At 35.2% G+C, this 72089-nt stretch overlaps 1 protein-coding gene and 7 non-coding genes across 10 annotated transcripts; all 8 read right to left on the reverse strand.

The window, feature by feature from the left end:
* Positions 1–10920: 10920 nt before the first annotated feature.
* LOC136208784 (uncharacterized) lies at positions 10921–13954 on the reverse strand. Of its 3 annotated transcripts, XM_066000007.1 has the most exons (6): positions 13620–13954; positions 12789–12985; positions 12194–12292; positions 11810–11861; positions 11466–11544; positions 11246–11383 (listed from the first exon to the last, which is right to left on the reverse strand). In XM_066000007.1, the coding sequence occupies exons 1-5, from the start codon at positions 13915–13917 to the stop codon at positions 11477–11479; spliced, it is 714 nt and encodes a 237-aa protein (XP_065856079.1). In that variant the 5' UTR covers positions 13918–13954; the 3' UTR covers positions 11246–11383; positions 11466–11476. The 3 variants fall into 3 exon arrangements, with proteins under 3 accessions (XP_065856080.1, XP_065856078.1, XP_065856079.1); XM_066000008.1 differs by lacking the exon at positions 11466–11544 and having other exon boundaries at positions 10921–11406; XM_066000006.1 differs by lacking the exon at positions 11466–11544 and having other exon boundaries at positions 10921–11383; positions 13620–13952.
* Positions 13955–26682: 12728 nt separating this feature from the next.
* On the reverse strand, positions 26683–26771 carry LOC136210228 (small nucleolar RNA snoR77Y). The gene has a single exon (XR_010677936.1). It is a non-coding gene; the product is annotated as a small nucleolar RNA snoR77Y (small nucleolar RNA).
* Positions 26772–26797: 26 nt separating this feature from the next.
* LOC136210240 (small nucleolar RNA snoR2/U65) lies at positions 26798–26942 on the reverse strand. The gene has a single exon (XR_010677948.1). It is a non-coding gene; the product is annotated as a small nucleolar RNA snoR2/U65 (small nucleolar RNA).
* A 22-nt stretch (positions 26943–26964) lies between these two features.
* On the reverse strand, positions 26965–27182 carry LOC136210216 (small nucleolar RNA Z112). Its single transcript, XR_010677925.1, has one exon. It is a non-coding gene; the product is annotated as a small nucleolar RNA Z112 (small nucleolar RNA).
* Positions 27183–27202: 20 nt separating this feature from the next.
* Positions 27203–27331, reverse strand: LOC136210234 (small nucleolar RNA snoR80). Its single transcript, XR_010677942.1, has one exon. It is a non-coding gene; the product is annotated as a small nucleolar RNA snoR80 (small nucleolar RNA).
* A 65-nt stretch (positions 27332–27396) lies between these two features.
* On the reverse strand, positions 27397–27508 carry LOC136210223 (small nucleolar RNA Z152/R70/R12). Its single transcript, XR_010677932.1, has one exon. It is a non-coding gene; the product is annotated as a small nucleolar RNA Z152/R70/R12 (small nucleolar RNA).
* Positions 27509–27581: 73 nt separating this feature from the next.
* On the reverse strand, positions 27582–27671 carry LOC136210219 (small nucleolar RNA R11/Z151). Its single transcript, XR_010677928.1, has one exon. It is a non-coding gene; the product is annotated as a small nucleolar RNA R11/Z151 (small nucleolar RNA).
* Positions 27672–27708: 37 nt separating this feature from the next.
* On the reverse strand, positions 27709–27810 carry LOC136210213 (small nucleolar RNA Z157/R69/R10). Its single transcript, XR_010677922.1, has one exon. It is a non-coding gene; the product is annotated as a small nucleolar RNA Z157/R69/R10 (small nucleolar RNA).
* Between the last annotated feature and the right edge of the window lie 44279 nt (positions 27811–72089).

Below are 72089 nucleotides of genomic sequence, written 5' to 3' on the forward strand. Positions count from 1 at the left end.
CCTTGTATTTGTAAAAGCATGAGCTAGGATTGCATCCAGATTCTACTTTAAAACGCTTATTTTTCATTCCACTTGTATGATAAGTTAAGGATTGAAGGCATATGAAATTAAACTCGAGTTTGGAAAAATCAATTAGCACAATTGAACATAACGAATTGTGAGTCATACTTGAGCCTAAGAGCGAACATCAAAAAACTATATTTCTTGACATTTATGTGTGCTTTTCCTTGTGAGAAGTTACAGATTTTGCACCTAATAACGAATTAAGTCTACACATTTTGATTTAAAATGATAAACGATGAAGAGTCTCCTTAGAGTTGACCATTTTTACTTTGTTTTTCTCGTTTTTATCACCTCTAGGAAGCCCCAGTTGAGCCTTAATTTTTATCTTGTTTTGATTTCTTTCTTACCCAATCAATTTTTTTACAAACATCATTCGTTTGTTCTAGCACTACCGTTTTTGGCATTCGTTTTTGGAAACAAGTTACTTTAAGTATATGAGCACATCTTTACAATAAAGGACCAATCACCGGTCTAAGTTTTTGATCTCCTCGTTAGATCGATTTATTATCCCGTATGATCAATCTCAATCTCGACTATAAAAAAAACTGAATAAGAAAGAAATGAAAAGAAAAGAAAAAAATAAAGAGAGTAAAGTAAAAGAAAAAAAATATATCATGATATGTCAATAAAGCTCATTTTCTTCATATATAACTTGCTGAAATACCAGTTATGCCATTGTATGGTAAATACTTTTTCTAGTGCTAAAGTCTTTTATCCAAATTAACAAACTTTCTAACATACCATTTACCTTAATCACATTATAACCCAACTTTGAGATTGTTTTTTTTCATATCATTCTGAGTTATTAGCAAAGTAGAGGTACTCGGATGAACGTGCAAACCCGTCGTAACTTTAAACAAGCACAAAAACTGAGAGTAAAACACTTAGCCACAAAAAAATTGTGTGATTGAGCGAACAACTTTTGGTGAGGTGTTTACTCGATTTTTTTCTTAAGCTCGTTTAAGCTAACATGTTTCTTTTTACTTAAAAGTATGACCTTTGCTAATCCAATTGCGGCTTTTGGGCATCGTGTTCTTATTTTCTTTCTAAATGCTTGTGCTTACAGTTGCTTGGTTTTTGTCTCTCATTTGGTTAAACTAGAAGGTTTTCTAGTTCGACTAGTTAATTTTCGGGTTTGGTTTTAGTTTACTTGGGGACAAGTAAAGCTTTAAGTGTGAGGGGTTTGATAAGGTTATTTTACCATATCTTTTAGTACAGTTTTCGAAATTATTTCATATCGTTTTGAGCCGTTTTGTGTCATTTTTGTAGTTTTAATATTCTTTCGTCAACTTTTAGCTTTTATTTACTTTTATAGCACTTGCTTATATTTATGTTTAATTTGTGTCATCTTCAATAAAAGAATGACGAATTTAATTAGAGCTTTTTTTTATCCAATTTTCATATAATCAATTTACCAAAAATAATCAATTTGACTTAGTATTTAATGAGATTTGTGGTAAATGAATTAAATGGATTTTGGTGTTGATTTGGTGTGATTTCTTGTGAGATTTCATAGAGATTTACATGGATTTTTCAGTTGAGGATTTAACTGACTGAAGATTGCAGAGACCAGGCCTCGCTGGGAGCCAGCTCGATTAGCTGGCCACCATGCTCAGCCAAGGCCTGCCAATGGAGGTCAACTCGATAAGCTAGCTAAGCCAGCTTGATGAGCTGGCCCATAGGGCGGCTCTTCACCCCATCGACCTTCTCCTATTTGACTCATTCTTCTGCATTTTGAATTTGTAATCTCCCTAGAGATATTTTAACTACTATAATGATTTGAATTAGGCATAGTAAGATTTGATTTGCCCATTTAAAGACCTTGGATATTCATTCCAAAGCATCCAGAGTTACGTTGTAAATCTCTTATCCCCTAAGATACATCTGAAGTACATCTATTCTGCCATTGTTTATCTACAAAAGCTCTATCTACCATTCAGCCACAAGTTCTCAAGGCACTACATCCAGTTTGGAATGACGACTGCTCGAGTCAACATGTTTCATAAAGGTGATTTTTTTTCCTTTTCACTCTTGTTAACTTTAGAAGATATCTCTGGATTTCGAATTGGTTGTAAGATTGTGATATTTTTCATCATCTTTAATATAAGTTTCAATTCAGTTCATTTCTCTGTTTACGAGTTCTTTGATTATTGTATTTGCATATTTTGATTGAATGATTCATAAGTCTGAATGTAGTCTGCGGGTTCATATTATGAGTCTAATCTGGTCTATCGGAGATTGTAGGTAACACCAGAGTAACAGACCCATATTTCTGAGCCCTTAGGGTTAGTTACAGCCTGATCAAGGAATCACATGTTAAGCATTGTCATAGGATAAGTCAGTTCAATCACTTTATGTTTATGCAATATTAATTCGATTCATAATTGTATGAGTTAATTACAAATAACTACCCTGTGGTTTGGCCGATTTGCGATGCGGTACCTATGGTATTTTTTTTTTGCAAACAAGACCTCGTGGTTGACATCGTTACACAAATAAAGGAGGCGACAGAAATTCTGTTAAATCATAGGGGTAATTTGGAAAAGAAATTTTTTGACTTTTTTTCCTGACTTTTTGGGCCGACTTCATCTTCTTCCTCTTTTCTCCTTCTTCGTTCTTCTTCTTCCTCCATTTCCTCTTCTTCTTCCTTTCCTTAATTCTGGAAATTCCAGATTTCTTCTTTCTTCCTCCATTTCGTTCTTCTTCTTCTTCCTCCATTTCCTCTTCTTCTTCCTTTCCTTAATTCCGAAAATTCCAGATTTCTTCTTTCTTCCTCCATTTCCTCTTCTTCTTTCTTCCTCCATTTCCTCTTCTTCTTCCTCTCTTCTCTTTCTTCTTTCTTCTTCTTTCTTCCTCCAGTTCCATTTCCTCTTCTTCTATTCTTCTTTTAAATATGGAAATTCCAGAAATATGGAATTTCCAGATTTCTGAAAATTTCAGATTTCTGGAATTTTTAGAATTAAAAAAATTATAAGAAAAACAAAAAAAATAGGAAGAAGAAGAGAAGAGAGGAGGAAGAAGAAGAAGAAGAAGAAGAAGAAGCGAGGAAAAACTAAAAAAAAATTAAAAAACTGAATTTCCTAAATTACCCTTGTGTCACGTCAGCTTTTTAACAGAATTCTTGTCGTCTCCTTTGTTTGTGTAATAGTGTCAACCATGAGGTCCTGTTTGAAAAAAAAATACCACAGGTACCACATCACAAATCGGCCAAACCATAAAGTAGTTATTTGTAATTAACCCTAATTGTATCTGAATATTGTTTGAATACTTGTTTTATCTTACCATTACCATTTCATTCTTAAGAATTCATAAATGCTCTGGATCAGTTTAGGAGTAGATTAGCATAAACACAACTCAAATCAACTTATCACCGCCTAAATAACGATCGAAAACTGAGTAATCCGGTACTTGCGGTATAAATCATGTGGATTCGATACCTGGACTTCTCTAGATTTTTTTTAATGAAAGAATACTTTATTGGCTGATATCAGCAAAAAGAATAGATGACAAAAAAGGAGGGGTACAATACCACTCGCTACGAACAGACAAAGAACTGACATCTCTAGCTAAGCTATGAGCCGCACAGTTCGCTGAACGTTTAACAAAGGAGATAGAAATATTATCTAACTCGCTAATCAAAACAATACAATCTCTAATAATATCTGAAAAATACGAATTCGTTTGAGTTTTTTGGTTAATCGCATGTGCCACCGTCAAGCAATCCGTTTGGATGTTGATGTCTTTGTAGTTGCTTCCTTTCAGCCACGATAATGCCTCCTTGACCGCCATTGCTTCTGCCGTTGCTGGATCGTAGAAGCCATTTAACGCACCATGTCTTGCGAATAAGCAGGTGCCACGATCATCACGTAACACAAACCCGAATGAACAGTACCCTTCGTCGTTGAAGATCCCTGCATCCGTATTACACGCAAAACATCCTTCTGGAGGATAGCTCCATACTAGGTCATGGCTCGTGTTTGTAGGATCTGTACTCATACGAACTGTCCGAGCCTCTCGCCATTTCGCACTCTCTTTATCAGCCATTCGAACGAGTCCCGCTGGCTGTGCATTTTTGTGGCTCCATACTTGATTATTCCTATTTTCCCAAATCACCCATACCAAATAAAAAATATTGTCCCGCCCTTGCTGGTTTATATCAGTAATTACCTCTTCAATCCAAGTCCTTACATTAGGTGCCGAATCCATTCTGTAATCTCCAAAATACGAATACCATGCCTGTCTAACGGTTTGACAGTGAAACAAAGCATGGTTTTCATCTTCGTTATATGTATTGCACAGCGGGAAGATTGGCGACAAGCTACTATGTCGGGCCACTAGATTGCTCAAAACTGGAATACAACCTGATAACAAACACTACAATAAGTTCTTGACTTTATGTGGTACCTGTAGTTTCCAGAGGTTGTTCCAAGTAGTCGCTAAAATATCCGGTTCAGAGAGAGCAGATCTTGTCAAAGTACGATACTCAAATTTGACAGAATATAGTCCCGATTTGTCAAAACCCCATAGCCAACTGCCATCCTCAGCAAGGTCCTGTCTTGGAATAGACATAATCAGGCGCTGGTCCCTATCATTAAAAAGGAGCTCGATAGTTTGTCTGTCCCATTTTCCATCAACATACATCAGATCACTTACAGTACCAGAGGCTAATACAGATACCAAAGGGCTGGTTATGAATGGATTTTGCTCGTCAAGAAGCCAGGCTTCGTTCCAAATTTGAGTTGAGAGACCGTTGCCGATCTTCCGTCGCAGGCCCTGTGTAATTATATTTTGCCATGTGTTAATGCTGCGTCATACAAAAGAGGGGTTGTGTCCAATTTCAGCCTCCCGAAAGTCCTTCCTTGGGTAATAACAAGCTTGAAGAACTCGTGCTACCAGAGAATTCAGATGCTGTATTAGCCTCCAAGCCTGTTTTGCCAGTAAAGCTTTGTTGAATTCACGGAGTCGACGGAATCCCAGCCCTCCCATACATTTAGGCTCACATAGTCTGTCATATCTCATCCAGTGTATACCTATTTCAGAATTGCTGTTTGACTTCCACCAGAACCTATTCAGCAGATGTTGCACTTCCTCGCAGAATTGGGTAGGTAGTAGGAATATACGCATGATATATGTAGGGATTGACTGGAGAACCGATTTTATTAAGATTTCCTTACCAGCTCTTAAGAGAAATTTCTCCTTCCAGTTGTTAATTCTGTTCCTTATCCTCTCCTTCAGAAAGCCGAAAGTGTGAGTTCTGTTTCTACCCACCGCCGCCGGAGCACCCAAGTAGAATCCCAGGTCTTCAGTTTCAATGACTCCCAACATCGAACTAGTAGCCTCTTTATCCAATGGGTTTGTATTTAAGCTGAATAATAAAGTAGACTTTTCAAAGTTAATACACTGACCTGAAGCTTCCTCATACGTTTGCAGACATTGCTTAATGGTAGTAGTTTCAGTTACAAATGCTCTGAAGAAGAGGTAGTTGTCGTCAGCGAAGAATAAATGAGATACCGGTGGGGCAGATTTAGCTACTTGGCATCCGTGAAGCAAACCGACCCGCTCTTTAGCTTGTAATAATGAAGACAGCCCTTCAGCACAAATAAGAAATAAGAATGGACTCAATGGATCCCCTTGTCTCAATCCCCTAGTAGGGATAATTGGCCCCAGCTCCCTGTTATCATGGTAAATTTTATACGTTACTGATTCGACACACATTTTCAACCAAGCAATCCATTTATCAGTGAAACCCATCTTGGCCAGCATACTCCATAGAAACTTCCACTCAACCCGATCGTACGCCTTACTCATGTCTAGCTTGAGAGCTGTTGTACCCTGTTTACCTTGCCTTTTGTTCATCAGATGGTGGATTACCTCATAGGCTACAATGACGTTGTCTGAAATTAACCGTTCTTTGAGAAAAGCACTCTGATTAATTGATATAACTGATGGGAGGACTTTCTTGAAGCGAGTAGCAAGCATCTTGGATATAATTTTTAAAAGTATGTTGCACAGAGCAATTGGATGGAGATCCGTCACACGGTCGACATTTGGCTTCTTAGGAATGAGAATGATAAGTGTATCATTTAAAGAGGGAGGTAACTGTACTTTTTCAAGAGCTGAAAGGCAGCAAGAGATAATATCGGAACCAATTATACTCCAGTACCTTTGAAAGAATGTCAGATTTAGCCCATCAGGCCCAGGGCTCTTGTCAGGATGCATGGAGAAGCAAGCTGCTTTTACTTCATCTGCTTCAAATGCTTTAATTAGTGTTTCATTATCCTCAATTCTGATCCGCTGTCTCACTGAGTTCAGAATTTCGTTAGCCTCACTCCCTGAACTGCTGAAGATTCCTTGAAAATAATCTGTTAATTCATCTTCTAATCCGCTGCCCCAACCACATACCATGCCATTGTTGTTCCGCAGTTCAGACACCGAGTTCTTCTTCTTGCGTGAGGTTGCATATGAGTGAAAGTACCGTGTGTTAGCATCACCTTCTTGTAGCCAATGTAGCTTTGCACGTTGTTTCCAGAAATCTTCTTCCTGCTGAAGAGTTTTAACATATTCTGTTTGTGTTACTCTGAATAACTCAGTCCCTTGTTGATCTGATCGATGCTGGTACTCCTCCATCTGGCGTCTAAGAGCAAAAGCTCAATGTTGCAGACTCTTATTAAGGGATTTGCTTCAATTCTGTAAAGCCTCAGTGCATGCTTCAATTTTTTCGGATATCGACTTTCCCGCGTTTGCTTTCCACGTTGATCGAATTATCGAGGAGCAGTTGCCTTCGCGAAGCCACTGATTCTCGAATCTGAACCTCTTGATTTGGGGAGCTTGAACCCAGGCTCTGAACTGTAAGACCAATGCTGAGTGATCCGAACACGCTGCTGGCTGATTCAGAAGAGTGGAGTGTCCAAAATTCTGCTTCCATGATGTATCACAACTGCCCGGTCTAGCCGCTCTTCAATCCACCTATTTGTGCCTCTACCTGTTTCCCATGTGAATGAATAGCCCTTCATTGTCATACTGCACAGTTCACAATCTTCCAAAGCTGATTGAAACCCTTCTAGTAACCAATAAGCTCTTATAGGGCCTCCCCTTTTTTCAGACGAACTTATAATATCGTTGTAGTCACCAACACAACACCAAGGTTGTCTATCAGGTTTATAAAGAGATCGTAAGAGCTGCCAAGAATCCTTTCTACGATTCCATTCTGGAAATCCATAGAAGCCAGTTAGTCTCCAGGGATTAAGATTTGCCATTGTAACCTGTGCATCAATGAAATTCTGTGAAGCAGATGAGATGACCATGTTGACACTACTTCGCCACATTAGGGCAATACCACCCCCATGCCCACTTTCATCAACAATAAACTGATTTTCAAAACCTAATTTTTTACATACCAGTAGAACCTTAGCCTCTTTAATCATAGTTTCCATGAGAAAGATGATCAAAGGCTTGTGGACACGAACCAAGTCCTGGAGGACATTTACTGTACGGGGGTTGCCCAGGCCCCGACAGTTCCAACTGATGAGACTCATGCTCCTGGGCGAACCTGTTCGCCAGGTCTCGCCTCTCCTCCGAATTTTAGTTGTTCGGGACAACTCTGTTCAAAAGTCATCTGCTCCTCTGATGTACGCTACCTTTTTGGATCAATAATAAGGGTGTCATCAATTTCTGTACCTTGCCTAGGAATCCCGATCTTTATTATTTTATGCATCGGCCCTGTGTTACCACTTTGTTTTCCTGACCCGGTGCCCATATGTGCAGTCCCGCTGTCGCTGTTACCTTTATTTTTTGAACCATCCTATCCTGACATCTCAAACTTGATAGTATCTGCTTCTGCTTAAGGATCCCTTAACCATTCCTTACCTCGTTGTATGCCTGTTTTGCGCATTGAAGCTCTTAGCCAGCTTCCAAACTTTCTTTCAGCGGAGTAGTTACCACTATCAAACAGTGCTGGGCAGAACTTATCAGCATGCCCTATATGCCACAGAAAAAGCAGAATTGGGGAAGACATTCATATCTTACGTTAACCCAAAGCCATTCTCCACCGCTCCTTTTTATCTTCTGACCCGGTTTGATGGGTTTGCGTACATCCAGTGTAATTTTCACCCGAAGGAAGCTTCTTCGAAGGCCTGTGAAGTTCTTGGGATCAGCTTCCACAAACCGTCCTAGCTCATTACCGATCGGCTTGAAAACAACTTCTGTCTAAAACCCCATAGGCAGGTCTGAGATTTGAATCCAGATAATAAGGTCTGTTAGGGTTGGGTGTAATGGTTGTTCTGTGAGCCCAAGCTGCTTAACAATAAGAAGATTCTGATTAAACGTCCAAGGGCCATGATTGAGTACCCGAAGCATGTCAAGTTCGTGGAAGAACTGGAACAAGTATCTCGCTTCCATATCTGTTTCAGTGATGGTCACACCTTTCACTGGTTGCCAAATAGCAGCTAAGGTTGTTTTCATGGACTCAAAATGTGTAGCCTTGATTGCTAGGAATTGGCCAACTATAAAGTAGTTTCGATCCCGTACTCCTCGTTGCAGAGCCTCCTCGGCAATCTCCAGACCTTCGTCTTCACTGTTGAGGCATAGCTGTGCATATTCCTCCGCCAAACCTTTGTTTTTTTCCATCTTATCGATGCCGTCTTAATTACTGAATTTTGTTCGAATCGACCGGTTAAACAATTATTAACAAGGTCAGGCAGTGTGGAGTGTAATGAGGGGGTTTAGGATTTTCTAGGTTGATAATCGGATCCGCAGAGACGACTACTTGGGGGTGAGAGTCAGAAGTAATTGAACGATTACTCGTTGATGCGTTTATGTGAGGGGCTAATTGAGAGGTTTAGGTTTTGTGGTTTGGGGATAGGTTTGGCTGAGTCGGTAATCTTGAGGAAGGGGATCGGTATAATTGAATGAAATTCCAGAAAACGGGTTGTACGAGAAAAGGGTTAAAAGGATTTAGGTCTGTGTAGGAGGGGAGCAGGGCGTCAATCGATTTGTTTGGGGTGCTGATTTAGTGAAGGATTTGCAGGTTAGGGTTCATCTTAGAGAAGATGAAATACATCTCAACAGAGAAGACTAAGATGATGGATTCTATCCGATTGGATTGTACTTAGATAAAGTAATTATATGAGAAATCTGAATCAGACCCATCCTGGACTTCTCTAGATTGATTACTTGATAATGAGAGAGTATACTCATCTCTTAGTAAGCCTTTGAGGGTCAATTCAGGCTTATCAGTGGGCCATGGAAGGCCCATTTGTGTAATATGTGCTTGATTACAGATTCCTCATCATAAAGTAGGAGAATATATTAATAAGTTACTAAGGTGTCGTTTGGTTCATAGAATGAAATAGTTATTCTCAAGAAATAGAATGAGAATGAATAAAATAATAATTATTACTATGTTTGGTTAAATGAATGAGATAAAATGAAATAACTAATTTTTTTATTTAAAGACATCATTACCCACAAGTATAATTTTTTATTTGTTTTAAAATTTAATTCTTAGCATTAATCATTCAAATATTTAATATATATTATTTAAAAAAAACATAAAAACTAAATAAAATGAGAAAGAAAAGGTGAAAATGGAAAAGAAATAGTTATTCTATATGTCCTCTCTATTCCATGCCATGCAATGCATCAATTAAGTCACTTTAGCTGGATTCAACTATCATCTAACATAGTGAGTCAAACAGAAGTCAAATTTATTGTTTTAATTTTTTCGATTCATTCAAAATCGTCTTTATTTTCATTCATGTCATGAGAAGATTCGTTATTGTCATTCATGTCGTGAGAAGATAATAAATCAAGGGCTAATTATTAATCTAGTTCATTTGAAAAGGTCCATTAATGACCTACTTTGCTTCCATCTCATCAAATTATATACTTTCATCCATTTTGAACAAAAATACCCATATTTCAATTTACCTTCTTCCTCAGACTCTCAACATCTTCTTCGTCATCCCAAACCAACGAAAGCGGCATTACCGCCAAGTCTAGAGAGAGAAAAAACTGTGGTTTATAAAAAGAGAAAGAAAAGATTATGAAGTTCCATTTCAAAAATGGTATCGTTTCGATTTCCTCCATTTTTTTTCGCATTTGTGACGAAAGTTGTCGCATCTGGGACAAAATTACTTCTATCGCAGTTGCGACATCACAGATGCGACAAAAATTGAGAAAAATGGAGGAAATTGAAACGATACTATTTTCTTCCACATAATTCTTCTTCTTCACCACTAAAAAAAATCAAAACCACGTCTAAATCCTCCATATAATCAACCACTGAAACAACCAGAAAATCAAGAAATAAAACTCAACCATGGCAACTCCATCCAAGGAAACTCAGATCAATCATCAGCCGGAGGTGGAGGAACGCCGATGAATGGCAAGAAATTTATCAACAGCAACCGTATCTGGTTTATTCTCCGGCAGAGAAGCGGAGTAATAATCCTTTAAACCCTTTCAGTTGAAACGAAGAAAGAAGAAGATAAAAATATCTAATTTGATAAGATGGAAGCAAAATTCTTTTCAGATTTATTCTTTTGGATGGATAAAATCCACTACAGATTTAATATTATAGATAAAATCTACTACAGATGTCAGTGTACCCGTTAGATGGATTGATAGAATATGTTATGATGTGAAATTATATTCATATATTTGCTAGATGTTTTACTTTTATTAGAATCTTTTGTTATGAAAAGTATTAATAGGATAACATTAAGATTAAAATTAGTTTATGTTTCTTTGGATTGGAAAAGGATAAAACACCAAAAATGTCTGGTAAAAAGTGTTCCTTTTTTTCTTATTTTGCAGAATGTAAAAAGCACAAGGTAGGTTTAATCAAGAAAAAACACATACACACAAAAGGTATTAACTTATATAACTATAAAATTCAAATGCCCCCGCCTACAAATTGAAATCAAAGGTGCTCTTCCACCTACAGGCTACTACAATTATAACATCAAGTTATGTACAGCAGTTGCTGCTTAATGCTTACAACAAACTTGGTCAAGTAAACTTTATATACAGAGAGAGCTGCAGATACCTATATGAACAGACAGACAACATCACAACATTCCTCTACAAAATAAAATCTACATCTCATCTCCATTCTATCAAAATATACGTTAGTCGGAACCAGAACCGTGTTCAAATGCTTTGATGCATTTCTAAACTCAACCATCTAATAAAGGCTGAGCAGCAGCCAAATCCCTAACCCGTTGGGTGAGTCGCCGTCTCCTATATATGCCAACCAAACGCAGGACAAGAACAAGAGCAATAGCAGCATAATCAAACAGTCTAACTATTCCCAGACCTCCTGTGTATCAGCAGCCAGCAAATCTAGGTCAGATGGTGAGCGAAATTAAGGATCTAAATCATGAGTATCTGATCCTTCTTACCATAATTTTTACTATAATTCAAAACGCAATATCAAGTGCTTTCTTTGTTGGGTTCTTTTCTTTTGGGTACTTTGTCCTTCTGAATGTTAGATCAATTCATCCAATGGGTTTCATTAATAAAGTTTTATTTTGTAAAAAACCAAACTAACAATGTCACCACCCAATATAAATGAGCATGGTACAGTATAAATGATATAAAAGTTTGAACATCGGAAGTCAGAAATAGTATATGGATGCAGTTAATCTTAAGTTATTTATATGGGTGATTTAGAGGCAACAACAATAAAAGAAAACCTATACAAATAAATGATGCAAGTATAAGTTCTGGCAAGAGGAAAACTCACCAGTAGGAATGAAGTTAAAAGGAGTGGCAGCATACAAGACACTAAGCATCATCTGCAAAAAATAAGAGACGATCAGAGTTATACCAGAAGAGAATTCAGTGATGTTGTTGGACTACTATACTACAACGTTATTAAACTCCATTGATTCTCTTGTCACATCCTTGACAACTGATACTTTGTGGGACATTTAAATAAGGTAGACTTGTTACTTTAAAACTATGTATCAACATGATGATCTACTGTTTTATGCAATTTATATATCCAAGATCTGATTTTGAAAGATCAGGTAGTCTAGATTGGCATAGCAAATTCTTGGTGAAAGAACTCAGCTAGAACCTGTGGAAATCTTTTATCATTTCATCGGAAAAAAGGAACTGAACTTACCGCACAAAGGCGCATTTCATGAAGGTAGGAATCGGGTCTATCTGGATCCATCATTTGGTGAAAGATCCTCTTGATGAATAATGGTGACTCACGCACTTTCTGCCCAGAGGATACATCACAGACCCATTAGAAAATACATTTAAGGGGGGGAAAAAGGCATCCTAGGGTTGTAATAGCTTCCTTGTTTTAAAATGTAGAAAAGGGATAGAACGATTTAAAGAACAGTATTTGAATTAATGCTGTATAATATATAAATAATGTACTTTTTTTTTTGCAGATACATCAAAATTGATTGATTCTGGAAAAACAGGACCGATTAGATAAGCAAAAAATTTGGGCAAAAGATCTTTACAAAAAAAGGAAGATTATAGAAAATTCATATATTTTATCAAAAAGGAAAAAGATATACAGCATGTATATAACCAAATGAATAAGCACATATCAAGTGGCTAAATAATATAAAAAAATTCACTGATAAAGAAGCATATCGTTCCTATTATCAAAAGAAAAAAAAAGAGTTCAGAGAGAGAACATATCACCTAGCTTATGAAGAAATAAATTAGAGCTCATAAAGCAGATTAACTTGTAGTCCTACCTGAACAAGACCAAGTGCACCTCCAACAAAGAGACGGTTGTACCTGTGAACATTTTCCAAAACTTTGGTAACTTCTTCCTCTTGCCGGGTATATAATGACGTCTCCGGTGTCAACTTGGTGATGCTAGAAGTGCACATTGGACACTTGCAGGGCTTAGATGCTGCAGAATAATTCCAATATTGCAGAATGCAACTGCCTGGACAGGAAAAAACAATACAAAAAATTTGGACAATAGCCAGTCAAACGGGAGCTGCAATAATATGTTGTCCACACAAATGCAGATATAGAAGGTTTTGCATAGTTCATGAAAAATCAGTAATCAAGAAATGGCAAGGATAAATTCTTTGGTTATAACAGAATCAAACAAACACAGATTCTTTATCCCACAAAGTTAAGAGAGAATGACTATGCATATACATAATTTTTCCAAATGATCTATCCGAGAATCTTATCTCCGTTGACATTTTATAGCTGCTATAAGGAACACTTTGTTTCCCCTCTTTGGGAAAAGAATAATCTATTCTAGTTCTAGAGTCCCCAGTGACAAATTGAAAACGATGCAAAAGAAATGCACCAAATATAAAATAGAATCACGCAAACCAACAGCCAAATTTTTACTCACTGACCAACAGAACCCTTGGAATAGCAATAATTTTCTCTTCTTTCTCCAACCAAACAAAAATGCCAAAGTTAAAACCCCAGGGGAAGAAATAAATTAATGGAGAAGCTATAATTTAAATTAAAAATTACCAAACCATGAATAAATCAACTAAGAAAAGCAAAAAGAGTAGCAATAAGAACAATAGTAAAAAGAAAACGAAGAAACAAACCGCAAAACCAATGGTTGCAATTGGCTCTACAAGCAACAGTGAAAACACCAAAGCAGATGGGGCAGCAATCATCAAGTGGAGGGCCACCTAGACGGTCACCGGCAGCATCGACGGGGTTTCCCTCGATCTGCATCGTCATATCTCCAGCTCCTCCGTCATTTACATCAATAATACCGTTGTGAATCGATGAAGTTTCTCCGTTGTTAACGACGGCATTCGATTTACGCTTCCTGATGCCGGCGCATCTCAATTTTTCCTTCATTCCCTGAGCCAGACGCGTTCTCCATGTTTCTTCCATTCGTTTTCATTTTTTCAACTCAAAACATTTTATTTATTGGAATTAAATGAGACTTGAGAGCTGAGGCTCTGGGTAGGTGCGGAGTTTCCGGTTTGGTTTCTTTTTCAGCTTCTCAGCCTACACAAACCCGGTTCGGTTCCTTAGTACTATTTCAGTCTTATCCAACGGCCCCCAGTTTTTCTTTTAGGGTTAATACATCATTTGCCCCATGAACTTGTCCAAAAAGCTTGATTTGTCCCCTGAGCTTTCAAAGTGTTCCGATTGCTCCCTAAACTTGCAAAAAATATTCAGTTAGCCCTTTGAACTTGCGTAAAATGTAATCAATTGATCACTCGATCGTAAAAAAGTAAGTTAAATGCGGAAGATGTATTCCACGAGTCTTATAAAAAGTAAAACGACCAAAATCGAAATATACGATTCTAATATTAGAGAAGACAAGTTGTATAGTTGAGCAAACAATAACTTCATTTTTAATCTATTTTTTAATTATGCAATAACATTCTAAGATACGTGGAATACATCTTCCGCATTTAACTTACTTTTTTACGACCGAGTGATCAATTGATTACGTTTTACGCAAGTTCAGGAGGCTAACTAAATATTTTTTGCAAGTTCAGGGGGCTATCGGAACACTTTGAAAGTTCGGGGGGGCAATCAAGCTTTTTGGACAAGTTCAGGAGGCAAATGATGTATTAAGCCTATATAATTTTTTTTCTTATAAGAAAAATCTCTCATTTCGGTACTTTTGAGAAATGGAAGATTATAAAATTATTTAGGATGAAGCTATTGTTATTCCTAATTTACTTGTTTTCTTGTCTAAGAAAATTGATACTAATAGTTTCAATGAGGATATTTTATCTAATATTGTCCAGAGAACTATTGTTCATCTATTTGGATGAAGTAGACATGGTGAAGGGATAGTTAAATTAAATACTGACGGCTCTTGTCTTGTAGACGGTAGAATTGCAGCTGGAGGTGTTTTGAGAGATGCCGGTGGTGCTTGGGTGTCTGGCTTTACTCAGAACCTGGGGTTGGGAACTTCCTTCACTGCAGAGCTTTGGGGGATCTTCTCTGGACTAGAATCACCAAAAATTTGGGTTTGAAAAGACTACTCGTGGAATCGGACAACCTCGAAGCGGTCAAAATGATCTCTGTTAACAATGCTATGAGTCTAGGTTGCCAAAATTTAGTTAAAGAGATCAAAAGATTGGGTGCCTCATTCGATACCATCAGCTTTGGCCACGTATTCAGGGAGCAGAATCGGGTGGCAGACCGCCTTGCTGCTGATGGCCATGTGAGGACTTTGGGAGTAACAACTTTCTCTTCTCCTCCGGACTTCCTTTTTTCTTTACTTTCGGATGATCAGGTGGGGGTTAGCTTTCCTAGGCTAATCTCGGGCTAGTTTGTGGGGCTTTTGTTTGTTTTTTCTTTCCTTTTCCTACTCAAAAAAAATAATTAGGATTATATTTGTAATTTTTAATACTAGTAAAGAAAATCGTTAACATTATCAAAGTTGAAGGATGTTTTAGTATTAATGTTGATATTTTTAAAATAGGCATATAGGTCATATTAGCTCCTAAAGTATATTTTGAAAACCAATTAGTCCCCAAACTACTAAAATGACCAATAAAGCCCCTAATTTATATAGAAATCAACCATTATCACCCTCTTATCTAATGATGTTATTAATAGTAATCTAATCCTAATATAATAATTAAACACATAATTAATATTATATAGGGTATGAAATATATTCATCTTAAGTCCTAAAAAGTATCCAAGATCAAAAAGAATTTGAAAAGGGAAATGAAGTTAGAAACTTTATTAAGAAGGGAGAAATCTCCGACTTTTGCCAATAGAAAATAGAAGTAAAGTCCAAGATGAAGTGGAAAGGTAGAAATCGTAAAAAATAATGTGTTAATTATGTATTTAATTGTTGGATTAGAATTAAATTACTATTATTTATTAAGATCATTAGAACAGATGGTGTGAATTGTTGATTTCTAAATAAGTTAATGGCTTAATTGATTATTTTAATAGTTTAGGGATCTAATTGATTTTAAAGCTATAGTTTAAAGGTCAATATGACGGTTATGCCTTTAAAATATGTCTATTTCAATTTTGATCGTGTGTGGATTTTGTACATGCGTATCATAAAAATTAATTTCCAATTAATTTTATATTTTTTGGATGGTGATTATGAACTTAAACTTGATTTTTATAAACAAAGTGATTGGACGAGTGATTCAAAAATTGAAAAATAAAAATCTTTTTACATCTCTAGTTCCACCGTAAAAGCTTAACTAGCTACAATATGACACTAAGAAAAATAAAATCAAACACAAGGATTTGTGAATTTTTCATTTTTTATTGTTTTTTAAGATAATTTGTTTACAATTGTTTGATTGGGAATAAAAATCAGGAAATTATAGCTGAATTTTAACGTTAATTTCGTGATTCCCTTCGGCTTGGACTCCGCTTTGACATCTACGTTCAACCGAATGTGAATTAAAATGATGAAACTTGCAATTAACTGAATTAAAATTGAAAACATTAAACTTGCAGCAAAAAATAAATGGCGAACTCTACTTTTCTAAAGCTTTGAATAATGTTGAATATAAATGATAATTGACGGAAAATATTGGCTGGAAACTTTTATTGGAACAACAATAATTTGTTGGAGTCGAAAAATGCACCAGTAGGCCGTAATGATCAGTAGAAATTTGAGGATTAAAACTTGTAAAAACAACTCGAATTCTGTAGTTCAAGAACTCAAGATAACTGTAGCAAATGGTGGAATGGAATTGGGGGAAGTTCATATATGGATTGAGACGGAAATAAATCAAATTAAATTGAGGTTCGAGAATGCGATTGTAAGGCTTGGGCTTTAGCAATCGAAGCTTGAAAAAAATTAAAATGTGGTAGAGGAACAAATGGAGTTTGAAAGCTTGGGAAAAAAATTAAAATGGTAAAAGTAGTGGAACTCGAAAAACAGAGGAATTGAATTTATTAGAGTTGGGGTTAGATTATGTGGTTTGAAAACCTGAAAGAAACGGTGGTTGTGAATTGATTATTCGATGATTGCGGTAGCAACTTTGAAAATGAATTTCGCAAAAAACTTTGAAGCTTTTGGATAAGACGACAATGGTGAATTGTTGCAACTAGTGTAATAAAGAATTGATTGATTTGGGAATGAAATTAAGAGCTTAGAGATGAAAATTGAAGCTTGAAAAAATGAATTTGATGGGTGAGCCTTTTTTTTAAGCATTAATGGGTGAAAATTAAGAACTTCGAATCAAATGATTTAGAGAGAGAAATCTAGCATAGAGTTTTTTGTTTGAACTGGCTGAGATTTGGAACGAAGGCTTGAGCTCTATTTATAGCTGAAAATCCAAGCTCCCACAACCCATGACTTACTAAATTTACTCTCCATTAACTCTACTATTTCAACTTGCAGAAATGGAGCAAAAAATGTAGATTAAGGGTAAAGAGGAGGGCTGCAAAGCAGTTCTTTTTAATATTGATTTTTAGTGATTTTTGCTATTTTCGAAAATTCACATCTACTTCCATACGATTCTATTTGAGCTCCACAAGTAGTCGTTGGCTTTGTTTTGATATGTAGATGCAGGATTTCATATTGCATTATCCAAATTCTTTCATCTTGTGCTCTAAAAAAAATAGGATTTTGAGGCGTGTTGGGATGCTAAAAAAATAGGAAATAGTTTTTCAATTGTAAACACTCACTTTCTACTATCCATAATGCCCTCAATACGAGTTTGTTTGGTATCCATAAATGTTCATTGGCTTTGTTTTGATTTATAGATATAGAATTCCACGAAGTTACTGTAATATTCCTTCGATTTGATCTCTGAAAAAATAAGTTTTTGAGGCTCTCTAATACTATGAGCATATCTTATTCTATTTTCTTTTCTTTTTTCTGATTTATTTTCATTATATCACATTTATTTTCTTTTAAACTCTATCTTATATTTTTATACCAAACTATGAGAGGATGAAAGTGGCAAGAATCATTTATTGAAGTCTCTACGAGGAGTTTACTGCTTAGTGCGGGCGCTTTCTCATTTTCCTTGTCTATGATACTCTTGAGATATATCCCCCTCTATGAATTTGTGATCTTTGTTTTGTTTTGTGGCTTGTTGAATAATGCTCATGGTATAAAGGACCTGCCTAGTGATTCGGTCCATGAATTCTCTATTGGAAGGTTCCATGGATGCCAATCATTCACCAATACATGGATCGATGTATGAGGTTATTTGAAGGAAAGTTATTGGGTTGTTGTTGGCATCGCGAAAGGTGCCAGGTTGCTGCGAAAATGTTGGATTAGATGTGTTTCCTTAATGAGACATGTTCATTTTTTTAGTTCGAGCCACGCTCAGCACACTAATTTGATACAAGAGAATTTGTAAGACAATACTCTGTTATCTAAAGGGGTCATTCCAATGTTTGAGATAAGATAAAAAGATTATTAGTGCAAGGTCGTTGACCGATTACCCCACTCTGATGCTTAGGTTAGCAGAGTTTTAGACAAAATATTAAATAATTCAAAGTAATTGCATTAGATGTGTGTATGTCCATTGATTATGGTGTTAGGTCGTATTTATAGGATGCATAGGGGTTAATCCATCAATTCAGTGTTCTCCCTAGATTTTTCAAAAAGATAGTTAGGTTATGGACCTATTTTAGGTAGTTTGTAATATATATGATTTGAGTTTTCTTAACCCTCGACAGAATTGGCGGGTTCTAATCCGAGTCGATTTCAGAGGTCTTTCCATTGACCCACATGTCAGAGGAGGGCCAAACATTTCTATTTAGTCTAATCTGATGGCTCTCGTTGATCTGAATGTCTTTGCTAGTTTTAGATGAGGACTTACTTCAACAATTTCAGAAAGCAACAATCTTGACTTTAGTGAATGCTGGTGTCTGGTAGGTGGAAAGATTGGTAGTGCATATGGATGGCAGCCTGAAACCAAACATTGATGATGCATGTATACTAGGAGCTGACTCTATCAGAATGGGGGGTGTTTGTCGCGATACTTCTGGATCGTTTCTTTGTGCTTACACATTAAAAAAAATCTAGTATTTTTCCTCTAAGGATGGCTGAGGCATTAGACATTCACCAGACGCTGTTGTTTATTGTTGACAATGGGTGATCGAATATCACAGTTGAGATGGGCGTGGAAAAGGTAGTTCTAGAGGTTTGATTCAATACGCAAGATTTATCATAATTTTGTGCAATCATTAACTCTTGTGATAAGTTACTTGTAATCGTCCTGAGATTTCTGTTTCTTTTATTAAAAGGTTAGCCAATAAAGTAACACATTGTTTTGCGAATTTTGCTTTATCTGTAGCTACATTTATAGTTTGACATTCTAAACCCACTTCTATAAATGCTCAAATACTTACTGTATTTCATTCTTACTATATTAAAACACGAAATCAGATAGTGTTTTTTTTTTATTTAACTTAGTTTTTTAGGATTTAACGGGCATGGTTAAGTTTATAATTTATGTGGAGATAATTTATTTTGAAAAATAAAAAAGTTAATATTATTATTATTGTTATGTGAAGATAAATTTCATAAGTATAATATAAAATGAGCGTAGACTTTCAGACAATTTGGAGATTTTAAAGAAAGCTGGATTAAGAGAAGTATGATGGAGTAATGAAAAGGACACACAACATGAATTTTCATATTCCAGCAACTGAATCAGACATTTTTGGTGATGGTGTGAGTCACGTGAACCGTACAATCCGCAAAATATAAATTTAATTTGAAAAAGAAAGGCAATATTTATCCCTTTTCTCAATTCTCAACTCTTAAAGCAAAATAACCAGTAATCAATTACCAAACTGAAGTTTTAATTTGGTTCGATTATTTTAATATTCTGATTCAGTTCGGTCTTAATTTTAGTTTAGTTTGGTAATTAATTATCGATTCGGTTACTGAAAAATTATATCGGTATAACTGATAACCGAACCAAACTAATTATATAAATATAAAAAATATAATTTTATTTTTATATATATAAATAACTTATAAAATATAAAATTCAACCCCTAAAAAATATACTTTCATCTTTATATATATACATTTTGATTCATTAGTCTTTAGTTTTTTCAATTTTAACTTTTATACATGAGCATTATTTAACAATTAAGCAAAAATTAAATATTATGAGTTTTTGGTTATTCGGTCGGTAACCAAACTGAATCAAAAATTTTTGATTAAATAAAATTCAGTTACCAATATTATTTGGTCCGGTTCAGTTATGAAAATAGCATCAAGTTCAGTTCGGTTAACTGAAAGTTCGGTTTGATTAGTAATCGAACCAAACCGAGGTTCACCCCTATACTCTTACTCGCCTTCCAACGGTTGGACCAGGAAATTTCGGTTCCACACCCTCAAAAGTTATAGGACAAATATATTCTTAACTTGGTAGTGTAAGCTAAATTAGGATAATTCTCCAAAATAATGTATCTAGGACAAATATTTCTTAACTTGGTAGTGTAAGCTGAGAGCGACAAGTCAGAAGTATTGCTTTTTTCATTGGAATTTATTTTTATTACAAATTTGGCAAATAATTTTTCAGAAAAAGAAAAAAAATACTCTATTTATTCAGGGATATAGTCATTAAATATTATTATTGACATTTTCCTTTTCATTTTTACGTGTGCTACCAGACCGATGTAAATTAGTTCATGTAGTATCATCAGTGAAGTCCGAATTGACACTTGGAAGTTAGGATCCACGTGGTATCAGCACAAAGGATCAGTTATCCATAAAAAAATTCGGCAAATTATTAGAAGTATCCGGTTCTCCATGTCAATTGGAGGACCTTCCATACATATTTTAACACGTGTAACATGGACTCACACATATTATAAGAGGTCTCACTATTTTAATTATTACGTGGGGTCACAATACACATGTCCAAATGTGAATTGGGGTCCTCCGATTGACATGGAAGACCGGTTGCTTAATATAAGAACTCTAAAAACTCACTCACACAAACACGATAAAAGAGATCAATACTTGTCCGACCAAGATCAGTTTGTTGTAGCACAATCACACCCAATCCGTCAATCATGAACCTAATGGGCTTGAGGAAAGTAGAATCCTACCTAGTGGATACAAGCCCGTCTATCAATAGGTGACACAAATCCCTGCAAGCTCTAAGGTCTATAACTATCTTAATCTGCTCACATTATAAGTAGAGTGAGACAACCTCCAAGATACACATTCAATCATGAAGCTTATACTTTTCCAGTTTTGTTTACTGTCGTGTTCATCCTCATATGGTCCCTAAAAGCTTACTTAGAGATCAAAGTGGGTTTTCCAGTGTCCATCCCTTCATTTGATCCTTTTTTAGTCTTACTGCAAGCTTGTTCAAGGACCTACAAGATTCAGCCACATCAAATTAATACAATGAACTTGGACTAACACAACCATGACTTATTTGAATCGTTGGATTTATATCCCTTCCTCCAGCACACATCCTGCACATAGAGCTCAACAAACGACAAACGAAAGCACACCAACTTAAACACGTCAATAAAGGCCTAGTCCTATAAATAGAAGACAACGATGATGCTTTAGAGCCACAACAACAGAGGCTCTTGGGCCAAATCTCTAAGCAATTAACGGAAAACCTCAGTTCGGTACAAGTTGATATTGAGGGTTTAAGACAGTTTCTTGCTATATATATATTTTTTTAAGAAAAGGTACAAGTTTCAAATATATGTATATATAATCATCAGTCACACATATAAATATAATTAACATAAAAAAGCAAAAAAGCTTTGACAAAAAGTAAATTTCAACATTATCATATCATCTTATTAGAAAAAAAAAAAAACAGAAACATGAATAGAAATGGAACTTCTTGCCATATTATTGTTAAAATAAAATTAATAATTAATCCAACAAGTAGTAGCTAGCTCATTAAGACCAGTAACGAAACTGTGGCAACACAAAAAACTTCATGGTGCCATTGTTGCAATGGAAGCCGTTGCTTGCACCGCAAGCAAAGAAATATGGCTGCCATTTTTCCAACTTGTAATGGAACCCATCACCCGCTCCTTGTGATTCATTAGCAAGCTTCACTGCATTCTTCAAGTCACACTTCTTGAAACTCCAAAAATCCGGTAGCAAGTATACGCTGTGAGGGTGCGAGTTGTTGGCGCTTGGCGGTTCATACTTGAATACTGTAACAATCCATTTATATATTCATCAATTTAATATTGTCTATTTATATATACTTAGTGCGTTTAACATTACTTTTTCAGACACTTAAAAACAACTTTCCGAGTTAAAACTAATATTTGATAAATGCAGATTTACCCAGTGTATAAAATGATGCAATTTTATCCTATAATGTTATCAGGCAAGATCAATTTTACTCTTATCTAATAAAAAATTTGAACGAATTAATTTGATAGTTACTCGACTGTCACATAGGATCTTCGAATAAGTTTATCGATAAATTGAAGCAATTTAATATCTTTTTGCATGTTGTTTGTTACTGTTTTAACAATATAGTAAACGTCTTAGATAATGTTTTGTGATTAACTTGTATCTTATAAAGTTAATATTAACATTTCAGCAGGTTGTTTATGACTGTGTTAGTAACAACATAAATATTTTAGATATAACGATGTTTGAAAAATCTGATGAGACAATTAAATAACTAGTAAAATAAAACCAGTCTATTTAAAATTTCTAATAGGTATGAGTAAAATTGATCTTCCTTAGTAATGTTAAGGTAAAATTGCATCATTTCATATATTAGAGGCAAATATGAATTATCCCAAAAACGACAGTGACAAATTTGCAGTTTACCCCTATGGGGCTTTTTAAATTTTATACTATATATTTATCAAATACTTATCCGCTTTTCTTCACAACACTTTCCCTCAGAGATACAATAAATTATGTTGGTCATAGCAATGTGAAACTCGCTCTTAATACTTAGGACTATATAACAACTTAAATGGATCACCTCACTTCAAAAGGAACAAAGAGGTCTCGGTTTCAAATAAATAAAGCAACTTACCAAGAGTATCGTTAACGTAAAAGATGCCATGCTGGAAAGCCCAACGAGCGTAGTTAAAGCCGAAGGTCCAGTTAGAAGAGCCTCCCACAGTGATATTATTTTGAGTAACATGCTTATGCTTAGGACTGCCCCATCCCCATCCCCATCCCCAATACGAATTCCTGTCGGCCATACTAGCTCCTACTAAGGAGCCAATAATGAGTACAACCAACATTGCTACACGACCCATTTTCCTTTTTCACAATGCACCTTTCTGATTAATAATATTGGCTCGATGGTTTTGTTGGCTTGAAGGATGAGTTTATATAGAGAAGGGGCTGTGGAAAATAACCAAATTTCACCTTTTTTATTTCAATTCTTCTAAATTTGAAGTGATAGATTATTTGAATTTTGGTATTAAATTTCTTGCAAGTTGGGGTGTTTTCCATGTAAGTAAGCAATATAAGTGTGGGGAGTGGGTGGTTGGCGAGATTAGAGGAAAATTTGGGTCAATCAACTATAAAATGTCAATGATTTTCCCTTATATTGTATAATGTAAGGGTTTTTAAAAAAAAAATTACGCACAATACGTTTACATACATTAAAAAAGAAAAATCATCACCCCACCCGGATGTGATTTGAACCCATGACTTCTCTAGTTATAGGTAAACTCTCAACCACTAAACTAGAGTTTCACCACAACAACGTATAGTGTAAGGGTTTCAATTAGTTATTTTCTCTAATTTTTGAGTTCCCAAATTTTGACCAAAGCTAATGATTCCTGAAATTCAACCAATGTTGCTTCTAACTCTACTAAAAGTGCTTTTGATTCCTTTTGACTTCCAATTTTCTTGTTTTATTGCTTCTAACCCAATTTTTGCCTTGGTGTCAATATTTGTTTTTCTACTTAGTAATGACCAGTGGAATTATAAAAATTTGAAAAATACAAAAAAAAAAAAAAAAAGAGAAAATATGTCGTGCTTGATGTTATAATTTTGGGGACGACAAAATTACTCTCTATTGTGGCATCTAGACTTCACACGTGCGTCATTTTATCAGTAACAAATCACAAACATATGTTGGGATATGAAAAAATATAAAAAAAAAATATACTGTGTTTTTGTACGACTTAGACAAAAAAAAAACAAAAAATTCACCGAATTTATAAATATTAATCTTCAATTCTATTTTTAAATTATAAAAAACATGAAATCATTCAATTGGTGCCGAATAAGGAATAAAAATATATGTGTTTTTTAATAGTGTCTGAAATTGATCCAATTTATCAACGCTAAGGATAAAATTGCTATTGGCTTCCAATGTTAGGGGTAAAATTGCACCATTTTAGACGTTAGGGATAAAATTGCTCTTGACCCAAAACGTTAAGAGTATTTTTGCACTTTAATCCCTTTTTTTTTTGCCTCTAATGAAAAGAGACAACTATCATCTCCATGCAAAGAACACAACTTTTGTCCCAATTCTTAAGGGACGATTTGTTATATCTAAATAAAGGGATGACTATCATCCCATACATAGGAGACGACTTTTGTCCCTTTTTTTAGGAGACGACTTTTTTTTATCTCTAAATAAAGAGACAGTCGTCCATATGAAAAGGGGACGACTTTTGTCCCAAATTAAAGGGAAAAATTCTCTCCCCTTGTATACAGGATCAAGCTCATGTTAAAGATACCCATAAAAGCCTGTGAATTATCATTAATCACAAATACACCAATGAATTTATGATTGTATTTATGCAATCAAATCAAATTCTCTTGGAAAAAAAGACTTTATTCTGTTTGTTGCCTATTGTTGCACAAGAATGTCGAACTATTCTAGAGCGCTTTTGAGTTTTTTTACATAAAGTCATTAGGTTCTAGTGCCGCTAAGCGTGCAATGTTATTGCAATGAGAAGAAGGTGCTGCTAAAGGGGGTTGCTACAGGTGTGGGGTAAGAGTGATGACTAGGCTTGTCAATGGTACTAGTTGGAGATAAGACGAGTTATTCCATACTCATTCACATCCTCATTATTATTAAGATAATTGAAGATAGATTTTTATCCATTTGTGCCTTAGCGAGTAACGTTATCCCTATGAGGATATCCGCCCCATTTTTATTTTTCTAAGTTACTAATACTTAGTATATTCAATTTGCTAATGAGAATAGTTAGACAATAATTATAATATAAATTCACAATGAAAATGAAATATAATTATAGTATATTCAAACTTTTTCTATCATTTCATATAAAATTTAAAAAGGAAATTTCATATATTTAAAGTTATATTTTGTTATTCAAGTTTATAGTTTGTATTTGTATAAAAATATAGAGTAAATTATAAAACTGATACAATTGAGAGACTAGCTTATACACCTCATATCAAGTTAAACATTTTCAAAATTAACTTTTTCGAAATATCCTTAATGTATATATCATCATGCTTAATTGAACAATATAGCCTCAATTAGTTAACAATATCGCCTTTGATTGATAATTTGATATTCATGCTGAAAAGCTTAATAGTCTGCCTCAATATTTGCTTGCACCTAACTTGTTTTAACTACATGCTTACGATATTTGGATTTGTATTCCAGAAGAAATTTTATTTTTCTTATAGCAATATGTGCTATTCTTTTCCACAGTAATTGCGCATAGGCAATCTATTGTTTCTTGTCCTTGGATTGATTTAGGTGCATAAGTATTTGCAGCAACAATGTTAGAATTAATGGCTTTGATGTTCTATGATTATAAATAGACTATTAGCTCACACAAAAGTGAGAAAATGAAAAGTACAGTTTTACAGAAAGAATCACAAAAGTGAGAAAATGAAAATGTAGGGCCTTAAATCCAGAAATTAATCTTTTCTTAACTATTGCTGCAATTCTATTCATCATAACTATATTTAGCTTTTTGCTCATCAGCTTAATCAACATTGTTACCATCATTTGCTTTGTTTTGATAATAAACTTCATTTGTATTGAATTCAGCTAATGTGTTGAAGTCTACACAAATGAAGCTGATCAACAAAACAAAGCAGCTGATGGTAACAATGAGGATGAAACTGATTAGTGCAAAAACCAAATGTAATCAAAATGCATAGGATTGAAGCAATCGTAATATTAACAATCCATAGACATACAACATCCATGTGAACTGATCCAATGATTTAGAGAAAAGATTCATCCCAAAAATCAAGGAAGAACATAACAAAGAGAAGATTCATTGTCATTCTTTCTTGTTGTATTAGTACAACTTCTTTCCCTTAACTCTCTGTTGTTCTTCCTCTCTACTTATCTAATTTTCCTTCTTAATCTATCTCAAAGTTCCTGGATATTAATTCAAAATCTGTAGTTCCAACCTTGAAAATGTAGGCTATATCATTTTTCTGAGGGTTTGTACCGAGTGTTTTTCAAATTTAATATACAGTTCAACATCTCTTGTTTAAAGAACAAACCACCTCTAAAAAGCAAAAACAAACCCAGCAAACAACAGCTATATAAAAAAAAAAAAAAAGGTAAAAAAACAAACTGGCTCTTGATTATAATGGAACTCAGTGACATTAGATAATTGAGTATTTCATTTTAAGTACTTTTTGTATACTATCATATTATATCAAACTATTCATCCAGCTTATTACTTGTCAACACTAGACTAATTTAACATCTTGCTCATAATTTAATTTCAAAAAACAACTACACATCCAAAAATAGGTAGAAGAAGCCTCAGAAAGCCAGTCTAAAATTGACATCAATATTAAATTCAGCCGGTAATTCCAACTAAACAAAAGAAATCATCATCGGCTTCATTCATTTCACACCCAAAATATCATAAATGTAATCGCTTTAATGGCTCTGTGGATCGACTGGAATCACTTCCACAGATTCCTATCAGGAAGCGAAACATGAAATTTATATCGGACCAATGTAGCATCACCGGTCACTGCAACAGGGCTACCGGGGACGTGGCATCGGTCCTTCAATTCAATACAAATTAAACAACCCTCGAGAGACCCGTTTCAAATCACCCACACAGCGCCACACCAAATCCCGCACCTCCCCTGCCAAATAACCTAATCCAATCTGAAAACGGAACAAATCCGAATCAGATTGGATATAGGGTAATTGGAGGATTGGAAATGCGGAAAAGAATAGCAGCCGTGCATTAAAGTGTCATACGGCACTTCCTATCTTAAGGGATTTCTTCCTCATTGGGATGACATGAATTTATAAAAACAGAATTTCTGTGGCGTTTCCAGGATTAGATGACATGGATAACAAACGCCAAAAATCAGGATAAACCACATTTAAAGCTATAGCACCCGTGCCATTATACCGAGAGGAACTATTTATCCCCCAGAATTGGTAATGGGCGCCAATCTATCTGATTGTGATTCAAAATTGAAATAAAAATTGGACTAAGAAGTGGATTAGGGCTCAGTGGAAGGAGAAGTCGTTAATAAAGAGGGTTCACGGTGAACACCAAAACCGGCATTCATCCACTACCCGCCACACAATTAAGTGCTTAACCTCATCACAGCAAATCCAGATCTAAAAAAGAAAAGTTGGATTTCATTCAATCAAATTGAAAAACAAAGTGAAAATCAAATTTCTAGTAGGCTTCAGTGTGTGTAACAATCAGATCATGGACAAATAAATTTATCTCACTGAAATCCGCTAAGATAATAAAATTATCATCATAAGCCAGATCTAAGATTGAACAACAAAAAGAAGGAAAGAGAAGAAGTGTGCTCAGACAGCCAAGGGTTAATCTTCAAATTCTGAGAAGAAGAGTCTCAGATCAGAAACTCTAGTCCACGAATAATTGCTTCATCACCGCACTATTTCTTCCTCTGCACCTATCGTCATAACAGAGAATTCGTTGATTCGAAATGGAAGAGAAGGAAAGGAAAGAGGACGCGGAGTGCCAAGGTCAGGGGGGAAAGGTTGATATATATAGCCGCACGACTATTAGATAAAACATTTTTCTTTATGGTGAGGTGAGAGAGGAATAATACCTAGACCTACTGATAATCGCTGTGTAGACTTGTTGTTGTGACCATTCGCCCGTCCAATCTGTTTAAGCCCGTCTTTAATAGGTTGGGTCTGAATATATTTAGCATTTAATCCGATCCAGTCCGAATCCGTAAAAACCTAAACATAAAAGAATTGAGTTTGAGATTTATCTCAAAACATATGGTTTCATGTTTTTATAAATCAGTACTTGTGATTTTTTTTTTTCTAAAAACCTTTTCGTTTCATGTTTTCATAGATCAGTACAATTTCTTCTTATTTCTTTCTTTTTTTTCATTATCTAGAATTTTAGAAATTATAGAATTCCAGCTTTTCTGCAATTTCAATTTTCTGAATACCAAATTTTTTAAATTTCAGAAATTCTGAAATTTCAATAATTCTAAAGTTTTTAGATTTCTGGAATTTTAAAAAATTTGGCATTCCAGAATCCTAGAATTTTATCAAATTTCAGATTTTGGAGTTCTAGATTTCTTAAATTTTAGAAATTCTGAAATTTTAGGATTTCTGGAATTCTAAATATTTAGTTTCAAAAATTATGGAATCGAATTTTAGAAATTCTGGAATTCCATAAATTTTAGAATTCAAACTTCAGAAATTCTGGAATTCATGTATATGGAATTCTAAATTCTTTTCAAAAATATGAAATTCCAAAAAATTCTAAAAATTTGGAATTCCATGAAAATAAAGAAGCGGGGTCAACAAGTCACTGAAAAAAGTCAAAAAAGTGATAAAAAAATCTTGAAAATACATTTTTATTTTAAAAGTGTCAAGTCGTTTGTTTTGGAGCAAAAAATCACATGTACCGATCTGTAAAAATATGAAACTACATTAGTGTTTTTTTTTAAATTAACTTAAAATTTTATGTCAGTTACCTTCTATTTTGGTACAAGTATTTGAAAGTTCATTAATTTAGTCCAATGTTTAATAGCTATAAATTTACATTTTGAAATTATTTGAATGAACAATCAATCCAACCCAATATATTGGGTTTTAATACTTAATGGGTTGGGTTGGTTTTAACCACCAACCCAAGAACTATTTCTTTTATTGGGTTGGGTTGGATTGTAACCCAAATACAAAAAATTAATTCATTGTACACCCCTGATTAGAAATACTAACCATAACCACCTTTTGATAGAGCAACGATATCAATATGTAACCATGGGAGTTAAGTTTTTCCGATCTTGCTAATAATTTGGACATCATCCTAATATTGTGACAGCATCAGCTACGGCAAAAGTAACATATGTAAATTAGTGATAAGTAAGGATTTTCCATATCTTTTCTTGCATTTGCGGTGGAAAAATGTGGCATTTCCTTCATATGAACTCTAGGAATGGTTACGCATATAAAGTTTTAGGGTAAATTACGCCCATGGCCATTGAACTATATCCATTTTCATATTGTGGCCACTGAACTTCAATTCTTCCCAGTATGACCATTGAACTTTACACTTTGTTACACCGGTAGCCACTGTCAATGTTGACCACCATTTTCCACCTTTGACCCCACTTTTAACCAGTTATCTCTCTCATCCATTCTTTCTCAAAGATTTTATAGCAATTTTACCCTTCTCTTCCTTCACCATCTTCATATATCATTTCTCTCTTTAAGAAAAGTACATATCTCTATCATTTCTTTCTCTAACATCATTCAAGTATCAACAAGTAATTCAAAACAACTAAAGCAACAATATTTAGTATCATCTTCCCAGCCCTGTCTAGATTCTCTCTCTCTCTCCTTAACTTGCGATCTAAAAAATGATCGCTTGAAATCACACATACTGTTTCATCACCGTCTACACAAATATCAAATGATTACGATTCGTTGAACAACTGATTTAAAATAGAAAGAAAAACACACGAAGATGAAGGAAAATTAGGCTAAGGTATAGCAGCAGAAATATAAAAAAATTAGCCTACTTCCTTTTAACCATAGGATCCGTTAATCGTTATTTCATATAAAGAGGGATAAGAAGAAATACCTTTTGAAGAACAATCTACCGTTGTTAATGAAGCGTCCACAACTCTTCTCCGAGTTCCCAAGCACGAAGTAAAATACGGCGAGGTTAAGTTAGAATCAACCGTATGAGATGCAATCAAAATAGATTGCCTCTAATTAACCAACACAAGATTAGAGAAAAATAAGATAGATGAAATTAATCGATCGATGGAAGCCGTATGAATTCTTGTCCACGAACTAGGGGAGTCGAATTCTCTTTCTCTCTCTAACTTGAAATTTCGAAAATCACAAAGGGGGGATTAGGGAGCTTAGTCGAAATTCATGTAGTAGGGGGGGTATATATAATCACTTGTATCTAAACTCTAGTTAGATAGGAATAGGTTACTTAATAGGAATTCAATTCGGAATAGGATTCCCAATTATTATCTCATTATATATCTAATATATCTAGGATAATAATAAATAACCTAATTGGATAATAATAGGAGTATATTAATCTAATTAAAACTCCTAACTTAATTATCTCTTAATTAATTTAATTCACAAACCTAATCAAATTAGGATTAATGGAATTAAAATAATTCCTTATTTATTATATATAAATTTCGGCCCCCTCTATTTAAATGGGCCTTACTGGGCTCAATTGGGCTTCCATCAATTAATAACATCCATCTCTCTTTTGGTTCCAAGTCTTATGTGTGATCCATTAGGTTCTTACTACTTCTGGCCGTATGCAACTATTAAATTAATTTCTTCAAGAATTATATTTAATCCTTGCATAACGGAATGATGTACTGAGTATGTTATTGGCAAGTCTGTAATCATTCCCCCAGAGTCCGTTAAGAAGACAGGTTGATTCTGTCGTTAACCTTTCCGTATTAGTTACAGTATAATTCGATCCTTTATCAACTACATCCTTGAACTGAATCTTATGACTATGGGTGAAGTCAAGTCACATATAGCGAGGCGTTCATTTTACTTGTATAGGCCGAGTCAACTCAAATAGATAGGTTAAGTGAAATCTGTATTTCTTACTCTTAAGCTATCACCTTGCAAGGATTTAGAGTCGAGTCTTCCACAAGCGATCCTTGGATGTATCTCCCATTAATCGGGAGTGATAAATGCTCAATCCAATGTATAACTACCCTGATATTACCTCTTGTGACAACCAACCTTTGCCGTTCACACCCCAGAGTCATCTCTGTTAAGGATCGTGGGATAGCAGGATCAAAGTCTCACATTCAGTAATTCAGGATGACCAATTAACATTCCTTTGAGTCTGAGGATTAGTTATACCTATTAATACCAATGAGATGAACAGGTGACAAGGATGAATCTACCCATCCTGTTATCTCAAATCGGATCCCCAATCCTAATGAACGACGTTTCACCGGATCTATGTAACTGTCCAGATATCTGTATATATGAAGCTTGTGAGATCAGCTTTCTGTCGGACAGAAGACATTGTTACATACAAGTCTCAACAGTGATATATCAATCCTAAACATATCACTTGACTTGGGGTGGTTTTAAGTTTATTAGTTTATTATAAAGTTTTGTCTCACTTCATGCTTGTATGAACACTTTATAATCACTTTAAACAAACTTACAGATTTCCTTTTATTAGACTTTATTTAGTGCTTACAAGGGATTGCCTTTATATAGTTATAAAACATATATCTCATTAAAACAAATGATATAAAGAATAATTCATTTACATTAAGTTTGTATCCTAGAACAATTGTCTATAGGACACTAAACCCCAACAGAAGAAAAACATCATAAATGAGAGAAATCAACCTCTGCTCAAAATTGGTTAATATCACTTTCTATATTTAGCTTAACCCTTTCATCTCGCTCTATCACCATGCATTCATCGTCGGCAGGGATCTGATAAACAAAACTAAATAACTTTTTTAAAAATTTAAATATGTTTTGTTTATCTTTACATTTCTTAAGAGTCCATCACAAAATCAAGAATTTCAGGAATGGTGGAACAAACAATGTGAATTTCTAGACAACTCTGACAATGCCTTGCTTACCGTCGAGATCTAGAGCCCCTCTGCTCCTGATCCAATCATTCAGAAAGGCCATACTCGTAGCGCTCGCCGGATTTCCTAGCTATTGTGTCTCAAATTTCACCAGCTTGCTTCCTCTCTCGCTTCAATTACCAATTCATTATTTTATCTATTCCACACTACCAATCGTAGGATTTCTACTTCTGATTCTCCTTTTGAGATAGAGATGATTTTTAGTAAGGGTAAAATGGGTATAAAATAATTGAGAAAGGGGAAGGAGAGAGACATCCAGTTAAAAAGGGAGTCAAGGTGGAAAAATGGTGGTCAACAGTGACAGTGGCCACCGGTGTAACAAAGTGTAAAGTTCAATGGCCATACATGGAAGAATTGAAGTTCAGTGGCCACAATATGAAAATGGGTATAGTTCAGTGCCCAGGGGTGTAATTTACCCTAAAGTTTTATTAGTAAGCTATGAGTAGAAAGAAAAATTCATCAAAATAAAGGATCATTCTCAACACATTGACACCAATATATGCATATAACCCTTTATTACAAGGAAAGCATGTAGTAAGTAGAGTCGACTTTAATGATGGCTATAAAAAATACACTCGCATGTGGAATTCGAACAAGGAGTGAACTTAAGGATATATGATTGACATTTCAATAAGCAATAAAAGAACAGAGCAGTGATTGCTATAAAGTCTTTTTGTGATAGGTTACTTGGTATAAAATGGCCAAACTAGGAACTCTTTTTCATTCCTTATGACTTATGTCGGACATTCTCCAATACTCCCTTATGGTTGCTACACCTATAGAATAAGGATATAGTAAAAGATTACAAGTCTCACTTGTTGAAACACCTTTCCACAAGATTTTGATTTGACAAAATCATCCATGATTAAAAGACAATTAAATTTAAATGCTTTGATTTAATTGTACTGATGTGTTTGTTCAATATTGAGTGCCAAAAATATATATAAAGTTAAACAGGACAAAAGTCAGCATAAGCCAAGCTGAGTGGAATGGAACTCAGCATGAAAGAATAGAAGCTGAGTGGAGTAGAACTCAGTCTCAAAAGTCTTCTTCAAAGTTGCCAGAACGAAGCTGACTAATCCTTCAAAATTGAATAAACATAACGGAGCTGACTAAGAAGGAACTCAGCATAGAAGTTGAACATTCGAAGATAACGAATGGAGTTAAGTGACAGTCAGGACAGCATGAATGATTCGTTCACTAAAGGACAAAGTCTGCCAATCTTCTGCACCAATAATTGAAGCCTCGAAAATACACAGAAGACTAATTCCAAGAAACATGGGTCAATGGATTATTGGTAAAAGACAACTGGCACAAAAAGACAAGTCTGATGCAAGAAGACAAAACCTGATGCCTGAAGAAAACAGAGGAAGGGAATGGTGGAACAGTCTGAAGCTGACTATAAGATGTTCCCTAAAAGAGCCGTTTTGGTGTTAACGGCTAAAACAATTCAAATGATCCATCTGCAGATTTCCATCTATAAAAAGACAATCAAGAACCTTGGATCATTGCCGAAGTATCAAAAGAAAAATACAAGAGAGAAAATCTTCAAAGCACTCAAATACAAAAAGATCTTACACCAACATTTCTATTCTCTGTGTAAATGCTAGATTGATTGTTTTGTAATCATCTAAGGTGTTCTTTACTTGAAAAAAGAACAAGTGTGTAATCAATAGAAATATTGAGAGTGTTGAGCTGAGTACTTGGTTGTAAGTATTCAGTGGTAGAAGAATCTAAGTGTTGGGTTGTAGTACTTAGTAGGAGCTGAGTAGACGAATAGAGGACGTACTCTTGCATACTCACTGCCTTGTAAAGGGTTTGTGCTCTACCTTGAAAGAGCTCAGTATTGGATTGAAAATCCTAGGAGGAACTGGGGACTGGACGTAGGCAGAGAGGCCGAACTAGGATAAGTCGTGCTGAGTAACTTCTAAACTCTTTCTCTCAATATATATATATATATGTGTGTGTGCATGTGTTGCTTGTGAAATTTACTCAGCTTATAAATTGTTAAAACTGAAACTGAGTAAATCTGAGTGCTGAGTTGGAAGCTGACATTTTCAAGTGTCAATTCCCAACTCTCAAGTCAAGCAGTCTTAGTCAGCATAGAACTAAAATTGTCTGACAAATCAATCGGCCGTGCTGACCAACACGCTGAGTTATCAAACTCTTAAAATAACATTAAGTCAGCATAATTAAAAGCGAAAAAGTTACATTAGTTCCTATCCCCCCCTTGAAACTAATTACTAGGGACCAACAAGTGGTATCAGAGCCTAAGCTCACTACTCAAAGATCTAACAATCTTGAGCTGATCCCGAAAAATGGGTGAGAATAGCACTCGTTTCCTTCCAGGAAACCAAACAACATAGATACTCCCTAAGGGGTTATCAATCACTAGACCTCCCCTATTCTTTAGGTCAAATTATACATTCTGGAAGAATAGGATGAAGAACTTTATTCAAGCCACAAACATGAGTGCATGGCTTGCAATTGTTCAAGGTCCACATGTGCTATACAAAACTGTTAACAATGAGAAAATTGTTAAAAGTGAAGCTGAGTGGACAGAGGATGACCTCAGAAAATTACAAAATAATGCTTCGGCTATCAATATGCTTCACTGTGCTCTAGATGCTGTAGAATACAATAAGATTTCAGGTTGTGAGTCAGCACAGGAGATCTGGAAGAAGCTGGAAGTAACTTATGAAGGCACCAGCAAGGTCAAGGAATCCAAAGTGAACCAACACATGCGATTGTATGAGCTGTTCGAGATGACTGACAATGAGGACATCTCAGTAATGAATGCCAGGTTCACCAACATAATAAATGAGCTTAAAAGACTCGGTAAGAATTTCACTGAAGAAGAACAAGTGAAGAAGATCTTACGAAGTCTTCCCAAAAGCTGGCAAGCCAAGAAGACAGCCATAGAGGAAGCTCAGGACCTGACCACATACAAATATGATGAGCTGATCGGTTCCTTGCTGACCCATGAAATTTCCATGAAAAACTTTGAAGCTAAAGAAAAATCTGAGGACAAGAAACAGAAATCACTAGTAATGAAAGCTGACTCCACAGAAGCTGAGTCAACTGATGATGAGGAAATGGCCATGTTTACTAGAAAAATGAAAAAACTGTTCAGAAGAAATGAAAGAAATAGTAAGCGGCCATACAAGAGAGGAGACAGATATAAAGCTGAGCCCAGTGACACCAGATACAAAAAGGACAGCTCCAAGCCTGTCACATGTTATATGTGCCATCAAACTGGGCATATTAAGTCAAGTTGTCCTAATCTGAAGAAAGATAAGAATGGAAGCAAAAAGGCAATGGTGGCCACGTGGAGTGACAGTGATGAGTTGACATCATCTGAAGCTGAGCAAAATGAAACAGCCAACATATGTTTCATGGCAGATGATGGAGCTGACCAATCTCAATCTGAGCAAGCTTACCTCTCTGGAGATTCTGAACAGGAGGAAAACAACAATGAGGTAACATCCTTACTTTTGCTTAGAAACGAAATGGTAAATGCCCTGAGTGACTTATATGCACTAACTAAGAAGTGTAACAAAAAGATTAAGGCACTCAGCAGGCGCTGCGACGAGATTGAGGAGGTCAAGCTGAGTGATCTTCGATATCTCCTCCAAGACAACTCAACATTACATAGCAACATAGAAGTTATGCACAAGTTTGTCTTGGAAGTCCAATCAGATTCAAAGAAACTGAAGAAGGACGTCACCACCTTACAGAACCAAATAAAAGGTACAACTAAGAATAAATCCCATACTGAGTACTCAGGTACTGGTCATCATAAACAGTTTACTCAATGTAGCTGCTGTGGGAAGAAAGGACACACAAAAGCTGTGTGCTGGCATAACAAACAGACTGTCCAATGTGACTTCTGTGGTAAGAAAGGTCATACTACCAAGGTATGCTGGCATGCTCAGCACAACAATGCTGACCACACTCAACATCACCCTCAAAGGGTAACTCAGTGTGGCTTTTGTGGCAAAAGTGGCCATACTACAAAAGTATGTCGTCACAAACTAAAATATGACTCTGCATCTGTTTATACTAACAAGAAAGGACCCAAAAAGAATTGGGTACCTAAAAATGAATAGTTTAAAATGCAGGTCAGCTTGACATGCGTGGAAAAATCAAAACTTTGGTATATAGACAGCGCATGCTCAAGGCACATGACAGGTGATGAAACACAATTCATCACACTAGAGCTTAAACGAGGAGGTAGTGTAAGCTTTGGAGACAACAAGAAGGGCAAGATAGTTGGCTCATGAACTATCGGAGGTAACCCTAAAATTGAGTCAGTCTCCTTAGTTAAAGGTCTCAAATATAATCTTCTAAGTGTAGCTCAGCTTTGCAAGAGTGGAAGAAAGGTTATATTTGATGATACTAAGTGTCAAATACTCGAGGGAAAAACAAATGATTTGATTTTAACAGCCCCTCGTGTAGAAAATGTTTACATGTTGAGTTTGGAAAAACAATTTTCAAAAAGTATATGCTTAGTGTCTAAAGAGGACAACTCCTGGCTATGGCATAGGAGACTTGGGCATGTCAGCATGGACCTCCTTGCCAAACTAGCTAGAAAACAATTAGTTGAGGGATTACCCAAATTAAAGTATGAAAAAGATCAACTTTGTAATGCTTGTCAGCAAGGTAAACAAACCAAAAAATCTTTTCATAGCAAAAAGGTTGTCTCAACCAAAAGACCATTGGAATTACTACATTTGGATCTTTTCGGACCTATCCAGCCACTCAGCATGGGAGGTAAGAAATTTTCCTTAGTTATTGTAGATGATTTCTCTAGGTATACTTGGGTCATCTTGCTGAGCAGCAAAGATGAGACATTTGAGATGTTTACTACATTAGTGAAAAAGCTTGAAAATGACAAAGACCTAAGAGTAGCTCACATTAGAAGTGATAATGGTGGAGAATTCAAAAACCAAATGTTTGATGAATTCTGTGAAACTAATGGTATTGACCATAATTTCTCTGCCCCTAGAACTCCTCAACAGAATGGAGTTGTTGAAAGGAAGAATAGGACAATAGTAGAAATTGCTAGGACAATGGTGAGTGAAAGTAGGCTTCCAAAGTATTTTTGGGGAGAAGCTGTCAATACAGCATGTTATATATTGAATAGGGCATTGGCAAGACCTATATTAAAGAAAACCCCTTATGCACTTTGGAAAGGACGAAAGCCCAATATTGGATACTTTCGTGCCTTTGGGTGTAAATGTTTTATACTCAACACTAAGGATAATTTGGCAAAGTTTGATGCCAAAGCTGATGAAGCAATCTTTTTAGGGTACTCAACAAACAGCAAAGCATATAGAATTTATAATAAAAGAACTCAAGTTGTAGAAGAGTCAGTCCATGTAGATTTCGATGAAACTGACCCTGCAGGTAAGACAACTCAACCCATGGAGGACGAGCCGTACTCAGCTCATACTGACCAAAGTGGAGGTGCTGAGCCATCAGCACAAGAGCTGACCAAAGGTAAAATCGAAACTGAAATTACCTTTGCTGACCAATCTGTCCCTGCAGAGATTGTAGAAACACCTGTTCCAAACAACTCAACATTACCCAAGGAGATAAAAATTCCAAGAGGACATTCAGAAAAGTCCATCCTTGATGATGCAAACAACAAAGTAATGACTAGAGACCGGCTTAGGAAATTCCTTAGCAACGTTGCTTTCGTATCAATTCATGAACCAAAGAACTTTGCTGATGCTGAGCATGATGAGTATTGGATCAATGCTATGCAAGAAGAGCTTGACCAATTCACGAGAAATGAGGTATGGGATTTAGTACCTAAACCTAGGAATCAAAAATCCATAGGAACTAAGTGGGTTTTTAGAAACAAACTAGATGAGCATGGAAATGTAATTAGGAACAAAGCTCGACTTGTAGCCCAAGGCTATAGTCAGCAAGAGGGCATTGATTACGGTGAAACCTTTGCACCAGTTGCTAGGTTAGAAGCTATACGTATATTGTGTGCATATGCTAGTTTCATGAATTTTAAATTGTATCAAATGGATGTTAAAAGTGCATTTCTTAATGGTTTTATAAACGAAGAGGTATATGTTAATCAACCTCCCGGTTTTGAAGATCCAAAATTTCCAAACCATGTTTATAAACTCAAGAAGGCCTTATATGGCCTGAAGCAAGCTCCAAGAGCTTGGTATGAAAGGTTGACCAACTTCCTGCTGACCAGGAATTATGTCAGAGGAAAAGCTGACACAACCTTGTTCATTAAGAAAAAGGGTAAACATACCCTACTTGCACAAATCTATGTAGATGACATAATATTTGGTGCTACTGACGAATCCTTGTGTCAAAAGTTTAGCAAACAGATGCAGACTGAGTTCGAAATGTCTATGATGGGAGAACTCAGCTTCTTCCTTGGACTTCAGATCAAGCAAGGTAAGAACGACATCTTCATTAGTCAGTCCAAGTACACCAAGGAGATGTTAAAGAAATTTGATATGGAAGATTGTAAGCCCATATCAACCCCTATGGGTACTGATACTGTCCTATGCAAAGATGAGAAAAGTAAGTCAATAGATAGTAAACTTTATCGAGGTATGATAGGCTCCTTACTTTATCTCACTGCTAGTAGACCTGATATACAGTACTCAGTATGTTATTGTGCAAGATATCAAGCTGACCCAAGGGAATCTCACTTAATTGCTGTAAAAAGAATTTTTAGATATTTGCAGAGCTCAGTTGATGCAGGTTTGTGGTATCCAGCCTCAAATGACTTTACACTCATAGGATACACTGATGCTGACTATGGACGGGATAAGCTAGAACGTAAGAGTACTTCAGGAGGATGCCATTTCCTTGGAAGCTGTCTAGTATCTTGGTTCAGCAAGAAGCAGTCATCAGTTGCTCTATCTACAACTGAAGCTGAGTACGTTGCTGCTGGAAGCTGTGTAGCTCAAGTCCTATGAATAAAGCAACAGCTTGAGGATTATGGAGTAAGAACTGAGACAATAGAGATCAAATGTGACAACAAAAGTGCCATTGATCTATCCAAGAATCCTATCCAACACAGCAGGATGAAGCATGTCAGTATAAGGCATCACTTCATCAGAGATCACGTACTAAAGGGTGAGATCAAGCTGACCTAAGTGCCAACAAATGAACAGCTTGCAGATATCTTCACCAAGCCTTTGGCTCGTGAGCAATTTAACATACTAAGGGAAGCTATCGGTATGTCTAATCCTCTTCAATAATTCTAAGTATTTGAATAAATGTTGAGTGATTGTCATGCTGACTGATATCAATCTAGTAACTACTGCACATTGAGCTTAATAGTCTATGTTGAGTAGATACAAATGTTGAGTAAATATTCTGTGCTGAGTAGATAGACATATTGAATGATCACCTTACGCTGAGTAGATGTACATGCTGTGTGATTAACGTATGTTGAGTTACTAAGAGATAGAAAATCCATCTACGTAGAATTAAATACTCAGTATCATAAACGATTCATATCCTAGCAAACTGAGTAAAAGCCCACTTGCACCGATAAACAATGACACGTGTAACAAATCATACCTAGAAAAACGCAAGTAATAATGAATACCCATGCGCCGAACCTGTCATAAATGGCAGAATCTTTGTCGATTAAAATCCCAAGATGAAAACGGCTAGTTCATTAATGACTCAAAACTCTATAAGTAGTGGAAGGATCCCCACTCATTACTCTTTACGCTTAAAATCTTCTGAAATCGAATTCTTCTCTCTCCCTAAACCTTAAAACCTTCATCTGTAACAATGGCTTCCGGCAAAAACGAAATCCCTAACGTCACCACTCAGCTTGGCCAACATCTGGCAAACCCACTCAAGCTGACCCCGCCGGTTCATCTAAACCAGTAGAAAGGAACATGATCAAGGTCCATAAGAAGGTCAACAACTTGGAGGTTCTGAAATGCAGATGGTTCTCTCCAGGATTCGTCACTTCTGAGAAACCGTTCTGTGACTGGATCGAGAAGAACAAATGGACCGGTCTCTTCTCACTCGCCGGAAAAACATACCCTAGACTGGTCAGAGAGTTCTATTCCAACATGTTTGTTGATGAAGAGGATGCTGACTATTTGGAGACTACAGTCAAAGGTCAGAAAATCACCATAACCCCTGCCTATCTAGCTACTTTGCTAAATTTACCAGAGGAAGGAATAGAATTTAGGACAACAAAAGAGAAGGTACCAAAGGAAAAGCTTGACAAGATCAAGGGGTTCTGTAAACCCAAGAATCATAAAAGTGAAATACCCAACACCTGTATGGGGCAAGAACAGAAGATGGCTCACTACATGCTGACCAACTTCATCTTCCCCAAACTCAACTCAGCCTCATCTGCCTCCAATTTTGAACAGTGCTTCATATGGCACATGTTGACCTACACTCCACTTAACATACCCGTCTTTCTAGTTGGGGCTCTTCAACGTAGTGGAAAGAAGCTCAGGTTGGGTTCTTTAATCACTAAGATCCTCGAAGATAAACAGATCGAGACCATAAATGAAACTGACACTTTGGGAAGTGAGATCACAGCAGCTCTGCTGGTTGGATTATTATACAATCAACCATTGAAAGGATATGAAGAAATTGAAGATGTTGAAGAAAATGATGAAGCTGAACAGGAAGAGGTGCCTGAGCATGAGCCTGAGAAAGAAGTGGTGGCTCCTGTTGAGTCCCCTAAGGAAAAGAAGAAGAAGAAGAGAAAAGCCATTGAAACATGCTCCAAAGACATCAATGCTGTCCCAAAGAAAGTGAGACTAGTATCTCAAGAAAAAGTTAAAGCTGACCAGGCTAAGGAGAAAGCTGAGTTGGCAGAGAAGAGAAAGAGGCCAGAAGAGCCTGAGGATGAAGAAGAGGGAACCCTGGAATCCCCTTTAATGGAAAGGAAGAAGGTTAATACCTTAAAGACAGTTGAAGCTGCTCCCCTAGATTGGGCTGTATCTTCCAAAGGTCATGGAACTGACCTAGAAAGGGAAGCTGAGAAAGAAACTTTTGTTGAGGAAGACGTCCATACTGAGCAGGAAGAACCTGCTGATGTTGAGCAACCTCAGGGTGATGCTGAGCAAAGAGTTGGGGAAGAAGAAAATATTGCTGTTGAGGATCATGTTGAGCAACATGAGCATCCAACTATGGTAGAAGAGATAGTTGATACTGATGAGGAGAACATTCATGCTAACCCATCTCCTGCTAAAGAAACAAAGTTCAAGCGGCTCAAGAAGAAAGCCCATAAGACTCCCGCTATTGACCTCCTTGCAGACTCTCCTCCTCAAGATATTGATGCTGAACTCTCCAAAATTCAGTTCAAATATTTTTCTCATGATGCTGAGCCTGAATCTTCTCCAACGGATCTTGTGCAAAACCAAGCCTCTGTTACTCATATTGAGGAACAAGCCAAGACTCCGGAGAATCCAAAAACTGCTCAAGATGGAACAAATCCTGCTTCAACTTCACCCACTCAGGATGAGCAGGTCAACATGATTAACCAAACTCCACCTCCAACTCAGCATGTTGACAACTCAACTCCTGAAGCTAATCTGCATCAAAATCTAGTCACCAATCAAGGTGATCAATCTGGCAAACAGCCAACTCCTCCACCATCAAGCTCAATTCCAGCCTCTGAGACAAATGCTGCCAAATTCCAATACTTGAATGCTACTGAGTCAGGACGACGAATCATTGCCTCTGCCCAGTCCTTACTTCAAGATTTGAACCCTTCTCAAGCTGATGCTACTAGATCATCTCATGCTGAGTCCTCCCACCTATCTGGCATCACTCATCTTCTCAATGAACTAAGAGGACTCAAGGATCTGGTAAGTATTATAACCACTGTTCAAACTCAGCAACCAAGCCAAGACCAACTAGCAAAGCTGACTGAATTGGTACTCACAATGGTGAACCATCTGAACTCGCTTGAAGGCAAAATCCAATAATCGTCAGAAGTTAATCCAGGGTATGCAACTTCTACTGAGCTTCAAGGCCATTTTGCTAAGTTAACTGCAGAACTGTCCAAATCAAGCGCAACTGGCAATCCTGAGTATGCTACCTCTGCTGAGTTACAAGACTGCTTTGCCAAGCTAACTGTCGAACTGACTAGTACGCGTGAATTAGTCTCCTCCTCCTCCTAGTGCACAATTGACCAACTGAGTGAAGCAGTGATAACAACCCAAATTATTCTTGAATAAGGAATAAGGGAAAATTAATAGAAATAATGGCAAACCATTATTCATTCTAAAAGAGATATTTATGCATGATTAATGTGGAATTAATGATAATTAATGCAGGGGCGAATATGCAAATAATGAGGAAAAGGAAGGAGTCTCTAGCATTATGCTACGCCATGTGGACCATAACGAGATACGCCCGATGAGAGCGAGTAGCGGAGACCCGCCATAGCTCTCAAGGAGAGCGTACATACGCCTTGACGGATCAAAGAATACGAAAAGGCGCCTTTATTACCATCCATGAATGGGAATAAATACAATTAAATGGCAATTAATAGCCATTAAAGGGGAATAAAGACTTGACTGTTCAAATACTTCAACTCTGAGGGTTTCAATGCTAAATACTGGGATTAATGGAGAATTGATAGCAATTAAAGACGAGTAATGACACGAATCTTCACCTGCTTCCCCATTAATGTTGAAGGTTACAAAAACCTATATAAATACCCCAGCTTCCTAGGATCAAAGGTACACTTACTGGTTCTCTACTTTTGTGCTTACAGTTTATTCTCAGGAATATTACTAACTTTGGCATCGGAGTGTCCCCGGCCGATCCCAACGGCGCCTCACAGGGAAGTGCTCCGATCAAGGATTTTTCCACAAGTTATCAATTTTCTTTAATTAAAAATGGAATAAGAAAGGGTAGAAAACTTATCTTATTTATCAAGCAGTAAGTTTACTCAACATCAACAAAGCACAAATGGATGTTGATCCAGTCTCAAATAGTCAACTCTTGAGCTTTTCCCAAGCAATTATGAAGGCAATGCGCATCAACAATGCTCAGCGCATGTTTTATGACTCTGCCTTGCTAAAGATGTACCATCAATCTTTTGGTCAGATCACCAGCTCGCTCACCTGGCTTAGCAAATCACATGAATGCCTACTTAGCATGATCAGCAGCTCCCTCCGGGTTCCTCGGCATGTCCAAGATGACAGTGTCCCTGTAATTGATGGCTTGGGTGAAAGCACTAAGAGGCTTCAGCGCTACTCCCATTACCTCTCCAATGCAGCTAGAAACGAAACCTTCCTTTATACACCCGATGATGGCAAAACGGGGGAGACAAGCCAAGAAGGAACTCAGCTTGCAGGTAATGCCTCAGGAAGTAAGGGTAAAGGCAAAGGAGTATATCAAGCTGATCAAGCTGACCATCTGAAGGAAAAGAAGAAGAAGAACTAGATATAGTCTAGTCAATGTTTAGAACTTAGCATAGAATCCTTCCTTCCTTATATGCTCATATGTTTTTGTTTTTTTGCTCAATCTATGTCAAGTACTATTTCCTCAATCTGATCGATAAAATTGAACAAACAAATTAAGAAGTAAAACATACTCAGTATACATTAACACTAAAATACTTAGGTAATAAACTGAGTAACAACATACTTCTTATATTTTTGAAAGCTGACTTAAATCCAACTAGCTCAGATCTTGAAAAATCTAAACGTTAAACTAAGTCAGTATACACAAATGTCTTAAGGTTAATTCAATTAAATCTTGAAAGGTTTAGAATTAAGTTAAAGACAATATGTGCAACCCTTACGGGGGAGTCATTTCAAAAATAAATCAATCATGGGGTAACTTATAACTGAGTTCCATAATTATGTATTTTGCCAACATCAAAATGGGGGAGTTTGTTGAAACACCTTTCCACAAGATTTTGATTTGACAAAATCATCCATGATTAAGAGGCAATTAAATTTAAATGCTTTGATTTAATTGTACTGATGTGTTTGTTCAATATTGAGTGCAAAAATATATATAAAGTTAAACAGGATAAAAGTCAGCATAAGCCAAGCTGAGTGGAATGGAACTCAGCATGAAAGAATAGAAGCTGAGTGGAGTAGAACTCAGTCTCAGAAGTCTTCTTCAAAGTTGCCAGAACGAAGCTGACTAAATTAGAAGACTCCTTCAAAATTGAATAAACAGAATGGAGCTGACTAAGAAGGAACTCAGCATGGAAGTTGAACATTCGAAGATAACGAATGAAGCTGAGTGACAGTTAGGACAGCATGAAGGATCCGTTCACTAAAGGACAAAGTCTGCCAATCTTCTGCACCAATAATTGAAGCCTCGAAAATACACAGAAGACTAATTCCAAGAAACATGGGTCAATGGATTATTGGTAAAAGACAACTGGCACAAAAAGACAAGTCTGATGCAAGAAGACAAAACCTGACGCCTGAAGAAAACAAAGGAAGGGAATGGCGGAACAGTCTGAAGCTGACCAGAAGATGTTCCCTAAAAGAGCCGTTTTGGTGTTAATGGCTAAAACAATTCAAATGATCCATATGCAGATTTCCATCTATAAAAAGACAATCAAGAACCTTGGATCATTGCCGAAGTATCAAAAGAAAAATATAAGAGAGAAAATCTTCAAAGCACTCAAATACAAAAAGATCTTACACCAACATTTCTATTCTCTGTGTAAATGCTAGATTGATTGTTTTGTAATCATCTAAGGTGTTCTTTACTTGAAAAAAGAACAAGTGTGTAATCAATAGAAATATTGAGAGTGTTGAGCTGAGTACTTGGTTGTAAGTATTCAGTGGTAGAAAAATCTAAGTGCTGGGTTGTAGTACTTAGTAGGAGCTGAGTAGACGAATAGAGGACGTACTCTTGCATACTCACTGCCTTGTAAAGGGTTTGTGCTCTACTTTGAAAGAGCTCAGTATTGGATTGAAAATCCCAAGAGGAACTGGGGACTGGACGTAGGCAGAGAGGCCAAACCAGGATAAGTCGTGCTGAGTAACTTCTAAACTCTTTCTCTCAATATATATATATATATATATATATATATATATATATATATATATATGTGTGCATGTGTTCCTTGTGAAATTTACTCAGCTTATAAATTGTTAAAACTGAAACTGAGTAAATCTGAGTGCTGAGTTGGAAGCTGACCTTTTCAAGTGTCAATTCCCAACTCTCAAGTCAAGCAGTCTTAGTCAGCATAGAACTAAAACTGTCTGACAAATCAATCGACCGTGCTGACCAACACGCTGAGTTATCAAACTCTTAAAATAACATTAAGTCAGCATAATTAAAAGCGAAAAAGTTACATTAGTTCCTATCCCCCCCCTTGGAACTAATTACTAGGGACCAACATCACTTACCTGGCCATGTCATAGGGTAAAACTCAATTAACTGTTAAGGCAGCAATAGTGAAAATTGCAGGTTGTACTTATATTGCAGGTCAAATTATGTTTAAATTGATGCCTATCCATCATTCACATAGGAAGAAACTTTTTTAGATATATTTTCCAAGGAAGTCGATAGCAAAAAGTTCATATGCTTAAAAGTTCAAGCAATCCATGCTATATTTTCCATGGTTTCCTATGTATTTCATTATCCAATGAAAAAATAGATGAAAAGAAAAGAAATTAAAGAAGAAAGGTCGGTGTTACTTTAAATTACTAACATATAGACTTCCCATCTTGAGCAGCGTAGTTATTGTCTAATAAGGACAGAGTCTGCTCTAATTGGAATAGCGGGGTGTTTGGTATTCTACTGGAATAGGGATAAGGATAAAGGTTGAGAAAGGGATATGGATAAATGATTGGGATAAGTATAAAAATATGATAGTTGAGAATTATTATTCAATGTTTGATATGTGGGATAGGGATAAAATAATATATTTTTACTATTTTAACCTTATTTAAACTACATAACATTAATTTGAGGGATAACATGGACTTTTCCATCCTATTAAAATCATAGGAGCTTATCTCACCCCCTCTTGGGTATGGGATTTGAGGGATAAGAGGCTTATCCCTCATGTGTCTCACTCTTTTATCTCCCAAACAAACACGAGATAACTTGTCTCATGTTTTTTTATCCCTATCCCACCTCCTATATCCCTTCTAACAAACACCCCGTACATGCATTAACATTAAAGACCGTAAGAAACAACTTCCAAGAAGAATTCATATTCACTTGCACTAGACTAAAAGATATGATTGACAACCTTTTATTTCACAAACCAGTTGCATACACTTCTCTACAATGGACATTAAATGACAATACCTAGGATAACCGTTAACACAGATTATCTCATCTAATTGTCTGAAGTTCCTTGGATCATCCTCCTGCATTTCAGGAATAAAAGGTTTTACTACAAACAGAAAGTATGATAACATGTGGCAGTATGTCATCAACAACCAACTCTATATGTATATGTATAGTTTGATTTCCCGACCTATATATTACTTCACTTTTCCATTTTGCAAGTTGCTTTTACACTTGAAATAAATCGATCAAAGTTATTGAAAGTCTTCTGACAATTATACGCCATAAATGAATATTAATCCAAGAACCAGGTGTTAAATAAACATTGAAATTGAGAAGTGCGCCTTCGTTCTAACTTCGGTAAAAATAGGCAACAAAATAAAGACATGATCAACTGGAGTGGCAGAATATGGGCACCCATCTGAAAAAAAGGAATGAGAGACATAATATGAAAAGGAGACTGATTAATCATTAATCTAGTTAAAGTCAATGGAAATGAAGAATGTTCAAATAATTTACAAGATGGGTTATCATTTACATAATTTGAAAGCAATCAATAAAAAAGAAATGGCATTACTACTTCAAATGCCCACTAAGAGCAACTCTAGTGGTCAATCAAAAGGACCAATTTGAAATTTGGCAGGAGTACCTAACCACAAGAAAAGAAGGCTGGAGACTTCCCAGATTCAAGCAAGTCTGTCACGTTCGTGCCCTTAAATTTTATTTATTATACCCCAAACCCTAAGTTATATTAAATTCGTTATAGGATTGATCGATTAATTGGGTGTTACGGGTATAGTTTTGAGGGTAATTGCACATTTTTATAACAATTATAAGTTTAGGGTAAGTTTTAAAAGAAATTAGATTTTTGGAGGACCAAAAAGACTAATTAACCACTTAATTCAAGGCCTATATATAGCCTTATTGAGAATTGAAAATCATTTGGATCAAATTCATCCTTTTACATTGTTCTTCCTCCTCCACTCTCTCTCTTCATTCTCCTCCACCTTCCACCACCACCAAAAACAGGACAGCTCCACCGTTTTGCGTGTTTCCTGAGATCTAACCATCCAAATGACCTGAAATTTTAACTGGAGACGCTAGACACATAGAAGCAACTTCTGAACGGAGGGATTTTGATTTGGAGGTGTGAGAAGAGAATACGGGCTAGGCAAATTTTGGGACAGATTTAGGGTTTTGTGGTGTTAATCTCAAATTTAGGCTAAGGTAAGTAACTATCAACTAGTTTTTGGTTTGCATGTATAAATATATGTATATTAAGCTATAAATCTCCATGAATTTGTCTCCTAAGGGTTTTCTTAGAAATTATTTGAGTATTGGTTGTTGATTTGAGATTGTGTTCAAGTTTGAAGGAAATGAGTTCACAATGGTAATTTTGAACTATTTTGATGTTGATTTGAATTTCTTTAAGAGTTTTAATGTTATTTTGGTTCAATTAGTGTTCAAATTGGAATTTGGTTCAATTAGTGTTCAATTGGAATTCTTTAAGGGTTTTTTTAATGTTATTTTGGTTCAATTAGTGTTCAAATTGGAATTTGGTTCAATTAGTGTTCAATTGGAATTCTTTAAGGGTTTTAATGTTATTTTGGTTCAATTAGTGTTCAATTGGATTTCTTTAAGGGTTTTAATGATATTTTGGATTTCTTCAGGGTTCAATTGCTATTTTGGTTCAGTAAATGTTGGATTTCGATTTATTAATGATTGTAGTAAAGTTGGATCTATTTGATGAAATTGAAGTTTGGTTGGATTTTGGGTAATGTTTGTATCCATCAGGAGTAGTCCGGACGGGTGGTTTGATATTTGAAGACCATGTTCAGTGAGGAACATGGCCTGTGTACTAGGGATGGGCGCGGATCCTGGAGATACTGGACCAGACCGAATATCCGAGGAAAAAACTCCGGAATTGGACCGGATCGTTGACTTTTTTTGGAGAACCGAACTGGATTGGACTGTTGACTTTTCGTCAAAGAACTGGACCGAACTGGACCGAAATTTATCCAGGACCGGACCGATAACCGGATGGGATTGGATTGGATTGGACCGAACTGAAATAACCGAAAGTTTAGCAATAATAAATTTATGTTTCATACATTAACTTTATATAAAGAGACATATTATATAATATATAGCTATATATTTTGTAAGGTTTGGTAAACTAATTACAATAATATAAATTTATCATTTATTAATAAGGTATAACATTATTATATAGTCATAAAAATTATCCCGATTAATTCTCGTTTATAAAATGAAATAAAAAATATTTACCTAAAATGTAGACATGGAGAATCAAACACCTAACCAAATAGAACATTGTTAATCGCCTTAACCATCTGAACCAATTCTAATTCTTGTTAACCATTTAATTAAGTAACAAATGTTAGAAGTTTTAAATATTAAATTTTTTAAACATTTTATAAAATAGAATCTCATGCTTCTTTTACCTATTCTCTCTGCTTCGATTTTTCTCTAGGGTTCTATCTCCTCCACTGCACTCCATCGCCGCTACCACCTCGCACACCGCTGCTACCACCTCGCACGCCGCCACCTCCACCTCGCACGCCGCCACCTCCACCTTTTACCGATCTAAACTCTAGTAAGTTTTCTAAACTCTGAACTTTTATATTTTAATTTCTAAACTCTGTGTTGTGTACATTGTGTAGATTTGAAGTTTTATATATTCTGTGTTATATTTGAAGTTTTATATGTTAGGGTATTAGATATAGTTCTTAATTAATTTACTTAGCAATTATATTTCATAGTTTTATTTTAATTAAATGTTTATGAATACTATTTTTCAATGAAAGGGTGGGACGCGAAGGAAGGGCTGGACATTCCAACTATGTTGGCACCCCCAACACACTTCAGGTTTTTTTAACCGAATCAAATGCACTTTGGTAAGAATATTTTTTTTCCTTTTACTTTTTGCTAATGTGTAGATTAATTTTATTGAAGTGAAAGCTAATTAATTTAACATTTGTTGATTCACTAATATGGTAAATTTTATATGTTTAGGTTGATGTTTGGCTTTTACTGCATTTGCTTTGGAAAACAAGGAATTTGTTGTGTTAAGAAGATTCAATTACAAATTGGGATGATGATTAGAGAGATTTTGCTAATGAAATGTTATCTTTTTTGAATTAAATGTTGTTTGTTTTTGTGGATTTGTTATTTTGTAACTTTGATTTTGTGGGTTTTTTTAGCATTGTTGTCTACCGTAACTTTTAATATTTTGATTTTGTGGGTTTTTTTAGCCTTGTTGTCTACTGTAACTTTTAATGAATGTTGTTTACTTCCTAAAAAAATATCATTTATTTCAAGTTATGTAAGATAATAAAATTTTATATTTTATTATCTTGTAAATTAAAATTTTAATTTATTTTTTAGGACTTAAACTATTAGATATTTATCCGAATCACCGAAAAATTATATTGGATTGGACCGAAACCGAATCTCCGAATCCCCGAACTGAATTGGACTGAAATTTTGGGGCAATTCAATTCTGGAGATTTATTCTTTCAATCCAATCCTGGAGATTTCCTTTTATTAATCTCCAAATTTCAATCCAATACCGGAGATTCATGAATCCCCGACTTGGACCGAACAGTGCCCAGCCTTACTGTGTACACAGTCTAAAGACCTAGTCGGGTATTGGCAGCGAAGTGTTGGGTAAGACCAATACGGGATTAGGCATGGTTAAAGAGACGTCTCGATTATGTTTACGTGCTGTGGATCGATTTACGAGGGGATACTCGGTGATGGATACGATATTGAATTTGATTCGAACTTCGGTTTTTAGTAAATGTTTATATAAGAATCGTTGTGTTTTGATTAAGTTTGATTTGAGGTTATTGATTAACATTCTATTTTAATTTGATGTTGTTTACAAGTTAATAAGTTTAAGGTTTGGTTTGGTTAAATGTTTTCACAAATGTATACATATAGCTATTTTACGTAAAAACTAGTTTTTATAGTTGATAGTTGCTTACTGAGATATTTGTCTCATATTTTCAAATGTTTTAATGTTTTTAGGCGAAGAAGTATGAGGTACTGAGGGAAGTGTTCGACATTAGGGCGAGGATTGAATACGGCCACGATTGTCCAAGTCGTCTTCTAGAGTATTGCATACCATTTTGTACATGTAGATATAGGCGTTTTTTTGTGCTTGTGAATATGTAGGAACTTACGTCGCCCATTTTGAATCGAATATAAAGTTGTGGTATGCCGAATTTTGGTTTGAATGTCCAAGTATGGTGTTAATTTGTGAGATTAGGCAAATTAAAAGTTAACAAGTTAGAATTGGAGTAATTTTCTATGTTTCGAACTCGTTTTGGTAAAACACACGAGAAAAGGATTCGTAATTGGAAATTATAAATGATTTCGACCTTTTACAATATGTAGAAAATGTTTTTAAGTTCAAACATGATTTGTAATTCTTAACATTTGATTGTGAGATGTTACTTCCGACTCGTTCACGTCTGTGGCAACGTCTCACTATCATATCCGATTCTATTTTGGATCGGGTTTGACAAAGTCGCCCAATTGGGCGAGTTGCTTGTGAATTAGAATAGAAAGAGCATAGAGAAATGCAAGAGTATGAACTAGACAACATGGGGGACTGTTATTGAAAATGAAAGATGTGTGAGGCATAATTTATATTTTGACGTGTCAGGTTTGTTGAAAGGCTGATGTGAATGCCCGACATATAGGGCCCAACCTGAAAAGTAATTTTTTTTATATTTTTTAAAACTATTTTTTGTTGAAAGCAATGGTAATATTAAAGTTATGTTTGAGTAATGTTTTTTTTATGTTGTAAAAGTAATTTATGTTTTTTTTTAAAAAGTGTAATTCAAACGGTAATATTTGAGTGAGTTGATTGTTGTATATTGTTTGAATTTCTTTTTATTATATCAAATGAAATTCCAATGATTATAATCAACGATAATATTTTTTATACCATAAAACATCTCATTTAACCCACAATAAACCACATTCAATTTAAACCTTTTTCTACTCTTAATATTGTTTTTTTGAAATGGATTCTAATGATGAATACAGTCAATATTACTCTTATGTTGCAAATTCTCAAAACACAGCAAATCCAAACTCCCAAAACTCGACACCAAATACTTATAATTCTCAAAGTTCTCCAATCCGACCTATTCCACATAATTTTTAATATGATCCTAATATGTCATATGCTTCGAGTCCTCCGATGTACTATAATCCCGACGGTTACTGCCCTTATATGAATGCAGCAGGTAATTGATCAATAATATCGGGATACTTTCCTCGTACCCCGTATCCTCAAGAACCATATATGGTTCCTAAAAATATGAGAAGAGAGTTTCAAATCATCCACCATGCCAGAATAATCTCAAACACCGATTTCATTACCGAGTCTGAAGTTCCAGTAGTTCAAGAACCAAATGCAAACAATAAAAAAGCAACAAAAATGAAGTGGAGTAATGTACGTGATGTACATTTATGCGAGAGTTGGCTGGTAATTACTACAGATCCAATTGTGGGCACAGATCAAGCGAGGAGGGATACAAAATTAGTAAGGATGTATCTGGTTTCCATGGAGCATACACTACCATAAGGGATAGCCACCCCAGCGGTCATGATGAAGCACATGTAATTAGTAAGGCCACTAAGCTATTTACTCAGAGATGTAATAAAAAATTTACTTACATTCATTGTTGGGAAACCCTCGTAGGGCAGCCTAAGTGGCATGAGTTTTCAGATAAAAACAAAGCACAAGGTTCTTCAAAAAGAACAAAGTGCCTACACTTCTTCAGGCTCAGCTCTCAGCTGAGGGTGGAACACATGAAGCGGTAAAGCTAAAAACACTGTCAATAAACCTGATGTTTTAGTTTGGAATGCGTTAACAGTGGATAAAGAGAAACGACAAACATCTTTTGATATTATTGCTCGTGCAATTCAGAACGTCTAGAGAAAATTCGTTTACAAGATTTTGCAATCCTCTGTAAAGATACCTCAACTATGGATGAAACAACTCTAACAGATCACCGTAAAATGTTCCACTATATTAGGGCTAAGTATGAATTTTAAAATTTATGGTATCTATTCAATTTAGAATTAATCTATGTTATGTATTTATTTTTAGGGATAAGTACAAAAAAAATGCATGTGGTATACCGGATTTGCGAACTCGGTCCTGTGGTATTTTTTTTTTTTGCAAACAGAGGTCTGTGTTACAAACCGTTAGCAAACAAAGGCTAAATTGACTAACGGTGTTAAAATTCAAAGAGAAAAGAGTTAATTTGGTCCTTATATTTATTTATTTTATAAATTAACCCCCTAATTATTTAATTATCACAAATAAACCCCAAAATCAAAAATACAAATCAAAAATACCTTCTTCTTCTTCTTCTTCCATTAATTTCTTCTTCTTCTTCTTCTTCTTCCATTAATTTCTTCTTCTTCTTCTTCTTCCATTAATTTCTTCTTCTTCTTCCATTAATTTCTTCTTCTTCTTCTTCTTCCATTAATTTCTTCTTCTTCTTCTTCTTCTCCTTCCTCTCTTTCTTCTATTTTTTTAAGTTCCAAAATCTGGAAATTCCAGATTTCTGAAAATTTCCAGAAATCTGGAATTTCCAGATTTCTGATTTGGGAAATCTCAGATTTCCGATTTCGGAAATCTGAAAATTCCAGGAAGGAAATCTGGAAATTCCAGATTCCTGGAAATTTTCAGGAATCTGAAAATTTCCAGATTTTTGATTTTGGAAATCTGGAATTTTCAGATTTTCGATTTTGGAAATCTGGAATCGAAAAAAAAGAAGAAAAAATAGAAGAAGAGAAGAGAGAGAGGAAGAAGAAGAAGAAGAAGAAGAAGAAGAACCATGGAAGAAGGAGAGAGAAGGAAGAGAGAGAGAGAAAAATATTTTATTCTCCTTATTAATGGAAGAAGAAGAAATTAATGGAAGAAGAAGAAGAAAAGAAGAAGAAAAGAAGAAGAAATTGATGGAAGAAGAAGAAGAAGAAGAAGAAGAAGAAGAAGAAGAAGAAGAAGAAGAAGAAGAAGAAGAAGGTATTTTTTATTTGTATTTTTGATTTTGGGGTTTATTTGTGATAATTAGATAATTAGGGGGGTTAATTTATAAAATAAATAAATATAAAGACCAAATTAACTCTTTTCTCTTTGAATTTTAACACCGTTAGTCAATTTAGCCTCTGTTTGCTAACGCTTTGTAACACAGACCTCTGTTTGCAAAACAAAATACCACAGGGCCGAGTTCGTAAATTCGGTATATCACAGACATTTTTTTTGTACTTATCCCTTATTTTTATGCATGTTATGTATTTATTTTTACGTATTTTATATATGTTATGTTATTTTAATGTATTTAGAATTAATCTATGTAACGTATTTGTTTTAAAATATGTTGTGTATTTCTTTTATGAACTTTAATTTTTAATTTTTCAAATAAATAAGTACTTCATTAAAAATGTTAAAAATAAATTGAAAATACTAAAAAAAAAACATTGAAAAGTACTGAAAATTACATCAAAAATATTAAAAATCTATCTATATACTTAAAGCAGCGTACACTTCACCTGTGTCTTTTTTATAGAATTTTAGATTTTTTTTATATATTTATTTCTCTGGTTTAAATCAAATTTACGTTGTATGCTCAACTGCTTCTCTCCACTCTCTCAATCTTCGCCCACGTTCCATCTTGGGCCACGCCCAATCTTCCTCAATAACTTCTACGGAAACTGTTTTTTTTTACTCATCTCTTCGTCTTCTCACTTAATATCCTTCATCTCCACCCTCTGACTCTTGGGAAAGCTCTCCTCGCGTTTAGTATGTTTTTTCCACGGTTTGTTTTCATCTAATTAACTCTGATTTTCTTAATTTTCTGCAATTGTTTTCTTGAATGGGTTTGTTTACCTCTTTCTGTTGAGTTTGACAAATTTTCATGGAGAAGGCCTTGTGGATCCCTGTGAACCATCGGTGCTCGAATAAGCTTCAATTTTTCCATGTGCCAATATATTGTTCTCTTACAATAGCGGTAAAATCCCCATAGTTATGCTATTTCTTAAATTGTGATTCTGATTTTTCTTTTTTTTCTACTATCTATGTCCTGTAGCATTTGATTCACTATGGGCTTGTGTTTGTTTGTTCAATTTATTGTTTATCTCTATTTTTCTTCCTGATAGTATTCCCTGCGGTTTATGGCGAAAGAGTATCACATGTTATATGGTATAAAACATTATATCAGGAGACTATTCAAGTTGTTTGTTTATAGTCCTTCAGGATTTTAATTCACTGATTCTCGAGAAGCTCTTTCTTCAGAGCATGAGTTTGATCTACATCATGTAGACTACATGTAGGAGCCTCTTATCCATGTAAGTCTAGCACTACTTGAAGAATTTACTTCCTTGCATTTTTATGAATTGTCTGTGTCTTTGGTAAATACGTCTTAGTTATCAATAATGGATTTTGCTTTTTTTTATTGATTCTAATATAGTTCAATTTTGTTTTAGTTGAATTTAATAGGAATCATTTAATTGAGTAGCATATTTTCGATTTAATTAATGTTAAGTGCTCCTTATTTTTCTAGGTTCAGTCTATTGCACTTTTAGTCAAATATTCAATGCTATTTCTCTTAGTTTTCGTAACTCAGACTTCCTAAAAGAAATTCTCTAATTCAGGTTATGCAGGTTGTGATACAAAAAATCCTAGAAACATTTCAAATGGATTCAAATGATTTTCGCTTTCCCCGAGCATTTGCAAAATAACAATTAAACTCTATTATGACTTACCTTTTCTTTCGTGGTCTAATTTTCTCCTCTTTTTGTACTCTCTATGTGTGCATGTGATATTAAAGAGATGTGGTGATTCTCCCAATTGGTAAGCCATTATAGAATATGTGATATAGACATTTTCTATTTTAGGTTTCATAATGGATTCTTTGCTGTTGCATCATTCTTCAGAGGTGATTTTAATTCATTCATAGGACTAAACAGAGATGATGAATCTAATGTTTGAAATATTGTAACAAGTTAACAGATCTACTGCTTAATTTATAGTGATATCTAATTTCATTCAGCATTTTCACGTCTCATTTCTATCGGTTGAATTGATTTTGGCAGACACCATAGAATTACATGGACTAGGTAATAGTTTTACATCAGCCGAAAAATTCCTCTTATTCAAACTTCCTAAATTGTTCTCTAATTCAAGCTATTGTTTATTTTAGAATGTTTTAGAGCATACTCGAATCATATGATTATCTAATTTAGCACAAGTTAATTTATTACTTAACTTTCTTTCGTTTTGTACAATTGGTTGAATGTTTTCTGATTGCAGTTTACTTTTGATAATGCAGCATAACAATGTTATGTGATGTTAAATTGTAATGTCAAGAGCCTGCATTTGGATTTCTTATAAACTTTGATATTTGACATGTGGTGAAGTCGATTGCATTTTATAAGCCTATGAAGAAAACTTTTCCCACTTAAATTAAACAATGTACCTATATAATACCTTCTTAGGATCATTAACATATTATATTTTGTTATTTTGAAGTCTGTTTCATATTATGTCCTTTTCATATGTTTCTTCACAACCAAATCAAGCTTCAGATACAGAAGAATTGAATTTTAGCTTTTGTGATTTGGTTGCATGGTTTCTTAACATCTTAAAATGATGATTCCGATCCTTGACTATAAGGAGTATGCAAAAGAAGTCAAGTACTGGAATTATTTCTTCATATGTCTCATGTGATTGTTATCAAAGAGGCAAAGTCACGGGATTTTTGGGAAGTGGCTGAGACTCCATGCGGTTCTTTCTACTTTGACTATACTCGAATTTTCATTGCTAATGAATTTGAATTATAACCACCAACTGAAGCATTTGCACGATTGACTTAATACCCGACATTGCTCATAAGGTTTCGTCAAGGTTAGTTTTTTTGTTTTGATTATTATTTTTATTTCTCCATTTGTTTGTGTAGTTCTCATAATTTCTCAAGTTGCATTTCTTTTCAAGATATTGAGATTTTACTCATTTATTTTGTTTAGCATTTGTTCATGTTGTTATTATTCTCACTTATGTACTTTGTGTATATGAATTAGTTTAAGCATTTTGTTCCAAGTGTTTTTATTCTATCGGTTGCAACACTTAAACTGAATTCCTAACTACTAATTAACATAAGTTCATTTCTTCTTCAATCAATTTAGTTTTATCATTCGTTGGATATTAAATCTGCTAGCTTATTGGCTTTGTTCTTTCTTTCAATGTTGCTTCTCTGTTGTTTTTACTCAGCTTCCATGTTGTTGTAATTTCCTTTACCATTTAGATGTTGTAGTTTATGCATCTGTTATGTTGTTATATGTATTTCTTAAAAACTATGTTATTTTAGCATCAGTTTGTTTAATTTGTTTTAGTATCAATATCTTCGGTAAATATGGTATAAAGAATTAATGTTATCTATGTCATTTTAGCATTTACTATACATACACTTATAATCAACATAATGTGATTTTTTTTTTGGTAATAAAAAAAAGGCTTCATCTGGTCAAAGGACACTAAGAGCATTAAAATATGAGCAGGTGTGCGCCAGACAAAAGTTTTAAAAAATTTGGTGCCTTTTGCTATGGTTAATTTTTTTTTCATTAGTTTCAGTTCATATTTTAACCCCTTTTCTAATTTATGTGGAAGTACATGTCCCATGCACAACTATTTATTCTTCATTTTTAATCCCGTATTAACTAACTATATACGGAGGGCGAGCCTTGGCGCAACGGTAAAACGTTGTTGCCGTGTGACCAGAGGTCACGGGTTCGAGTCTTCGGAGCGGCCTCTTGCCAATTAAATTGGCAAGGGAAGGCTTGCCCCCAATACACCCTTGTGGTGGGACCCCTCCCCAGACCCTCGCTCAGCGGGGACGCGTAATGCGACCGGGCCGCCCTTATTAACTAACTATATACGATCCGCAGTTCAATTAAGCAGTTAATGAATGAATCAATCCAGCAACTGATGTACAATTGTAGGATTTTAATAAAGAAAATTAGCAGCAAATTGATGAAGGAATTCAACAGCAACTTGGTGAAGAATTGAGTGAATAGTAGAGGGTCGATATTCTACAGTCACAAGGGGAAGTAAGACATTCTACAAAGATGAGGAATTCTCCTATGTGGCATGAAGCATGAATCCTAAGTGTAATAGGAAAATTTGAATTTTACTTAGGTTTGTTCCGGCTTGGGCTTTTGCAAAGAATTTGAGTTTTATTTTTGTTCTACTTATGTTCTATAAATTTCTTCGAATTGATTTGAAAAGAACATTATATTTGTGAAGTATAGTCCTAAATTTAATTTACGGGGGATAAAGGTCAAATTTGACCTTATTGTTTTTTGTGAAGTGCAGATTTGGTATAATATATGAAATTGTTCAAATTTAACTTTAATGTTGTAAAGCAAGATCAATTTTAGTTATAGAAAATTTGAAAATTTTGGTTTAACTGTTATTTAATTATCAATTTTTTATAACATAGTACTAAAATTGATCTTGCTTTAGGGCTAAATTTGCAGCTAAATCTATACAAGTTACTTTAAATTGTTGAAGCATTAAGGCTAATAGAAGATAGCTTCCATATTTATAATCTTATAAAAAATAATTTCAAAATTTAAAATGCTTAATATATTAGTTTTAATTTCACATGTTAAATTTTATTAATATATAATTTTATTACTTATTTAATTTTTTAAAGAATTTTATAATTCTTATGAGAATCTCGCCTAATACATTTTTAATCCCTTTACTTATTTAAAAATGTTAACTGCCACTTTATATTTCAGTATAACATTATAATGCATCCCAATCCCGTGCATTGCACGGGTGTTCATACTAGTAATATTGAAAGTACTAGCAAATCACTACCAATTCCTCGTATTGATGGGCTCATGGCTTGGCGACAAATTCATATATTCATAATCGACATCGTCATCATCATCTTCATATTATTCCATATTTTTTAAATTAGAATAAAACCCCGCAGACTCCTCTACAAAATATATCTCTTTATATTCCTCCATTGTTTCTGAATAGTCGTTTGGAAGATTTCGCCAAGGACCATCTTTCCAATTTTGACTAATGAGGTAGTTATTTTTCTGTGCACAAGCTTCTTCCAGTTGTCTAGATATGGAACGATGTTCATCCCATTTTTCACAGGCAGAGAATGGAAAAAATATAAAATATAACATTTCGTACATGGCTCGATTTACTTCAAACAACAAAATTATATTTTATTATCTTCATTTTTAAGGGCCCAGCTAGACCTAAGTGAAATATTCCCAATGATCTCATGGTTAACAATATTCCAATATACGTGTATGTTATTGCCCCCAGTTTTAGGACACATACCCTTTTAACCTCATAATGATTATCTCAATAATACGGTGTTGCTATCGCCCTCAGTTTCAGGACACAATACAAGCTCAATCAGAGCAAAATAACACTCTATCGCCTCCCTAATGAGACACGTGTCACACCCTACCTAAAATGGCATCGGATATGAACGAAAGTCAAGATAACCAGCGCCTATCAGTCAAAAAGATGAACCTATTTTCTAATAGATAAAATGTAATTTGGACTACCTAAAGTTTTATTAATTATTTGGCTTCAACTTGATAATTCTATCAAGCTTCCTACATATCCCGAATGTCTTTTAATCTTTAAATCGGGAATCAAAGTCACATAGTTCTACCAATTTTAGGTAGTTCTCTTAACTTAGGTAGTTCTTTTAAGTTATTAACTCGTTTTAACTTATTGTCACGTTGATTGACACACTAATAACTTAATTGTATATTTCACTTTGTTACTATAATATATATATATATATATATATATATATATATATATATATATATATATATATATATATATATATATATATATATATATATATATATATATCATTTTATCAAAACGAATCAAATTAAATAATTGTTTTATCAAACTAACCCATGAACGAATAAATGTTTTACCAAACCAATTCGTAATCAAATAAATTACTTTAACAAACTAATTTGTAAACCAACTCGTAATCAAGCAAACGTAAAACATTATATTTCAAATCATCAAGCATTGTCAAAACGTAATACAAAATTTGTGTGTATCCATCCTCGAATTCCACCCGTGTAGTTTCTCATAACATCAACAATATCAATAATCGAGATATCTCATTCATATCTCGTTCCTTGCCTAACGTTAGGACTACCAGCCGTACACTCTGGCCATACCGCCCTTAGGTATGGTCTTACAAATTACAACTCCTACTTCGGGTAACCCTAAATGGACAAAACCATTTTATCTATCTTTCAAAATATGACAACATAAAAATCATATTTGGATTTCGTTCCAAATCACATAAATATTAACAACAACTGAATCAGCTTTCTCAATAAAAAAAAAATCGCATAAAATCATCAAAATCATTTGCTCGATCTAATTTTTAAAGTATCACAATCATAAAGAATCATTCTTCAAATAATTATTCTCCAATCAAAATCGAGAGTATTCAAATAGTTTAAATAACAATTAAAACCAAAAATATCACTGAAATACTTTAAATCTAATTTTAAACCAAATATTACGGATAATATTAAACCGGTATAATTAATTGGAACGGTTGATACGGTTAGACTCGTTAAATTATTCATACTAATTTTATATTCAAATTCTTGTACCGATTTTATATTATATTTTATACCGACTCTAATTGGCAAATATCATTATTAGCCTTTCTAATTTATAACTTATTTTAAATCTAACAATTAAAGTTGTTTAAACTATTTTATTGACAAAATTTAAAATAATCAAAATATTCTTATTGGATTATTTTCGGTCACTAAGATATTAATTGACGTAGTTAATTTGGGCCGATTATACTTTTAAATTCGTGACGCTGCTAAAAGCCTATTAATACCGAATTTCACTTCACTCAATCTAAAAGAGAACCAATTTAAAATTTATATTCTTAGAAGTAATCCATATGCGATAATTTAATAATCATAAATCTGTTAAAGTTTAATGAAACTACTAGAACCAAACTTTACTCAAAATCATACCGATAATATTTTTAAAATAATTTGGGTTTAAAATATTATTACCGAAATGTCATCGCCGTTCACCGAAAGTTCATCGTTGTAATCCGTTGACATCTACCGATTTACGCCGTCATAAAATTGATAAGTTTTTTCCAATGAAAATCCTTTTATATCCACTAGTAGAGTAAAATCTCAAAAAAAAAAAAACTATATATCTCCTTTGGCAACACCAAAAAACCTCTTTTTTATATATATATATATATATATATATATAAAAGTGTTGGCCCAAAAAATAAAATAATTATTTTTATATATATAAAATGTTTGGGTTATGTTTTTAGGATATAGTTTATATTTTCTAGAAAATAATACACGTGTAAACTAACCTCCAACCCATGAGAGAATCCGGCACCACGCGGGGCGTGTCCTCCATACGCAGCGCGTAAACAAGGCGTCCGGAGAAATCAAACGTCAGAGACGCAAATACGCAGCGCGTCCTTCACTTTACGCGGGGCGTACTTTCTTACGCGGGACGTACTTGCCAATACGTCATGCGTAAGACGCATCCGCAGAGTATTCCAAGATCAGAAGCACGGATACGCAGGGCGTATCCGACAACACGCAGGGCGTACTCCTTTACGCGGGACGTGACACCAGAGACGCCACGCGTAAACATCATCAATGAAACGCACAAGGCCCAGGAGCCACAACACGCAGGGCGTAGTAGGACATACGCGGGGCGTATCGTCTCTTCTGGAAGCAGTCAACGGCAGTTGAGGAAGTTAAGTTAGTTGGTTAGAGTTAGTTGGAGTTAGTTGAGTTAGTTGGTGAATAATTACCAAAATGCCACTGAATAATTACCAAAATGCCACTCCAAAATACTATAAATAGACCCCCTCCCCTTCATTAAAAAACACACTCAATCACAACACAAAACCCTCTCTAAAGGTCCCTTTCAATGTTCTAGTTCTTAGTTTTAAGTTCCTAGTTCTTAAAGTTCTTCAAAGTTCTTTCTTTCGTTCTTCGTTTTCTTAGTTTTAATCCCTCATTTAGCTTCCTTTAGCTTCAATTCAAGTTCTAAAGCCTTTTTTCGAGTTTCTCAAATCAAATTAGTGTTTTTAAGTCGTTACTCTGCTCAAGTTTTCAATTAGAGTTTCCTTTCTAAAGTAATTTTCCAGATTCGTCCATCCTTTTTCAAAGCTCAATTCTGTCCATTTAAAGTTATTTTTTGCCTTCGATCCCTTCGACAAAGTTGTTCCTAACGTCCTGAATTTAGATTTACCCTTTTGATTCATTCAATTCCGTGTCCAGAAACTCCGTTTACAAGCTGATCTTTATACCCCAAATTCTTTTAACTATTCTGCCCAGATTTTTCCAGATTCAACTAGTCATTTTCAATCTTCAATTTCGTCCGTTTACCATTCGTGTTGGCCTTCGATCCCTTATAAAAAGTTATTCCTGACATCCCGAAGTTCAATTTACACTATTTATTTTCCCAATTCCGTGTTCTTAAGCACTCCAACCAAGCTCCCCAAAGTCAAGATTAAATCTACCCCATTTGCCTACCAACGTTTAGTCATTGCACAAGGCACATACCGTACGGGCCCGACCGGTTGCAGTTCTCCAAGGACCTCACGCCGACACCAAAATTCAACATCAATCCGAGATAGCTATTGTGGCTCCGAGTTTGTTGTTGAATTCCAATTTGTTTTATTGCATTTCAATTCTTCGTATTGATTTGTTCGTTCTAATTCAATTGATTGCCTATATGTTTAATATAGAGACTTCTCAATTGTAATTCATTTCCAATTTTATGTATTCGAACCTTTATTCATCAATAAAATACCAATTTTCACCAAATCTTGTGTCAATTTCGCACTTTAAATTCCTTTATTTTCTCGTCTTCAATTTACCCGCATTAGCTTAAATAAAACAATTTATCTAGCAAAGTTTTCATAATGGCGCTAGAGACCCAAGAGGGACTTTTTCAATCCTTGCGTCCCTCGCCAATCGCTTCGATTAGATTTCAAGTTTTGGCGCGCATTTCCATAAACTTAACCATTTTAATTGAGAAGTAATCTTCTCTGGCACGCCCGCACCCTAACCACACGTGACAAGGTTGAAATTAGCATATTTCGAAAATATCGCTAACAATTTTTGGCACGCCTAGTGGGACCTTTATTTAAGCTTTGCCAAAAATTTCAATACCCTTTTCATATAAACACGACTCATTTTTTTTCTCGCCCCACTTTACCTTACCAAAATTTATTACCTAACGCTAATAATTTTTGGCACGCCCAGTGGGACCTTTGTTTTAGGCTTTTGCCAAAAATTCCAATACATTTTTTTTGCCCTTTGTTTTTTTCTAACACGTCCAAATTTTTCACAACACTCTGTTTTTCACTTGTTATTTTTCGCCCCACTTCACTTACCAAAATTTATTAGCTAACGCTAACAATTTTTGGCACGCCCAGTGGGACCTGTTTTTAAGCTTTGCCAAAAATTTAGAACCCGTTTTTGTGCCTATTTTCTTCCGTAACTTTTTTTTTCATATCACATTTATTTTTCATTATCCCACTTCCACTTTACCAAAATTTATTAGCTAAAGCTAACAATTTTTGGCACGCCCAGTGGGACCTTTTTGTTTTCAGCTTAGCCAAAAATTGCAAAACCCATCACACACGTTTTTTTTTCTCACACTCAGCTTTTCAATTTAGTTTATTATTATTCCATGCTCTTACTTTATGCAATTTTATTCGCTTTATTTTCATAATAAATTTGATTTAATCATTTTTTCTATTATCCACGGAGAATGCCTCTGAACATCAATAGGTGTAAAGCAATCAAACCATGACGAGGACAACATAAGAAGATGCAAGGGATGCTACAATACCGGTGTATTTTGGTGGTTTCAATCGAGATCGACATTTTACAATAAGTACAACCGGATTGTGGGTCCATTGGTACACCATCTTTAGATGCTACGACGATGGCTATGTTCAGTTTATTCATAGCGACGAACATAATATCGACTGCAAATGTTGTGCTTACGTTCAAACCGCGTCATTCTATGATGATCAATATGGTTGCTACGTGGAGCAAGTCCAGGAATCCCATAAAAATCCACATGGTCCTGATTATATTGAGGTATGGGAGCACCTTCGAATGAGTAATCCTCATTGCCAAGGTAGTTATATTTGCAATTATAGGGATGAAAACCTCCATTTCCATCGTCCTTATCGGCAATCTTGCTTCGAAAGAAGTACGATCATGGCACCAGTCGAGCATAAAACCTATGAAAAGTTTGAGTGCTCCGATATGAGCTACGACCAAAATTCTTTCGAGGATTCTAGTCGTGTGGTAGAGATGGAAGCAGTCCAAGTGGTTGAGGATGATGGAGAAATCGAATCATTACTTATGGAGGAGAACCAACCAAAGGACGATGAATATCAACAAAGAATGGACCAACTCGAGAAATAGGCAGACATTACAGCGGCTAACATAGTGGCTTCTTTAAGAGCCTGCATTGAAAGCTATTGGGGGGCAATCCAAGAATTTCATCATAATACGAAGTTAGAAGCATCTCCCACACTCCCAACTCCTCCAAAAACAAAGATGCCTAATGATGAAACGATAATGGAAAGTCAAGAGCATGGAGATGACTTCTATGACTATGATTCTAGGTCCATGCAAGAGGATGACGCCGCTTCCAATGATCTTGATTCGGGGGGTCATCCACGAAACTCCTATAGAAATTCAAGAAGAAGAAGGAGATGTTCTTAGGAGCTATGACTCAGAATCCAACAAAGTGGATGATGTAGCGTCTAGTGATCTTGATGCGGGGGGCAGCATAGAGGAAGCAACTCAACAAGAACCCACTCTAGAAGTGTTGCCCAGAGATGCAAATACCCCAAAGACAATGGAAGTTCTATGGAGTCCTGACATGAACAAGAAGGCAGTTATACTAGCCCAGGAAGAGGATGAAGATATATCTCATGATCTCAATTCGGATTTCAGTCGGGAGGGTGATGACCCATCAAACACTTCTAACTCGGGAGGTATCCACGAAGCACCTGTAGAAATTCAAGAAGATGATGAAGATGTTTCTTGGAGCTATGATTCAAAATCCAGTCAAGACGATGAGGTATCCAACCCGAGGGACATCCAATTTGGAAGAGGTTCAACAAGAATTTATTCTGAAAGAATCTCTCATTTTTGTGAAGTCTTCAAAATCAGAAGATTTTATGAAAAGTTGTGATATCGAAGAAGAAGCGGCTTCAGAAACACATGAAGAAGTTTTCTATGATTGTAATGCGCAACTCAGTCACGATGAAGAAAACTTCTATGATCATGGTTTGGGGGGCAGTCAAGATCAAGAGATTAATCGAGAATCCACCCCAGAAATACCTCTAATGATTCTTCCAGCAACTCATGTTTTTCCAAAGCCTATGATCACTATGAAGTTGGTTAACTCGAGTAGAAGATCAAGTTTGCAATCCATGATTCTACTTGTCATCAGTCTACTCCAGTTGTCCTACCATACAAACAAGTCACAAGGTTTTTACTTCTTAACCGTGTTTATTCATTTAGACTCTAGTTTACAAATACTTTTTATTATGCGGAAAGAGAGTCATGAAAATAAGAGTCTAGACATGGAAACTCATACCCCTCTGGTAGAGATGTTACTGAGCATTTTATTGTATGAGGCGATAACATAATGTTGTACTTACAACATAGCCCATAAGACCATTCATGGTCAAAATAAGTTGGCGTTTTTGCCAGCACAAAAAAAAAAAAGAAAATGAAAAAATTTCAGTTTTCAAGATGAATTATTTATGTTCATGCTTCCATTTGGTTCATATTTTCTACTTTTGTTTTCACACCTTCTTCTTCATTTGCTTCAAACTCTAACTCACAAACCAGAACACTCAATCATTACCATTTCTAAATCGTACTTGTTATCTATTAGTTGATTCCGGTTAATTAAAATACCCAGAACCAAGTTTTTGTAATTATTGATCTCAAAATCATAATTTCCATCAAACAACTGTTCTGGTTAGCCTTTTTTCCCCAAAATTGATTTCATCCGCCATAAACCACCTTTTCCTTCAAAACCAATCTCAATTTCTTCGTTGATATCCAAATCATAACTCTCAACTTTCGTTTTGTTCAAAACGATTTCCTATAACCTCAATTTTCTCACTCGAAATCACCCCATTGCCATTTGATTTTTCTTACATCGGATAACTCGTGTATTCAAATTTTAAAATGATTCCGACACGTCCAATTTCTCCAATTCGACAAATTCCAATCTGATTATTCTAGAAGTCCATTTAGCTTAGATAAACATTATCCACTCCTCAATTCGAGCCAGTTGTGTCCAAATTAATCATTATTATAGCTTCAAGTTATTTTTCATTATCACGAGCCATTCTCTTGTTGCAAACCATTTCCATACCTTTTTCAAAAGCAATCCGTGATTCTAAAGTACCAATTATCTCAGAACCAAGCTTTTGGTATTTATTTGATCTGAATCAAATTTAATCCCATCAAACAACTGTTCTGAACAACTGTTTTGATCTCAAACCATCATCGGTCACGAGGTCAAGTTTGTTATTATTTATTTTTGTACAATTATCTCCAATAATTTCGACGTGCATATTGCTTTGTAATTTTCCTGCTTTATTTCTCACATTTTCACAAAAAAAATCAATGAGCAAACGAGGTTCTTATAAAAAAAAAAGAGAAAAGAAAAGAAAGAAAAAATCCTAAATACATTCTTTTGTGTACAAATTTTCAATTCTAGTCAATTTATACACAAAAGAGGGGGGCAATTGTTGGCCCAAAAAATAAAATAATTATTTTTATGTATATAAAATGCTTGGGTTATGTTTTTAGGATATAGTTTATATTTTCTAGAAAATAATACACGTGTAAACTAACCTCCAACCCATGAGAGAGTCCAGCACCACGCGGGGCGTGTCCTCCATACGCAGCGCGTAAACAAGGCGTCCGGAGAAATCAAACGTCAGAGACACAAATACGCAGCGTGTCCTTCACTTTACGTGGGACGTACTTTCTTACGCGGGACGTACTTGCCAATACGTCATGCATAAGATGCATCTGCAGAGTATTTCAAGATCAGAAGCACGGATACGCAGGGCGTATCCGACAACACGCAGGGCGTACTCCTTTACGCGGGACGTGACACCAGAGACGCCACGCGTAAACATCATCAATGAAACGCACAAGGCCCAGGAGCCACAACACGCAGGGCATAGTAGGACATACGCGAGGCGTATCGTCTCTTCCGGAAGCAGTCAACGGCAGTTGAGGAAGTTAAGTTAGTTGGTTAGAGTTAGTTGGAGTTAGTTGAGTTAGTTGGTGAATAATTACCAAAATGCCACTGAATAATTACCAAAATGCCACTCCAAAATACTATAAATAGACTCCCTCCCCTTCATTAAAAAACACACTCAATCACAACACAAAACCCTCTCTAAAGGTCCCTTTCAATGTTCTAGTTCTTAGTTTTAAGTTCCTAGTTCTTAAAGTTCTTCAAAGTTCTTTCTTTCGTGCTTCGTTTTTCTTGGTTTTAATCCCTCATTTAGCTTCCTTTAGCTTCAATTCAAGTTCTAAAGCCTTTTTTCGAGTTTCTCAAATCAAATTAGTGTTTTTAAGTCGTTACTCTGCTCAAGTTTTCAATTAGAGTTTCCTTTCTAAAGTAATTTTCCAGATTCGTCCATCCTTTTTCAAAGCTCAATTCTGTCCATTTAAAGTTATTTTTTGCCTTCGATCCCTTCGACAAAGTTGTTCCTAACGGCCTGAATTTCGATTTACCCTTTTGATTCATTCAATTCCGTGTCCAGAAACTCCGTTTACAAGCTGATCTTTATACCCCAAATTCTTTTAGCTATTCTGCCCAGATTTTTCCAGATTCAACTAGTCATTTTCAATCTTCAATTTCGTCTGTTTACCATTCGTGTTGGCCTTCGATCCCTTATACAAAGTTATTCCTGACATCCCGAAGTTCAATTTACACTATTTATTTGCCCAATTCCGTGTTCTTAAGCACTCCAACCAAGCTCCCCAAAGTCAAGATTAAATCTACCCCATTTGCCTACCAACGTTTAGTCATTGCACAAGGCACATACCGTACGGGCCCGACCGGTTGCAGTTCTCAAAGGACCTCACACCGACACCAAAATTCAACATCAATCCGAGATAGCTATTGTGGCTCCGAGTTTGTTGTTGAATTCCAATTTGTTTTATTGCATTTCAATTCTTCATATTGATTTGTTCGTTCTAATTCAATTGATTGCCTATATGTTTAATATAGAGACTTCTCAATTGTAATTCATTTCCAATTTTATGTATTCGAACCTTTATTCATCAATAAAATACCAATTTTCACCAAATCTTGTGTCAATTTCGCACTTTAAATTCTTTTATTTTCTCGTCTTCAATTTACCCGCATTAGCTTAAATAAAACAATTTATCTAGCAAAGTTTTCATAACGGCGCTAGAGACCCAAGAGGGACTTTTTCAATCCTTGCGTCCCTCGCCAATCGCTTCGATTAGATTTCAAGTTTTGGCGCGCATTTCCATAAACTTAACCATTTTAATTGAGAAGTAATCTTCTCTGGCACACCCGCACCCTAACCACACGTGACAAGATTGAAATTAGCATATTTCAAAAATATCGCTAACACTAACAAAAACGTTTTCTACGTAAAAATAGTTAACCATTTGTTCTTTTTTATGTATTCCCCTATTCCATTCAAAATGACTCCTATCTATATATATGAGGTTTATACTAAGTGATACATGTTCTTTAATAAGTTAACTATTGACATGTGGGCTTTAATTTTATTCACAAGTTGACATGTAAGAGACATATGTCCATTACATGTAATTTAGATTTCTTTTTATTTTAATTTTCTTTTATAATAATAATAATAATATATCAATATGGCATACCACACTTTTTATTTTAAGTATGCACTCTTTCTTATTTTATTTTTATAATAATAATTCAAATAATATAAAATATAATGGTAAATTATACTTCAACGTACATGATTTTGTATTTGGAATAGAAATATTAATTTGGGTAAATTCCAAAAAAAAACCCCTTTGGTTTCATGTTATTCCAAAAAAACCCTTGTGGTTTGTTAATACAAAAAAAAGGACTGTGGTTTGCGCCGTTACCCGAAAAACGAAAAATGGGTTAACACCGTTAAAGTGCTGACGTGGCACAGGGGTAAGGTTGGAAATTCGAATTTTTTTTATTTTTTTATTTTTTTCCCTCTCTTCTTCTTCTTCTTCTTCTTCTTCTTCTTCTTCTTCTCCTCCTCCTCCTCCTCCTCCTCCTCTTCTTCTTCTTCTTAAAATTCAGATACTTCAGAAAACTGGAAATTTCCAGATTCTGGAAATTCTCAGAAATCTGGAAATTTCCAGATTTCCGAAGAACCAGCCCAAATGAATACTTCAGAAAACTGGAAATTTTCAGATTCTGGAAATTTCCAGATTTCCGAAGATCCAGCCCAAATGCTTACCCGCCAATTATTTCTAAAGATGTCAATTTCAAAAGTTGCTCAACCAATTTCCCTCTTTTGCTCTCAAATCAGAAACCGAAGGTTCATTCTCTTATTCTTCAATTTATGTTTATTCACTTCAATTTGTCGCTCAAAATCTGTCGATCTGATCATCAAAATCATTACAATTAGTAATTTCTTACAGATTCGGCAATGAAACTCTGCGACTTCTTGAATCGATTTTGGTATGCAAAGATGTGGAGTCATTGATGGAAGTGTAATCGAGCCTGATAGAGTTCACCAGATCTGAATTAGTATCTGTTATGCGTGAAATAACTGGAAAAATTGATGAGCAGAAGCTTGTAATTTTGGAATTCTTTGTTCGTGCTTTTGCTCTCCTAGGGGATACAGAGGTATAAATTCGTTCTTCTTCTGAACTCCTCTGCCTCCTATTTTCGTCTGATTTTAAACTGTAAGACTTCATTTGTTCGGAGATCTGAGATTTTTCTTTTCTTGGCGTGATAGAGTTGTTTGGCTCTGATAGGAGGATTTGCTTTTGATGAGAAGAAGAAGAAGAATGGAGGGAGAGAGAGAAAGAAAGAAAAATAAAAAAATAAAAAAAATAAAAAAATTTGATTTTTCCAATTTTACCCCTCTGCCACGTCATCAAATTAACGGTGTTAACCCATTTTCCGTTTTTCGGGTAACGGCGCAAACCACGGTCCTTTTTTTGTATTAACAAACCACAAGGGTTTTTTTTGGAATAACATGAAACCACATGGGTTTTTTTTGGAATTTACCCTATTAATTTTGGTCCTCCGAATTTACAACTTCTTTTAAAATTAACCAAAACTTTTAATTTACACCTAAAAATATTAAATTAAAACCAATAGTATATTTAAAATCATAATTAATTAATACTCCAAAATCTATATCGAATAATTTTAGACACGGACGTGACAACACGTGTCTGTGATCACATTTAACAAACATCCATACCATTGAATATACTCACCCAAGCTAGTTATTTATGTTTTGTTCTAAATCAAACATAATCCAACACAACTTCATAATTCATAAACTTCCGAACTCATATGCATTCTCATTCTACCATTGTATAATTTCATAGCTAATTGCCTCAATAGGTAAATACATGAGCAACACGATTCCAAAAGAAACAAAACCTTATATCTATAAATTAAAAAATACAGAGAACATTTGAAACTCCATATCTCAAATTCCCATATATATAAATCAAGTACAAATCAAATGACAACCAAATACTCAACATTCATTCAACATACATTTTATTATTCTATGATAACATATCAACACACACACACACACACACACATATATATATATATATATATATATATATATATACATATGTATATAAACATAAGCAATTAAGTTTACCTCTCATCCCAAAGAGCTAATCAAATTATTCGAGTTTTAATTGACGGGTAAATTACATATGTGGTGTATAATCTTTACCTATTTTCACACTAAAGTGTACATGCAGTTTTTGTGATCGGTCAACGCAAGTCAATCTTGCCATGTAAGTACGTTGACCATTTTAAAAAGTAAAAAATTGAGACTTTATTATGAAATTACTAAAATATTCTCATCCTCTTCCTTAGAACTCTTCTCTCTCACTCTTTTCCTTTCTCTCTCTAAATCCTCCCTCCCTCTAACTCATCTCTCTCATATCAGACAGCAAGCATCAGTTCTCCTTTACCTTTCTCTCCTTTCTTATCTTCGAGTCCATACCATTCTAGAGGCAACGGACTATCAGGCGGAACCCTTGATGGAATCTCATTCATGTCAAATCTTACAATGCTAGTGTCCTTCACGAGATCCTTATCATTGACCACAACTTCTAGCACCGACGACTGCATCCATTCCCTTGCAAGGCAAACACTTCACTGAGATAAGAAAGTATTCCTTGTTTTTCGGTGAGATGAACCTACAAGAATTGATTTGGAGTTGTTTTCTTTCCCATGGTAGTATACATAGGCTTCAAGATTGAGGTTTGGTAGGTTGTTTGGATCAGAAATATTGAAGTATAGACTCCCATTCCAAACAGGGTTCATATCTTTCTCTTTTGTAGTTGTACGGAATCTCTGATTATCAAAATGAAGCTCCACAAAAGCACTAGCTAAGCCTTGCCCAGCTTTTCGCATCAGATGATGGGCACTCACAAATTCCACTCCTGGCTTGAGATTACTCATAGAACTCTTCTACCATGTAAGGTAGAATGAGAAATTCAGAAGAAGAACAATGGCCACTGTTGAAACACATTTCCACAATGATTTTGATTTGATAAAATTATTTAAATTAGAATTAAATCCCTAAGATAAAAATTCCAACACATTAAATTTAATTGTTTTGATTTATTTGTTACTAATGTGTTTGTTCAAGTATTGTTTTGAGTATTTAAATGTACAAGTATGAAAGACATTAAGATAAAGCCCAAAGCCCAATAAGCAAGGTCAACGCCCAAGCTAAGTCAAAACGGATCAAAGGCTCGTGATTGAACTCAGCCCATCAAGAAGAAGGATCCAGAAGACTGGTTATCTCCTTCACAACGAAGCCACTGAGTTCAACGGACAAAGCAAACAAAGTAAGAGTTGACTCAATAAACTTGGAGACAAAGCCAATCCAAATGAGGAAAGGATCAGACACAACAGGAAAGATGTCGAGGAATCTTTGCCGAAAATGGAGAGACAGTTGGTCCCGTGTAACGTAATAGGATTAGTTCCAAGGGGGGGGGGGTTAGGAACTAATATAACTTTTTCGCTTAATAATGCTGACTTAATTAAATGTTTGATAATTTAACTCAGTTTTAGGTTAGCAAGGTTGAGTGAGATATGAGTCAGCTTTAATCAGATACTGACTAGAGCTGTTTCGATTGTGAGTTGGGAAATAACACTTTAGGTCAGCTTCCAACTCAGCACTTTGATTGCTCAGTGTCAGCTTATACAATTTTGTTTCCTGAGCAATTTAAGCAAGCAACACACATATATATATATATATATATATATATATATATATATCAAGAGAAAGAGTTAGAGATTACTCAGCAGACTTATCCTGGTTCGGCCTCACCGCCTACGTCCAGTCCCCAGAATCCCTCCGGGCTTTTTCAATCCACTACTGAGCTCTTTAAAGGTAGAGCACAA

The sequence above is a fragment of the Euphorbia lathyris genome, chromosome 10 (genome assembly GCF_963576675.1).
Source record: "Euphorbia lathyris chromosome 10, ddEupLath1.1, whole genome shotgun sequence".
Taxonomy (NCBI): Eukaryota; Viridiplantae; Streptophyta; class Magnoliopsida; order Malpighiales; family Euphorbiaceae; genus Euphorbia; species Euphorbia lathyris.

Bases quoted from the DNA above. Each gene is read 5' to 3' on its own strand.
- LOC136208784 (XM_066000006.1), bottom strand. From the start codon at position 13,917: ATGGAAGAAACATGGAGAACGCGTCTGGCTCAGGGAATGAAGGAAAAA. The intron at 12,293-12,788 runs GTAGGACTACAA...TCCTCTGGGCAG, and splicing joins GTGCACTTGGTCTTGTTCAG to AAAGTGCGTGAGTCACCATT. The intron at 11,862-12,193 runs GTAAGTTCAGTT...TATTTTTTGCAG, and splicing joins ATGAAATGCGCCTTTGTGCG to ATGATGCTTAGTGTCTTGTA.